Source organism: Rana temporaria, chromosome 13 (genome assembly GCF_905171775.1).
Source record: "Rana temporaria chromosome 13, aRanTem1.1, whole genome shotgun sequence".
Lineage (NCBI taxonomy): Eukaryota > Metazoa > Chordata > Amphibia > Anura > Ranidae > Rana > Rana temporaria.
In genome coordinates this window covers 13,910,739-13,982,827 of record NC_053501.1, presented here as the reverse complement: position 1 = coordinate 13,982,827, position 72,089 = coordinate 13,910,739, and the positions used below count along the sequence as shown (strand labels likewise).

Sequence of the window (72,089 nt, the reverse complement as noted above, 5' to 3'; positions counted from 1 at the left end):
CAAAATCTCACACTGGTCCCATTCACACGTGAGCATGGCGGGAACATGCGCTTCCATTTGCGTTTTTCATGCGTTAATACACATCACACATAGGGAAGCCCATTCACTTGAAATGGCAGCTGCTCCTCCCCGCCCATCCTTTCTGCCTCCAGCATCTTCACCCCACCCATCCATTCTGCCTCCAGCAGCTCCCTCCCGCTGCCCATCCCTACTGCTTTCAGCTGCTCCTCCTCGGCCATCCATCCTGCCTCCAGGTGCTCCTCCCCGCCCATCCCCCCTGCTTCCAGACGCTCCTCCTCGCCCATCCCTCCTGCTTCCAGACACTCCTCTTCGCCCATCCCGCCTGCCACAAGGTAGTCCTCCCCGCCCCCATCCCTCCTGCTTCCAGACGCTCCTCCCCTCCCATCCCTCCTGCTTCCAGCCGCTCCTTCCCACCCCTCCCCTCTGCCTCCAGATGCTCCTCCCTGCCCATCCCTCCTACTTCCAGCTGCTCCTTCCCACACATCCCTCCTGCCTTCAGATGCTTCTCCCCGCCCCCATCCCTCCTGCTTCCAGACGCTCCTCCCCTCCCATCCCTCCTGCTTCCTGCCACTCTATCCCACCCCATCCCTCCTGCTTCCAGACGCTCCTCCCCTCCCATCCCTCCTGCTTCCAGCCGCTCCTTCCCACCCCTCCCTCCTGCCTCCAGCCGCTCCTCCCCGCCCATCCCTTCTGCTTCCAGACGCTCCTTCTCGCCCATCCCTCCTGATTCCAGACACTTCTCTTCACCCATCCCGCCTGCCTCAAGCTGCTCCTCCCTGCCCCTATCCCTCCTGCGTCCAGACGCTCCTCCCCTCCCATCCCTCCTGCTTCCAGACGCTCCTCCTCGCCCATCCCTCCTGTTTCCAGGAGCTCCTCCCTGCCCATCCCTCCTGCTTCCAGACGCTCCTCCCCTTCCATCCCTCCTGCTTCCAGCCGCTTCTCCCCGCCCAGGGGCGGACTGACAACTCATGGGGCCCAAGGGCAATAGAAGAGTATGGGGCCCCCGGGCTTACAGATGGTCACCACGCCAGGAGGCAGTGCAGAGGCAGGGCAGCTAAAATCTCGGGATTTTCACATCAAAAGCATGTCGGTTCCCTCCTGCTACCAGCCGCTCCTTCATGCCCATCCCTCCTGTTTTCAACCGTTCCTCTCCGCCCATCCCTTCTGCTTCCAGAAGCTCCTTCCCACCCATCCCTCCTGCCTCCAGCTGCTCCTCCCCACCCATCCCTCCTGCTACCAGCCGCTTCACCTCGCCCATTACTCCTGCCTTCAGCAGCTCCTTCCCATCCATCCCTCCTGCCTCCAGCCGCTCCTTTCCATCCATCCCTCCTGCCTCCAGCCACTCCTCCACTCCTCTTGGAACAGAAGGGCGGCAATGTCATTCCCAGCAATGACGTATTCCCCCAGTCTGTACACAACTGCTAGCAGGTCCGTGAATCACTCTGCAAGCTATAGTGATCCCGTGACCTGAACTTTAGAAGCAGGCAGTTCAATGTGGGCAAGGTATGGATACATGGTAGCCTTAAATGCATATATATATATATATATATATATATATATATATATATATATATATTTTACATTTAGTAGCTTTACAGCCACTTTAAGCTTCAGCTTTAAGTAAAGAAAATAATGCTGAACTCTAACCGAGACAAAATGCTAAACAAACCACATGCAGCTCCAGGTGAGATTAGACCGCGGACATCTCAGAAGGGCCGGCTGGTCTCATCTCCACTGAAGGAATCCATTATAACGACAGCAGGAACATCGCACAGTGAGATGCAAAATTCGATTTTTCTTTTAATAAAATGGCTCCGCTGACGCATTTCACATGATGTCTGGAGCAAAATGCGCCCAAAAAAACCCCCTTGCTCCTGCTGGCTATTCTAATAAAGAGTGAATATCATTTATCATCTCGGTGTGCGGTGTTCCTGTTGCTGGTCTGGCCAGAACATGTTTTTGGATCCAATAGAGGATTGGCATCTTGGTCAGGTTTTCCTCTCTCGGAGACACAATAGGAAGTGAGAGGAAATCTCAGGGCAGATTGTGGCCGTTGTCACCAGAATAGGAGTCCCCATCGGGGGATTCTCCCCATAATCCGGTTCTACTTGCAACTGGTACAGTTTAGCTTTTCCCTGACTACCTGTCCTTAAAAAAAAAATGGAGTCACGGCTGGTGAGTTCTTACATGCGGAGTCTGCGTTTGTCAACAAAAACAATATTGCAAATTTTCAGAAATATCTGTAAAGACCCGGGGATTTTCCAACGCGAGGAACAAGTTCTGGGATGACCGCAAAATTGGAAGCTCCTTTCACTACCATTGTCTGTGCATGGAGGATGCATGGAGGATGGTCGGGGGGCGTGCTGACCGCGGAGCAGTGGCTTAAGTCAACCAATCAGAACTTTAAGCTGAAAAACTCCTCAATAGTCACAAAACATATAAATCCGCTTTGTAAACCTAGATATTACCTTGCAAAAGTGGCAGTGACGGTGCAGAGCGGTGGGAGGGGCTTATCAGGCTCCACCCACCACAGAAAACTGCAGGAGGGGGTGGAAACAAGACCAGTCACCCAGATGCGGTGTCGGACTGACCTGGGAAGTACACAGGTCAGAACTGCATTATAGTAACCAGCTACACACTGCGCAGATCGAGGCTGTGTCTGTAAGGGAATCTGATCTCAGTTATGTGCTGTGTGGGGAGGAGGAGCTCTGCTCAGTGCCCTTCCTGCAGTGAACCCTGTCCTCTGCTCTGCTGACCCCTGTACACTGCCCTGCTGACCCCTGTACACTGCCCTGCTGACCCCTGTACACTGCTCTGCTGACCCCTGTACACTGCCCGCTGACCCCTGTCCTCAGCCCTGCTGACCCCTGTCCTCTACCCTGCTGACCCCTGTACACTGCCCTGCTGACCCTGTACACTGCCCGCTGACCCCTGTCCTCAGCCCTGCTGACCCCTGTCCTCTACCCTGCTGACCCCTGTACACTGCCCTGCTGACCCCTGTACACTGCCCGCTGACCCCTGTCCTCTGCCCTGCTGACCCCTGTCCTCTGCCCTGCTTACCCCTGTACACTGCCCTGCTGACCCCTGTACACTGCCCGCTGACCCCTGTCCACTGCCCGCTGACCCCTGTCCTCTGGCCTGCTGACCCCTGTACACTGCCCTGCTGACCCCTGTACACTGCCCTGCTGACCCCTGTACACTGCTCTGCTGACCCCTGTACACTGCCCTGCTGACCCCTGTACACTGCCTGCTGACCCCTGTCCTCTGCTCTGCTGACCCCTGTACACTGCCCTGCTGACCCCTGTACACTGCCCTGCTGACCCCTGTACACTGCTCTGCTTACCCCTGTACAGTGCCCGCTGACCCCTGTCCTCTGCCCTGCTGACCCCTGTCTTCTGCCCTGCTGACCCCTGTTCACTGCCCTGCTGACCCCTGTACACTGCCCTGCTGACCCCTGTACACTGCTCTGCTGACCCCTGTACACTGCTCTGCTGACCCATGTCCTCTGCCCTGCTGACCCCTGTCCTCTACCCTGCTGACCCCTGTACACTGCCCTGCTGACCCCTGTACACTGCCCACTGACCCCTGTACACTTCCCTGCTGACCCCTGTACACTGCCCTGCTGACCCCTGTACACTGCCCGCTGACCCCTGTCCTCTGCTCGCTGACCCCTGTCCTCTGGCCTGCTGACCCTGTACACTGCCCTGCTGACCCCTGTCCACTGCCCGGCTGACCCCTGTACACTGCCCTGCTGACCCCTGTACACTGCTCTGCTGACCCCTGTACACTGCTCTGCTGACCCCTGTCCTCTGCCCTGCTGACCCCTGTACACTGCCCTGCTGACCCCTGTACACTGCCCGCTGACCCCTGTCCTCTGCCCTGCTGACCCCTGTCCTCTGCCCTGCTGACCCCTGTACACTGCCCTGCTGACCCCTGTACACTGCCCGCTGACCCCTGTCCTCTGCTCTGCTGACCCCTGTACACTGCCCTGCTGACCCCTGTACACTGCCCTGCTGACCCCTGTACACTGCTCTGCTTACCCCTGTACACTGCCCGCTGACCCCTGTGCTCTGCCCTGCTGACCCCTGTCTTCTGCCCTGCTGACCCCTGTTCACTGCCCGCTGACCCCTGTTCACTGCCCGCTGACCCCTGTCCTCTGCCCTGCTGACCCCTGTCCTCTGCCCTGCTGACTCCTGCACACTGCCCTGTTGACCCCTGTACTCTGCCTGCTGACCCCTTTACACTGCCTGCTGACCCCTCTACACTGCCCTGATGACCCCTGTCCTCTGCTCTGCTGACCCCTGTACACTGCCCTGCTGACCCCTGTACACTGGCCTGCTGACCCCTGTACACTGCCTGCTGACCCCTCTACACTGCCCTGATGACCCCTGTCCTCTGCTCTGCTGACCCCTGTACACTGCCCACTGACCCCTGTCCTCTGCCCTGCTGACCCCTGTCCTCTGCCCTGCTGACCCCTGTACACTGCCCTGCTGACCCCTGTACACTGCCCGCTGACCCCTGTCCTCTGCCCTGCTGACCCCTGTACACTGCCCTGCTGACACTGCCTGCTGACCCCTGTCCTCTGCCCTGCAGACCCCTGTCCTCTGCCCTGCTGACCCCTGTCCTCTGCCCTGCTGACCCCTGTACACTGCCCTGATGACCCCTGTCCTCTGCTCTGCTGACCCCTGTACACTGCCCTGCTGACCCCTGTACACTGCTCTGCTGACCCCTGTACACTGCCCGCTGACCCCTGTCCTCTGCCCTGCTGACCCCTGTCTTCTGCCCTGCTGACCCCTGTTCACTGCCCGCTGACCCCTGTCCTCTGCCCTGCTGACCCCTGTCCTCTGCACTGCTGACTCCTGCACACTGCCCTGCTGACCCCTGTACTCTGCCTGCTGACCCCTCTACACTGCCTGCTGACCCCTCTACACTGCCCTGATGACCCCTGTCCTCTGCTCTGCTGACCCCTGTACACTGCCCTGCTGACCCCTGTACATTGCCTGCTGACCCCTCTACACTGCCCTGATGACCCCTGTCCTCTGCTCTGCTGATCCCTGTACACTGCCCACTGACCCCTGTCCTCTGCCCTGCTGACCCCTGTCCTCTGCCCTGCTGACCCCTGTACACTGCCCTGCTGACCCCTGTACACAATGCCCGCTGACCCCTGTCCTCTGCCCTGCTGACCCCTGTACACTGCCCTGCTGACCCCTGTCCTCTGCCCTGCAGACCCCTGTCCTCTGCCCTGCTGACCCCTGTCTTCTGCCCTGCTGACCCCTGTCCTCTGCCCTGCTGACCCCTGTACACTGCCCTGATGACCCCTGTCCTCTGCTCTGCTGACCCCTGTACACTGCCCTGCTGACCCCTGTACACTGCCCTGCTGAACCCCGGTACACTGCTCTGCTGACCCCTGTACACTGCCCGCTGACCCCTGTCCTCTGCCCTGCTGACCCCTGTCTTCTGCCCTGCTGACCCCTGTTCACTGCCCGCTGACCCCTGTCCTCTGCCCTGCTGACCCCTGTCCTCTGCACTGCTGACTCATGCACACTGCCCTGCTGACCCCTGTACTCTGCCTGCTGACCCCTCTACACTGACCTGATGACCCCTGTCCTCTGCTCTGCTGACCCCTTTACACTGCCCTGCTGACCCCTGTACACTGCCCTGCTGACCCCTGTACACTGCCTGCTGACCCCTCTACACTGCCCTGATGACCCCTGTCCTCTGCTCTGCTGACCCCTGTACACTGCCTGCTGACCCCTGTCCTCTTCTCTGCTGACCCCTGCTGACCCCTGTCCTCTGCCCTGCTGACCCATGTCCTCTGCTCTGCTGACCCCTGTACACTTCCTGCTGACCCCTGTACTCCTAAAATAGTATTAATTTAATCAACGAAAATATTTTAGTCGACAAAATTGAGGGGATTTGGAATGGGGTGGGGGAAAGGATTTCTGCTCAGAGGGGGAATTTGAGGGGTAAATGATTTGTGCTTGGAGGGGTGACTTTTTTTGGGGGGGCGGGAGGGATTGGGGAGATAGAGGATTTGAGCTTGGAGGGGGAATAGGGGGGCAGATTTGCACTGGGAGGAGGAGGAATTTATACTTAGGGGGTAATTTTAAGGTTTATTTTGGGGGGGCGGGGAGGCTAATACATCTTGGGGGGGCATAGTTTGGAATGTTTGGCCTGGGCTCTAGACGACCTTTTCCTGGCACTGCCCCTCGGGGTACAATGTTACATTTCTTCTATTCTATAAGTCAATGTTTCGAGATTTAGATACAATCTTCATGTTTCCTTCTTTTCACACTTCGGAGACCCGGAATGAAGGTTTTGGCTGTAGACATCGAGAAGTTTCATTTAAAGTGATACGACGTCAGTGGATGAAACTTTGTATCGCTCTGCGATTTTACGACCCCGCGGAATATCCCCAGCGTGGGGCGCAGCTCTGGGTTGCAGGGAGATATGTACGGCGGGCGTCGGGATGGGGGATATCTTCTCACTGCGCTGTAATGGAGAAGACACATGTAATGGTTCTGACACATGCCGGAGCCACGCGTGGTTTTTCAATCAGTCCGGAGCGAGTTTTTCCAGGGGCCGGCTCCGCCTCGCACTTACGCTTCAGAAATAATAATAATTTGGGGATTATTCTGTCAATACTGGTTTATGGATCTCTAATCCCGACAGTTTCCTGCAGACTTTGGCAGGGACGGGCCTTATCTGTCCGTGATTGAACTTCAGCAACCTTGAGGGATGCCAGGGCTTCGGGGAATCCCTATTTTTTATTTTTTTTGGTTATGTAATTAATTTCCACCCATTTTTTTTTTTTATTATTCTTTTATAAAAAAAAAAACTTTGCTTGAGCTGTAAGTCCTGGTGAAAGGGGGCGTAAGGCCCTGTACACACGAGCGGATATCCGATGAAAACGGCCCGCCGGACCGTTTCCATCGGACATTTCTGCTCCGGATTTTGATCTGATGGCTGTACACACCATCAGATCAAAATCCCTGCGGAAAACATGCGCGGTGACGTTGCCGCGCCGTCGCCGCGACGATGACGCGGCGACGTGCGCGACCCTGGAAGGTAAATACTTCCACACATGCGTCGAATCACTTCGACGCATGCGAGGGATGGGGATCGGTCGGACTTATCCGGTGAGTCTGTACAGACGACCGGATAATTCCGACGGACAGGTTTCCAGCGGATAGATTTCTTAGCATGCTAAGAAATTTTTATCCGCTTGAAAACCGTCGGCTGGAGAAATGTCCGCCGAAAAATGTCGGCTAGGCCGTACACACGACCGGATTTGTCTGCTGGAACTGATCCGCGGATAAATCCCAACGGACAGATCCGGTCGTGTGTACGGGGCCTTAGAGAATAAACATAGGTGAGTGCAGCCTTGTGCATTAGGGTGTGAACCCCAAAGGTCATCGGGCATCGGCAGCAGGATCAGGCATTGGAAGCGGCAGCGGGCATCTCCTCCATTCCTCAGCGGCCGTGTGTACCCTCCCCTCCTCCTAGGCTTCCAATAGGGCCGCCTGTCCTTTCAGCCAAATGAGTGACGGGTCTCACGACCCGCCTCCTGATTGGCCCGGGAGGAGGATCATTCATTCGCCATTGTAGCATACCTGAGTGGGCGCCGTTCGCATTCTCTACACATGACCCCACCCTATTTAGAATCCTATTGGAATCCATGCATTCGGTCTCCCGAAAGGGGTCAGATGCATGGATGGGGGGGCGGCGCCCGTACACCCTTAATGCCCCTGATGTATATACTGTATATATATATATATTAGGGACGAGCCGAACACCCCCCGTTCGGTTCGCACCAGAACCTGCGAACAGACCAAAAGTTTGTGTGAACTTTAGAACCCCATTAAAGTCTATGGGACTCGAACGTTTGAAATCTAAAGTGCTAATTTTAAAGGCTAATATGTGACCCAGCCCCCCCTCTGACGCAAGGGAAAGCCTGGGCTTCCCCAGTGACGTAGTCAGAGGGGGCGGGGTGACGTGACGGGTGGCCCCGCCTCACCTATATAAGAGCTGTCACTGGCTCAAGCCGTGTCATTCGCCAGGCTGTCTCCGGTGGAGACAGGCGGCCGGCGATGCGTGCGCTCTGGATCCCGGACCTGGATGGATCTTCTCATCGCTGGACCCCGGCGGAGAGGAGATCACCTGTCGCTGGATACCGACAACGTTGGAGCGGGGATCGAGAGTGGATTACCACCGCTGGATTTTTATTTTTTAATAAAGGACTTTCTCCACGGAGTGTGTGTTTTTTTTACTATTATTTACACTTCCTTAGTGAATTGGTAGAGGTACAATGTACCCCATTACCAATTCACATAGGGGGGGGGGCAGGATCTGGGGGTCCCCTTTGCATATAAGCCTTTAAAATTAGCACTTTAGATTTCTCCTATAGACTTTAACAGGGTGTTCCGCGGAAAAAAGCCGAACGCAAACAACGTAAAAAAATGCGGGACGTATGTTTCTGAATCACCGTATATACCTAATTAGCATATTCCTCGCGTAAACATACGGAAGCGCCACCTAGCGGCCAGCCTGAAATTGCAGCCTAAGATACTTACACCTGTTGGATCTTAGGGATATCTATGCGTAACTGATTCTCTGAATCAGGCGCATAGATACGACGGCCTGCACTCAGAGATACGACAGCGTGTCAGGAGATACGCCGTCGTATCTCTTTTCTGAATCTGGCCCACTGTATGCCCTCAGTCTTCCAGGTCACATAACAGTAAATGTCACTCAACCTGAGAGACTGAAGAAATCTTGTGGCAGAGAAGAGGTACTGCAAGGGATAGCACAAAATGTGAGAATTGTGGCCAGACCTGTTTTTTTTTTTTTAACACAGGCTGGGACGACTTTTTTTTTTTTTCCTTAAAATTTGCACCTTATCTGTGCACAGATTTGGGCTTTTAAGGAAACTGTGGGAAGCTTCATTTAGGGCCACCAGCCTAAAATAAGCTCCGACATGGGTCAATTGGCTGTATTTAGTCTAACGCAGTGGTCTCCAAACTGTGGCCCCGGGGGCCGTTGTGGCCCTTTGCTTGCTTTTATCTGTCTCTTAGGGCAATATTTCATCCACAGATACCAACAATGGGGCACAATCCCCCGACACTAACGAAGGTGCACAATTCCTTCCAATGACACCAACAATGGGGCACAATTCCTCCCAAGAACACCAAAAATGGGACACAATTCCTCCTAATGTAACCAAAGATGGGACACAATTCCTTTCAATTACACCAACGATGGGACACAATTACTCCTAAGGACACCAACAATGGGGCAAAATTCCTCCTAAGGACACCAACAATGGGGCACAATTCCTCCCAATGACACCAAAGATGGGACACAATTCCTCCTAATGACACCAAAGATGGGACACAATTCCTCCTAAGGACATAAGGACACCAATGATGAGGCACAATTCCTCCCAATGACATCAACAATGGGGCACAATTCCTCCCAAGGACTCAAACAATGGGACACAATTCCTCCTAATGACACCAAAGATGGTCACAATTTCCTTCTAATGACACCAACGATGGGACACAATTACTCCTAAAGACACCAACAATGGGGCACAATTCCTCCTAAGGACACCAACGATGGGACACAATTCCTCCTAAGGACACCAAAGATGGGGCACAATTCCTCCTAATGACACCAAAGATGGGACACAATTCCTCCTAATGACACCAAAGATGGGACACAATTCCTCCTAATGACACCAAAGATGGGACACAATTTCTCCTAATGACACCAAAGATGGGGCACAATTCCTCCTAAGGACACCAACGACGGGACACAATTCCTCCTAATGACACCAAAGATGGGGCACAATTTCTCCTAATGTAACCAAAGATGGGACACAATTACTCCTAAGGACACCAACAATGGGGCACAATTCCTCCTAATGACACCAAAGATGAGGCACAATTTCTCCTAATGTAACCAAAGATGGGGCACAATTCCTCCTAATGACACCAAAGATGGGACACAATTCCTCCTAATGACACCAAAGATGAGGCACAATTCCTCCTAATGACACCAACAATGGGGCACAATTCCTCCCAAGGACTCCAACAATGGGACACAATTTCTCCTAAAGACACCAAAGATGGGGCACAATTTCCTCCTAATGACACCAACGATGGGACACAATTACTCCTAAGGACACCAACGATGGGACACAATTCCTCCTAATGACACCAACGATGGGGCATTGTTTATTCCCACAGATGTTGGGACCTTTTCTACTCCCACTGGCCACAGTCCGGCCCTGTTAAACTGGCCCTTTGTTTATGAAGTTTGGAGACCCCTGACCTAACATTATGATATAAAAACAATCACCTGATGCAGAAATCCTGCTGCATGAAGAAAGCTCCATGTATTCCTGGTCAGAACTGACTCTAGTGCCCTCTAGTGGCGACAGCCTTGCATGTTACTATGTTTCCCACTGTGACATCTTTATACATTTTGTGCTTTTTTCATTCCTAGAAAATCTATAAAATACACTTTATAGACTAACAGACCATAAGCTCTATTTGCAAAGCTTTGCACGAGGATAAGGACTTTTACTTGTAAATAGCGTAATATGCGACGGTCATTTTTCAGATCTCAGCTGAAAATAACTGTCATTTATTTAACCACTTAAGGACCGCCGCACGACGATATATGTCGACAGAATGGCATGGCTGGGCACAAGGGCGTACATGTACTTCCCCTTTGTGCGACCTGGTCCGAAGCTCCGTGACCGCACCCATAGGACCCGCGGACCCGATCGCCGCCGGTGTCCTGCTATCAGGTCACAGGAGCTGAAGAACGGGGAGAGGTGAGTGTAAACACACCTTCCCCGTTCTTCTCTGTGGCTTGTCACTGGTCATCTGTTCCCTGTCATAGGGAACGACGATCAGTGATGTCACACGTCCAGCCACGCCCCCCTACAGTAAGAAACACACAATAGGACACACTTAACCCCTTTAGCGGCCCCTAGTGGTTAACCCCTTCACTGCCATTGTCATTTTTACACTACTCAGTGCATTTTTACAGCACTTTTCGCTGTGAAAATGACAATGGTCCCAAAAATGTGTCAAAAGCGTCCGATGTGTCCGCCATAATGTCGCAGTCACGGAAAAAAATCGCTGATCGCCGCCATTACTAGTAAAAAAAAAAAAAATTAATAAAAATGCCATAAAACTATGCTCTATTTTGTAGACGCTATAACTTTCGCGCAAACCAATCAATAAACGCTTATTGTGATTTTTTTACCAAAAATAGGTAGAAGAATACGTATCGGCCTAAACTGAGGAAAGATTATGTTTTTTTATATCTTTTTTGGGGATATTTATTATAGCAAAAAGTAAAAAATATTGGGCTAGATTCAGAGAGAAGTTGCGCTGGCGTATCTATTGATACGCCGCGTAAATTCAAATCTGCGCCGGCGTATCTTCTTTCTGTATTCAGAAAGCAAGATACGCCGAAATTTGCCTAAGATTCGACTGGCATAAGTCTCTTACGCCGTCGTATCTTAGTTGCATATTTAGGCTGGCCGCTAGGTGGCGCTTCCGTCGATTTCAGTGTAGAATATGCAAATGAGCTGGATACGCCGATTCAGAAACGTACGTGCGCCCGGCGCATTTTTTTATGTCGTTTACATTAGGCTTTTTCCGGCGTAAAGTTACCCCTGCTATATGAGGCGTATCCTATGTTAAGTATGGACGTCGTTCCCGCGTCGAATTTTGAAAATTTTACGTCGTTTGCGTAAGTCGTTCGCGAATAGGGCTGTATGTAAGTTACGTTCACGTCTAAAGCATTGACGATTTGCGGCGTAATTTTGAGCATGCGCACTGGGATTCTTTCACGAACAGCGCATGCGCCGTTCGTAAAAAACGTCAAATACTTGGGGTCACACTAAATTTAAATAAAACACGCCCACATCATCCACATTTGAATTAGGCGGGCTTACGCCGGACCACATGCGCTACGCCGCCGTAACTTAGGGCGCAAGTTCTTTATGAATACGGAACTTGCACCCTAAGTTACGGCGACGTAACGTATCTGAGATACGTTATGCCTGCAGAAAATTACGCCTGGCTATCTGAATCTAGCCCATTGTGTTTTTTTTTTTTAATTGTCCCTCTATTTTTTGTTTATAGCGCAAAAAATTAAAAACGCAGAGGTGATCAAATACCACCAAAAGAAAGCTCTATTTGTGGAACAAAAAGGACGCCAATCTTGTTTGGGAGCCACGTCGCACAACCGCGCAATATTCAGTTAAAGCGACACAGTGCCAAATCGCAAAAAGGGGCCTGGTCCTTTAGCTGCAAAATGGTCCGGGGCTTAACCACTTAAAGAGAGATTCTTTGTGAATGGAGATTCTTATAGGTGAGCTTTCCATTTTATTAAATAAACTGCCCTCAACAACGCATCGAAAACCAATCATGGTCGTTTGTCCCGATTTCCAGGGGAGGTGTTATGTATTATGTTCTGCAATTGCGCCACACAACTGCTTGTGGTTTTTTTTATACCGACATATTTTACCATAAAATTGTTCTCTGCCTGTTAAATCCAATTCATAGAAATTACTATTGTTTGTCTTGGCTTTGTGAAATATGACTTATTGAAGAACAATGACTACGATACAAACATGTAAACTCCATTGGATTGGCTTGAATTTCTTTCTGGTAAAAATAGAACTTTTCTGGAGGGCCGTTCTGTCGTTCTTGGCGAGAAACGGAGAAATGTTCATCATTCCCTGTAAAATGTAATATCTCTGCGCAATGGTGACATCCCTTCTGATATCTAATATACACTTTATGGACCAAAGTGAGTGACCATCATAACTACAGCGCCTTGAAAAAGTATTCATACCTTTTGAAATTTCTCCACACTTTGTCATGTTACAACCAAAAACGTAAATATCTTTTATTGGGATTTTATGTGATAGACCAACACAAAGTGGCTCATAATTGTAAAGTGGAAGGAAAATAATAAATGGTTTTCAACACTTTTTACAAATAAATATGTGAAAGTGTGGGGGGGGGGGGCATTTGTATTCAGCCCCCTTTACTTTGACACCCCTGTAACGGTCACCACCGTTTACGATATTCCATTCCATCAACCCATGACAGCTTATCCGACACTCCAGCCATCCAACAGACATGATTCATTCCCCCAGAATTAAAACGAGACATAAGCTCTGTTTTTTTATGGTTCCAAAATGAATGAATGAATCTTTTAATGGTAAAACTCAGGTTTTTATACAGTCCACAACCAAAAAGCATGTTACAGGGACAATGAAACTCTCCACCCCCAAAACATCACACAATGGGGCTTCATACACATTCTTTTAGATAATGACATTCAGATGAGTTAATTATCCCCCAAACGTCCGACAATAAGCTATTCACCTGCATAATACACATTCCTATGTCAGACGTTCTGTCTCCGATAATAAGCTATTCACACCTGATCATCAATAGGCTTTTCACACCATACAGTGTCATTAGCATCCACAATGAAAGGTCTTTCAGAAGCCAGACTCAATTAACACCTCCAAGTTAGACATCTGACCTTTACAGACTTAATTAGTACAATAGACACAAAACAGTATTAGCATCACACAATAGACAATGGAATATCTTAGGAGTCTATTGACCTGTTCATAAGGAACAACTTGTAATATACTAAGATATCCTGAAAAACATGAATTATCATTTCTCAGCCATCCTATGCCCAAAAGGGACATAGGATGACCCTAGACCCAAGAGTCATTAGTGACACTGGCACATGAGTACCCCACATCCTTCAAAGGTCTCTGGGTGTCACAGGCCATTCCGTTACAACCCCTAACTAAAATCTAGCAAAACCAATTGCATTCAGAAGTCACCTAATTAGTAAATAGAGTCCACCTGTGTGTAATTTAATCGCAGTATAAATACAGCTGTTCTGTGAAGCCCTCAGAGGTTTGTTATGCCCTGTACACGCGATCGGTTCGTCTGATGAAAACAGACCGTTTTCATCGGACGAACCGATCGTGTGTGGGCCCCATCAGTTTTTTTTTACCATCGGTGAAAAAAAAAAGAACCTGTTTTAAAATGTACGTATGGTTAAAAAACCGATAGAAAAAAACGATCGTCTGTGGGGGAAATCCATCGGTCAAAAATCCACGCATGCTCAGAATCAAGTCGACGCATGCTCGGAAGCATTGAACTTAATTTTTCTCAGCATATCGTTGTGTTTTACGTCACCTCGTTGGACACGATCCTGATATGGGATGAGAAGACCCGTCTCACATTTTGTGTTCCAAGTCAACCTAAAGGTGTTCAGTAGAGTTGAGGTCAGGGCTCTGTGCAGGACACTCACGTCCCTCCACACCAAACTGGTCAAACCAGTGGACCTGGCTCCACTGTTCTGGGAAGGCTTCCCTTAAGATTTTGGAGCGTGTCTCGGAATTTGGTCCCATTCTGCCAAAAGAGCATTTGTGAGGTCAGGTATTGATGTTGGAGGAGAAGACCTGGCTCACCGTCAGGGTTCCATTTCATCCCAAAGGTGTTCAGTAGGAATGAGGACAGGGCTCTGTGCAGGACACTCAATCTCCTATACCCATCACACCTATGAGCTTGTTGAGCATCCCATTCCAAACGCTTTAGCCATTAACAAAGCCCAAAGCCATTATTATGAAGCAGTGACCGTGCGTCCATAGTGGGCGCAGGAGTGCCACCCCCTCTCTCCTGCATGCACCCGTCACTCAGCAATACATAGATTCATGCACGGCTGAGCGTTCCCTGTTTAAACCATTCTGTGTTAGGGAATCGCTTCCCTAACACTGACCCGCCTCTCAGCCAATCAGGTGCACCGGGTCTGGCTACCAGTCACCTGATTGGCTGAAGCAACATCGAGGATGGGAGAAGACATCGAGGGAGCGTATGGAGTAAGTGCTGGGCTGGGAGGAAACTGGTTGCATTTGGGGGGAACTGGCTGCTTTCTAATTCCCAAAGACAACCTCTGGATATGACGCTGAGCACGTGCACTCAACTTCTTTGGTGGACCATGGCGAGGCCTGTTCTGAGGGGACCCCGTCCTGTTATACCGCTGTATGGTCTTGGCCACCGTGCTCACAGCTCAGTTTCAGGGTCTTGACAATCTTCTTATAGCCTAGGCCATCTTTATGTAGAGCAACAATTCTTTTTTTCAGATCCTCAGATAGTTCTTTGCCATGAGGTGCCATGTTGAACTTCCAGTGACCAGTATGAGAGAGTGAGAGCGATAACACCAAATTTAACACACCTGCCCCCCATTCACACCTGAGACTTTGTAACACTAACGAGTCACATGACCCCAGAAGAGGGAAAATGGCTAATTGGGCCCAATTTGGACATTTTCACTTAGGGGTGTACTCACTTTTGTTTCCAGCGGTTTAGACTGTTTGTTGAGTTATTTTGAGGGGACAGCAAATGTACACTGTTATACAAGCTGTACATTCACTACACAACATTGTAGACACAAAGTGTAATTTCTTCAGTGTTGTCACATGAAAAGATAGACAAGTGTGTCTTGCCTACAGTCAAGCATGGTGGTGGGAATGTCATGGTCTGGGGCTGCATGAGTGCTGCCGGCACTGAGGAGCTACAGATCATTGAGGAAACCATGAATGCCAACATGTACTGTGACATACTGAAGCAGAGCATGATCCCCTCCCTTCAGAGACTGGGTCGCAGGGCAGTATTCCAACATGATAACGACCCCAAACACACTTCCAAGACCACCACTGCCTTGCTAAAGAAGCTGAGGGTAAAGGTGATGGACTGGCCAAGCATGTCTCCAGACCTAAACCCTATTGATCATCTGTGGGACATTCTCAAACGGAAGGTGGAGGAGCGCAAGGTCTCTAACATCCACCAGCTCTGTGATGTCATCATGGAGGAGGGGAAGAGGACTCCAGTGACAACCTGTGAAGCTCTGGTGATCTCCATGCCCAAGAGGGTTAAGGCAGCGCTGGAAAATAATGGCGGCCACACAAAATATTGACACTTTGGGCCCAATTTGGACATTTTCACTTAGGGGTGTACTCACTTTTGTTGCCAGCGGTTTAGACATTAATGGCTGTGTGTTGAGTTATTTTGAGGGGACAGCAAATGTACACTGATATACAAGCTGTACACTCACTACACAACATTGTAGCAAAGTGTCATTTCTTCAGTGTTGTCACACGAAAAGATAGAAGAAAATATTTACAAAAATGGGAGGGGTGTACTTACTTTTGTAAGATACTGGGCCAGATTCAGATAGGAGATACGGCGGCGTATCTCCTGATACGCCGTCGTATCTCTAAGGCCAGGCGGTCGTATCTATGCGACTGATTCATAGAATCAGTTACGCATAGATATGCCTAAGGTCCGACAGGTGACTTACACTGTCGGATCTTAGGCTGCAATTCCAGGCCGGCCGCTAGGTGGCGCTTCCGTGTCTTTTACGAGTCGAATATGCTAATGAGCATTTACGCCGATTCAGAAACGAACGTCCGCCCGGCGTTTTTTTTTACGTCGTTTGCGTTCGGCTTTTTCCCGGCGGAAAGTTACCCCTGCTATAGCAGGGGTAAGTGCGGCGTATCCTATGTTAAGTATGGCCGTCGTTCCCGCGCCGAGTCTTGAATTTTTTACGTCGTTTGTGTAAGTCGTTTGCGAATACAGCCGGACGTAATTTACGTTAACGTCTAAACCAATGACGTCCTTGCGATGTAATTTGGAGCAATGCATGCTGGGAAAATTTGCAGACGGCGCATGCGCTGTTGGATCGGCGCGGGGACGCGCCTGATTTAAATAGTACACTTCCCCTAGCCGCGGAATTTTAATTCCGCCGGGGGTTTTACGATACGCCGCCGCAAGTTTTGAGGTAAGTGCTTTCTGAATTAAGCGCTCGCCTCAAAAACTTGCGGCGGCGGATCGTAAATCAGATAGGTTACGCGGATCTAAAGATCCACTAACCTATCTGAATCTGGCCCCCAGTGTATATATATATATATATTTATATTGTCAATTTTACCAACACATGCCGATGCCGCTAAATTTGGTCTTGCCATCTAGGCATCAGTGACTTGTGATCAGGAAAGGGTTAAATACGTAAGGCAGTCCCCCGCCATGCGGGACTCATGGCACTTGGGGTAGGATTCCCCCTCTGGCTCTTTGGTGAAATTGATCTTTATACTTTAGGCTGGGGAATGACATCACGCTTTGGCTGCGGGGATGTCTGCATTCATACAGGTAATTACTGGGGAGTTCTTGGCACTTGCCAGCACTGGACATTGTACAGCCGTCTGCGCTCTGATGGGAGCTGACTGTGTGCTGTGAGTGTGCGCTGCCGGCCTGCTCTGGGTAATTGCTGGGACTCCAGTGATTGTGAATGGCGTACACTCACGTCTTCAGCCGTAATTAGAGGCAGAGGGGTGCATGTTTCTTCTCTCCCCCTATTGCCTTTGCTAGTTCACCTCATCTTCTGCAGGCTCGGCATTATCCGATTTCCACTGGTGACAATTTTCTTAATCTGCAGCGGTTTGGAGACATGCAATGGCAGATCACAGTGGATTAACCTCTTTAGTGCCTGCGCTGCCACGACGGCCAGTCTGCACCAAACACATACCTGTGTCTGAGTGTGTCAGCAGAGGTCACTTTAAATTATATCAGCAGGGCGTGGACATAAAATTATTCATTTATTTAAAATATTCTTTTATATTTTTATATATATTTATATATTTCTTTTTTTTTTTTTTTTTTTTATTTGGCTGGGATTAGCTTAATGGTTTGAGCAAATTTGTTATTTTTTTACATTTTTTTTTTTTATCTTTGGTTAGGATTAGCTGAATGGTTTGGGCAAAAAATATTTTTTTTTACATTTTGTTTATATTTGGCTAGGATTAGCTGAATGGTTTGGGAAAATTTGTTATTTTTTTTAAATTTTTTACATCTTTGGTTAGGATTTGCTGAATCTGGGCCTTGTGAATTGTATCATGGACTCTGCTTTTCAATGACACCCTATGATGTATTGTTTTTAAATAATTTTGTGTGATATATGTTTATATTCTTTCTTTTTGAACATTAAAATACCTATTTTGTATTACTCTGACTACTCTAAATTATCGTTGCCTTTAAAGCCCCACCTTGGGGGTTTTTTGCTGAATGGTTTGGGCCAATTTTTATTTTATTTTTTGCATTTTTTACATTTATTTTTTATATTTGGTTAGGATTAGCTGAATGGTTTGGGACAATTTTTATTTTTACATTTTTTTTGTTTTTAAATATATTTGGTTAGGATTAGCTGAATGGTTTGGGCCAATTTTTATTTAAAAATTTTTTTACATTTATTTTTTATATTTGGGTAGGATTAGCTGAATGGTTTGGGCAAAATTTTAAATTATATTAGCAGGGCGTAGACATAAAATTATTCATTTATTTAAATATTCTTTTATATTTTTATATATATATATATATATATATATATATATATATATATATATATATATATATATATTGTTACATTTTTATTTTATTTTTATATTTGAGTAGGATCAGCTGAATGGTTTGGGAAAAAAATATGTTTTTTAAAAATTTTTATATTTGGTTAGGATTAGCTGAATGGTTTAGGCAAAAATATTTTTTTTTACATTTTTTTTTATATTTGGCTAGGATTAGCTGAATGGTTTGGGCAAATTTTCTTGTATGCGGTGACGTACAACACTACGAACGAGCCGAGAAAAATGAAGTTCAATGATTCCGAGCATGCGTAGGATTATTGTGCGTAGAAATTGGCTACAGACGATCGGAATTTCCGACAAGAGCTTTTGTTGTCGGGAAAATTGAGAACCAGAGATACTGTATATACACATTTTCTTATACATTTTATATATATATATATATATATATATATATATATATATATATATATATATATATATATATATATATATATATATATATATATATATATATATATATACATATATACATATATATATATCATTTTTTTTTTATTGGAAAATAGTAAAATTATTCTATTGGAAAAGTGCATATACACACTGTATATACACTATATATATATATATATATATATATATATATATATATATATATATATATATATATATATATATATACACTATATATATATATATATATATATATATATATATATATATATATATATATATAATGTATATAAACAAGTGTATACATACAGTTTTCCCCCCCCAAAAAAATACATATATATATATATATGTGTATATACAGTGTGTATATGCAGTTATATATATATATATATATATATATATATATATATATATATATATATATATATATATATATATATATTATTGGAAAAGTATTCTATTGAAAAACTGTATGTACACACTGTATGTACACTTGTTATATATATATTTATTAATTTTTTTATTGGAAAATAGTCAAATAAATTTATTGGAAGACTGTATATGTATATATAAAATGTATATAAAAAGTGTATATACATTGTGTATATACAGTTTTCCAATAGGATAATTTTACTATTTTCCAATCAAAAAAATTATATATATATATATATATATATATATATATATATATATATATATATATTATTTTCCAAAAAGTTGTGTATATATATATATATATATATATATATATATACAATTTATTGGAAAATAGTCAAATTATTCTATTGTAAAATATCTATATCTATACTGCAGATAAATACATTTCTTTTTTTGTGAAGATAGTGTAATGCCAAGATATATACAGTGTATATATATATATATATATATATATATAATTTAATTAATAATATTATTATTATTATTATAATTCTTATAATTTTGTTTATATATTTTATTGGAAAATAGTGAAATCATTTTTATGGAAGAATGTTTTTGTGGGAAAATAGTGACAAAGACAGCAATGTCACGTTTCACAATGTAAGTAATACATGAAGATTAGTGACGCAACATTTGTTTGTATTGTGTAGTTTGTATTGTGAGCCCAGTTAAATCACTGCTATAAAATTATATATATTTTAAGAATGGGGACGCAATATAATTTACGTTGTGAGCGCAGACTCTCTGCTATAAAATAATAGATATTTACAGAACAGTGATGCCACTCTTGTTAAATAACAAAATATATATATATATATAAAAAAATATATATAATTTATATTTGTATGACGTCTTTCCCGTAAAATCGAACTCCCTTGGACAGTAACAATGTTTCCTGAAATACAACTTCTCTTCGGAAAAAAAACGGTTGTTATGTTTCTAATTTTCAGGGCTGGTATTCCTGTGTTTGTGTGAGCGCGGCCCGTCATTTACGAATGCCGTCGCTATGATGGAGTGCTATTTAAATCAACAACAATTTCTGCTATTGTTTCCAAAAATACTCGTGGTCCCGCGAGGACGCGGTGAGTGTGGACCACCTCAGGAGCACTGACATGAAATACACTGTCCAGGTGTAAACATGTGTTGACCTGTCACAGATACTCAAACACAAACAGCGCGGCTCTATCAGACGAGACGTTATAGTGCAACACATCTTAAAATAATAATATACATAAGAAAAGTGATTTCTTCTTTAAAGAAAAGTGATTTCTTCTTTAATTAGATGGGATTTACAGTTTTTAAACAGACTAATCAGTTTGGGGAGTGTTTACCCTTTAAGTGCAGCCAGAATCTGCACATGAAACAGCACTGCGGCCAGATAAAACATTAAATGAGCCAGGGCCATGGAATTTTTTTTTTTTCCTGGGTAGGGGGGTTCAGCCTGGGGACCCAGAGGAAAAAAACTAAGCTGTGCCCACGGTGTGCCATGGCAAGTTGTGCGTATGCCAAAATTGTGTTAATAGTAGGAAGGGCTTATAACTTGAAAGCATATCGCACACAGCGCAGGGGTCACAAGTGCTTAAAACAGAATACAGGGGTCAGTGCAGCCCCCCCCCCATAGTAGAGCTCCCCCCTGTACAGCTCCTCCTATACAGTTCTTCCCTCCAGGACAGCTTTCCCCCCAATAGAACAGTCTACCTCCCCAGTATAAATCCCCTCAGTTCAGCCCTCCCCTCTCCAGTACAGCTCCCCCATACAGTTCTTCCCCCCAGGACAGCTTTCCCCCAACAGTACAGCTTCCTCCCCCCAATAGTACAGCTCCCTCCATACCAGCTATCCCCCCTCCAGTACAGCTCTCCCTCCTTCGGTATATCCCCCTATACAGTTCTAACCCCCAGGACAGCTTTCCCCCAACAGGAAAGCTCCCCCAGTATAGGTCTCCCCCCCCCTTCCAGTAAAAATTCCCCCAGTACAACTCCCCCAGTGCAGCTCTCCCCCTCCAGTACAGCTCCCCCATACAGTTCTTCCCCCAGGACAGCTTTCCCCCTCCAGCACAGATCCCCCATACAGTTCTTCCCCCCAGGACAGCTTTCCCCCTCCAGCACAGCTCCCCCATAAGTTCTTCCCCCAGGACAGCTTTCCCCCAACAGTACAGCTTTCTCCCCCCATAGTACAGCTCCCTCCATACCAGCTATCCCCCCTCCAGTACAGCTCTCCCTCCTTCAGTATATCCCCCTATACAGTTCTAACCCCCAGGACAGCTTTCCCCCAACAGGAAAGCTCCCCCAGTATAGGTCTCCCCCCCCTCCAGTAAAAATTCCCCCAGTACAACTCCCCCAGTGCAGCTCTCCCCCTTCTGTACAGCTCCCCCATACAGTTCTTCCCCCAAGGACAGCTTTCCCCCTCCAGCACAGCTCCCCCATATGTTCTTCCCCCAGGACAGTTTTCCCCCAACAGTACAGCTTCCTCCCCCCATAGTACAGCTCCCTCCATACCAGCTATTCCCCCTCCAGTACAGCTCTCCCTCCTTCGGTATATCCCCCTATACAGTTCTAACCCCCAGGACAGCTTTCCCCCAACAGGAAAGCTCCCCCAGTATAGGTCTCCCCCCCCCCTCCAGTAAAAATTCCCCCAGTACAACTCCCCCAGTGCAGCTCTCCCCCTCCAGTACAGCTCCTCCATACAGTTCTTCCCCCCAGGACAGCTTTCCCCCTCCAGCACAGATCCCCCATAAGTTCTTCCCCCAGGAGAGCTTTCCCCCAACAGGACAGGTGATCAAATACCACCAAAAGAAAGCTCTATTTGTGAAAAAAAAAAGGACGTAAATTTTGTTTGGGAGCCACGTCGCACAACCGCACAATTGTCAGTTAAAGCGACGCAGTGCCGGAAGCTGAAATTTCGCCTGGGCAGGAAGGGGGTATATGTGCCCAGTAAGCAAGTGGTTAATCTAGGATGGTTAACACACATTCAGAATGAATGGTACCTCAACAGACCAATACAGTACAGCAAGGATCACCACAATGTAGAAAACAGATTTATTTTTTTAAATCTTGGATAAAGTAAGGAAGAACATCAGGTTCATCCAATACTAACATTTCAGTTTTACAGGATCACAAGCTAACTTCTCATATCTTTTAGTTTCAGCAAACATTTAGCCGGCAATCTCATAATGGCTTTGTGGGAGAAAATTCCTCCATCTAGCATTTTAATGTTTTATCTACTACAAACCATAATGACCTGTTCAGGTGCATAAAATTGCATGTATAGGTGATGTAGGCAGCCAATATCAATCCACCCAAAAGACTGAAGAGACCTTGGTGGAGAGTGGAGGACGTCATGAACTTTTCCACTGAGGGAGCGCTTCCATAGCACCATTGTCACGTCACCTGTGGCCAGGTGACAAGTGCACCCCATAGGGGTCAGGGATGCACCTCAGGGTAGTGAACCCTATAGCCGACTGCTGCTATCCGAGAGGAAGAGTGAACCCAAGATCGCCCAGGGCGCAGAGTCTAAGACCCAGCTTTGTGTTCACCAGAGCCTCTAGTGGTGAGGATGGACTTCGCCGCAGCTGGGCCCAGGTCGCGACCCCTGGGATCCCCGAGGACGCGCTCCACAGAGAGAGAGGGGAAGCAGCAAGAAAGACAAACGGAAGTGATGGGTAAGCCAAGGTCAGGGCAACAGGTGGACAGGGTAAACGGGAGACAGGCAAAGGTCAAGGGCACAGGCAAACGGGAGAAGTCAGGGACTAGCCAAAAACGGTACACAGAGAGATAAACGTAGCACACTGCAGACAGGAACTTAAGCAAAGCAACACTGTTGAACAGCACTGCAGACCTGTAGTGCAACATTTAATATAGACTTCCTGGGATGGCCTGGGTAGGGCCATACAGGAAGGAGAGGAGATAAGAAGGTAACCAGAACAGAGTCAGGCCTCTTAATGGACAGATGGACAGAGGTAAGCTGCCAGACTATTGCATATCCATGACAACCATTTACTCACAGTGCAATGATGCAGAGAGCAGGGGCGGACTGACCATTCCGGCACTCGGGCACTGCCCCAGGGCCCAATGCCACTAGGGGGGCCCATCAGGGTTGCCAGCCTCAGTAAAACCAGGGCCAGGATGTAAAAATCTGTGTAACACATCAAGTATATAGCTGTGTGTGTATACTGTGTGTGTATACTGTGTACGTATACTGTATGTGAGTGTGTGTGTGTATACTGTGTGGCCCCATAATCTATTGCCTGGGGGCCTCATAATCTCCTATTGCCTAGGGGCCCCATAATCTTCTATTGCCTGGGGGCCCCCATGAGTTGTCAGTCCGCAACTGGCAGAGAGCCATTCTCTTCATCATTGAGGCCTGCCCAGCGTCAGAGAAAGGCTGTCACATACCTGTATGAGGAGCTCGAGATGATGAGGGTGGCCTCTTGCACAATTCTAAACCAAGCACCCCTGAAAGTTGAGACAGGGACTGCTAGAGCAGTGGAAGGGTTCAGGTGCAAGAAACCTGGAATGGCGGACTTGAACTGGGGAGCACTGGTGTCAGGTAAATGCCAGACTACTCCTCCACCATTCATGATGGGCAAGCTTAGGGAATCCTACACCAAGCAGTCACTCACTTTTTAAACTCACTACTGCTGTCACTACTCCTATCAGCCTTGGAACAGAAGGAAGGTGCCTCCATTTCTAACATAAACCATTGTGCCCAGTTCAACCTCCCCTCCCGTCCACGCCGTGTCCTGACCTTGATGCCCCTACTAGGGAGAGTGCCAGTTAGTGAGGCACAATTCATCAAGTGATGCAGTTGAGCAGCTAAAAAGTAGCTCCAGGGATGAGGAAGAGTTAGCCTCCATCCCCATATCTTTAGGTGGTTTTAATGTACGAAGGCATATCCTAGCCTGCCTCTTCTTCCATACTTATGCCGCATACACACGCTTGGAATTTCCAAAAAAAACAAATGTTCGATGGGAGCTTTTGGTCGGAAATGTTGACCATGTGTAGGCCCCATCGGACATTTGTTGTTGGAATTTCCGACCAAAAAAATTTACGAGCTGGTTCTCAAATTTTCCAACAACAAAATCCGTTCTCGTAAATTCCAATTGTGTGTGGACAATTCCAACGCACAAAATTCCACACATACTGTGAATCAAGTACGAGACGGAAGTGCTCGGTCTGGTAAAACTGGCGTTCGTAATGGAGATAGCACATTTGTCGCACTGTAACGAGCTGAAAAGCACGAGGCTGAAAAGCGCAAATCGTCTCTCACCAAACTTCTACTAACATGACTGGTATTGAACTTCCCTTTAATAGTGCCGTTGTACGTGACCGCGTTCTTGGCGTTCGGAATTTCCGGCAACATTTGTGCGACCGTGTGTATGCAAGACAAGTTTGAGCCAACATTCCGTCAGAAAAAAAATCCACGGGTTTGTTGTCGGAATTGCCGATCGTTTGTATGCGACATTAGCCTCTAAACAAGGTATCTATCTTTGTAAACCCAGTGGGGTAGATCCACAAAGAAATTACGCCGGCGTATCTAGTGATACGCAGGCGTAATTTCAAAATTCCTGCATCGTATCTTTGTTTTGAATCCTCAAAACAAGATACGACGGCATCTCGGCTAGACACGACAGGCGTACGTCTTCGTACGCCATCGGATCTTAGATGCAATTTTTTGGCGTCAGCTAGGTGGCGTTCCCGTCGTAATCTGCGTTGAGTATGCAAATTAGCTATTTCCGACGATCCACGAACGTATGACCGGAAGGCGCATTTTTTTACGTTGTTTCCGTTCGGCTTTTTCCGGTGTATAGTTAAAGCTTCTATATGGTGGCATACTCAATGTTAAGTATGGCCGTCGTTCCCGCCTCACATTTTTTATTTTTGACGTCGTTTGCCTAAGTCGTCCGTGAATGGGGCTGGACGCCATTTACGTTCACGTCGAAAACAATGACGTCCTTGCGACGTCATTTGGAGCAATGCACCCTGGGATATTTTAGGGACGTTTCATTTCACCCTTTGCCCCAAGAGGCTTGCAATCTAAAATTCCTACTGCAGCCAATTGTGTGGTCAACCTGCTTGGAAGCCAGTTACCCTACTCGCATGTTTTGGATTGTGAAGAATAAAGCAGAGGAATCCAATGCAGATATGAGACGAGCTAAATATAGGCAAAGTCCTTGGTAGGGCATGAACCCCAACATCCTAGTGGTGACACACAAGGGCCCCTGACCTACAGTATGGCCCGAAACATCTCATGGTAAGTATGACCCTGAAAGCTGCAGCTAGGATTCAATTCTTGGCAAAAAGATTGACTTTGAGAAGAATATTGGAAGAGAAGAGATCTGTTATAACAAGCTTTCCATGGGCACTTTGACATTTGTATTTACACTTGTGTTACAGCATTTTTGTTAAATTTATACAGTCTTATAGAATAATCCTGATTATTGTTTACAGCTGTTTCACCTTCACTTTTTTCTTTTCTGAAAATGTTTCCAAGCATGACGAAATCCGAGACCCTCAAACGATGGAAGCGTAAACTCTATACTTATCACATTGGGCCTATCGCTCTCCTTGTGCGTTCCTCCCTCTGAACGCGTTCCGTTGGACCTCGGCCACGATCTGGAGGCTGGAGCTGTTGTTTCTGAGTTAATATCTGGCTCCGTGTGCCTTGTCCTCATCCCTCGCACTAATATTTGCTCCGCCAATCCCTTAAACCCAGTGGAAAAGTTTAGGGGTGTTGCTGCTCGCCATTTCGAGTGTCTGCTTAGTGTTCCGATGTCCTCTGACATTACTCTGATTTTCGTTTGGAGTGGCACGCACATTCATCACACGAAAAAGGGGGGGAAAAAAAATTAAACGCGTCTAAGCTAGGAATTAGCCAAAGGAATTTTCTCTTTTACAGGCAAACACATTCCATTGACAGATCGCCATGAAGAGCGAACAATCTGGACCTCTGCTAACTACGCTCCGTATTTCTGCAGCATAATTTTACTTGAGAAAACATATAGAGCTGTTAGGTATTCGGCAGTGCAGCAAAGGGAGTCACAGAGGTCATGAACATGGACAGGCCCTCAGGGACTATGGGCCCCGATTTTAGATGGTGTGCTGAACCTCAGCACTAATGACGGAACATTTGAGGAGACCCTGTCAAGTCCCTTTACTCACTTCTCCAGCGACCTGTGTCAACCTCCCCCAGTCTAGCATTCCAGCCATAGGACTCTTCGACTTTCAACACTTTCAGGAGATCCATCTCCAGACTTCTATGTCACTACAGGACAAAGCATTGGCTTTGGGGACCAGAGGCTTCAACATTTTTAGGCAAGTCCGATGTCTTTGCAACCCCCCCCACTATGTGCTGTCCGACGTCTTTGCACCCCCCCCCCCCCCACTATGTGCTGTGGATCCATCCCCTGATCTCTATGTCACTACAGGACTCAGCATTGGCTTTGGGGACCAGAGGCTTCAACATTTTTAGGCAAGTCCGATGTCTTTGCAACCCCCCCCACTATGTGCTGTGGATCCATCCCCTGATCTCTATGTCACTACAGGACTCAGCATTGGCTTTGGAGGCCAGAGGCTTCAACACTTTCAGGTGTGTCGGATTTCTTTGCTGCCCCCCCCCACACTATGTGTAGTGGATCCATCCCCTGACCTCTATGTCACTACAGGACCCAGCATTGGCTTTGGAGACCAGAGGCTTCCACATTTCTAGGCGTGTTAGATGTCTTTGCCCCCCCCCCCCCCACACTATGTGTAGTGGATCCATCCCCTGACCTTGATGTCAATACAGGACTCAGCATTGGCTTTGGGGACCAGAGGCTTCAACATTTTTAGGTGTGTCCGATGTCTTTGCAAACCGACCCCCCCCCCCCACACACACACTATGTGCTGTGGATCCATCCCCTGATCTCTATGTCACTACAGGACTCAGCATTGGCTTTGGGGACCAGAGGCTTTTAACATTTTTAGGCGTGTCCGATGTCTTTGCACCCCCCCCCCCCCCATACTATGTGTAGTGGATCCATCCCCTGACCTCTATGTCACTACAGGACTCAGAATTGGCTTTGGGGACCAGAGGCTTTAACATTTTTAGATGTGTTAGATGTCTTTGCAACAGTGCCGATCCTGACCTCCCTAAGCAAAATGACATGTCACATTAAAGTTAAGAAGTGGGGGGGCACTGCCGACAGTGACATGTCACATTAAATATTAAAGTTGAGAAGTGGGGGGAGGGGATGTTCTGCTTTCGGAACTGACATCTTACATTAAAGTGAGAAGGCGGGGGTGCTGACTTCTTACCTCTTCTCCCATGCAGCCAGCAAGTTGAGAAGTGGGGTGAGAGGCCAAAAATGATTTCTCACCAGGCGGGGCCTCTAGTAATTTGGGGGGCCCTCTGCAGCTTTGCGGGGCCCTAAGCGGCTTGCATAGTGAGCCTATAGGGTGGATCGGCCCTGCTTTGCAACCCCCCCCCCCCCTATGTGCTGTGGATCCATCCCCTGATCTCTATGTCACTACAGGACTCAGCATTGGCTTTGGGGGCCAGAGGCTTCAAAACTTTCAGGTGTGTCGGATGTCTTCCCCCCCCCCCCCACTATGTGCTGCAGATCCATCCTCTGACTCCTATTTCACTATAGGATTCAGCATTGGCTTTGAATATCAGAGGTTTTTAACACTTTCAGGTGTGTCAGATGTATTTGCCCCCCCTGCTACAGTGTCTTGAAAAAGTATTCATACCCCTTAAAATTCTCTGCATTTTGTCATGTTACAACCAAAATGTAAATATATTTTAATGGGATTTTATGTGATAGACCAACAAAAAGTGTCACATAATTGTGAAGTGAAAGGAAAATGATAAATGGATTTCAACATCTTTTTACAAATAAATATGTGAAAAGTGTGTGTGTGGGGGGGGGGGCATTTGAATTCAGCCCCCTTTACTCTGATAACTAAAATCTAGTGGAACCAATTGCCTTCAGAAGTCACTTAATTAGTAAATATAGTCCACCTGTGAGTAATTTCATATTAGTATAAATGCAGCTGTTCTGTGAAGCCCTCAGAGGTTTGTTAGAGAACCTTAGTGAACAAACAACATCATGAAGGCCAAGGAACACACCAGACAGCTCAGGGATGTAGTTATGAAGTATAAAACAGGGTTATGTTATAAAAAAAATATCCCAAGCGTTGAACATCTCACGGAGCTCTCTTCAATCCATCATCGGAAAATGGAAAGAGTATGGCACAACTGCAAACCTACCAAGACATGGCCATCCACCTAAACTGACTGGCCGGGCAAGGAGAACATTAATCAGTGAAGCAGCCAAGAGGTCCATGGTAACTCTGGAGGAGCTGCAGAAATCCACAGCTCAGGTGGAAGAATCTGTCCATGGGACAACTATCAGTCGTGCTCTCCACAAATCTGCCCTTTATGGAAGAGTGACAAGAAGAAAGATATTGGTGAAAGAAATCCATAAGAAGTCCCGTTTGCTATTTGTGAGAAGCCATGTGGGGGAGGGGACACAGCAAACATGTGGAAGAAGGTGCTCTGGTCAGATAAGACCAAAATTCAACTTTTTGGCCTAAAAGAAAAGCGCTATGTGTGGTGGAAAACTAACACTGCACATCACCCTGAACACACCATGCCCACCGTGAAACATGGTGGTGGCATCATCATGGTGTGGGGATTCTTTTCTTCAGAAGGGACAGGGAAGCTGGTCAGAGTTGAAGTGAAAATGGATAGAACTAAATACAGGGAAATCTTAGAAGAAAACCTGTTAGAGTCACCTTCCAGCAGGACAACGACCCTAAACATACAGCCAGAGCTGCAATGGAATGGTTTAGATCAAAGCATATCCACGTGTTAGAATGTCCCAGTCACAGTCCAGACCTAAATCACATTGAGAATCTGGGGCAAGACTTGAAAATTGCTGATCACAGACACTCTCCATCCAGTCTGACAGAGCTTGAGATATTTTGTAAAGAAGAATGAGCAGAAATGTCCCTCTCTAGATGTGCAAAGCTGGTAGAGACATCCCCAAAAAGTCTTGCAGCTGTAATTTCAGAGAAAGGAGGTTCTACAAAGTATTGACTCTGGGGGGCGCCATACAAATGACCCCCCACACTTTTCACATATTTATTTGTATAAAAAAAATTAAAACCATTTATCATTTTCCTTCCACTTCACAATTATTGTGTTGGTCTATCACACAAAATACCAATAAAATATAATTTATGTTTTTGGTTGTAACATGACAAAAGTAAAAATTTCAAGGGGTATGAATACTTTTCAAGGCCCTGCATGTGCTGTGGATCCATCCCCTGACTTCTATGTCACTACAGGAATCAGCAGTGGGTTCGGGAGTCAGAGTCTTCAACACTTGCAGTTGTGTCGGATTTATTTGCCCCCCCCCCCCTCCATGTGCTGTGGATCCATCCTCTGACTCCTATTTCACTTTAGGACTCAGCATTGGTTTCAGGTGCCAGAGGCTTTAACACTTTCAGGTGTGTCAAATGTCCCCCCCCCCCATGTGCTATGGATCCATCCTCTGACTTCTATGTCACTAGAGGACTCACCTAAGATGCTACATTGCTGGAATGGAGGTAGGAGATACAGGCCACTGGAGAGGTTGCAGAGGGGTGTCACCTAATCTACTGATCATTTCGGCATTCCGGTTTCACTGAATGAAACCTCTGTCCCACCCCACCCATCTTTAACCCAAATAATTTTTTTTTTATAAAGAAATCTACCAAAATGTCCCACATTCTTTCCTAAATCCACAATCATGTACAGGCTGGATCCTGCATGTGCTTTCTGCAGGTCTGTGGTGTGGGAAAGTTTCTCTTTGAGTGCCCATGTGGACCTCAGTAATGTGGATGTTTCACATTTCTTGTAAGGATATAATGTATCTCAATGATCATCATCTAAAACTTGGCCAGGGTTGTGTGAAATCCTAGGGTTCCTTCAAAGGCTTCTAGGTTTTTTTTTTGTTTTGTTTTTTGAAGCATGGGCCACTTCTGCCTCCCAAAAATGGAAGCACTGGCAACAATGATCTTTTTAGTTATCTGTAAAGGGGGCATTATTTTCACAAACTACCAATGCTAGGGACATTCTTCCCACTGACCACTAATGTAAGGACCATTCTTCCCACTGATCACCAATGTAATGAGCATTCTTCTCACTGATCACCAATGTAAGGAACATTCTTCCCACTGATCACCAATGTAAGGGACATTCTTCTCACTGATCACCAATGTAAGGGACATTCTTCCCACTGATCACCAATGTAAGGGACATTCTTCCCACTGATCACCAATGTAAGGAACATTCTTCTCACTGATCACCAATGTAAGGGACATTCTTCCCACTGACCACCAATGTAAGGGACATTCTTCCCACTGATCACCAATGTAAGGAACATTCTTCTCACTGATCTCCAATGTAAGGAACATTCTTATCACTGATCACCAATGTAAGAGACATTCTTCTCACTGATCACCAATGTAAGGAACATTCTTCTCACTGATCTCCAATGTAAGGAACATTCTTATCACTGATCACCAATGTAAGAGACATTCTTCTCACTGATCACCAATGTAAGGGACATCCTTCCCACTGATCACCAATGTAATGGACATTCTTCCCACTGATCACCAATGTAAGGGACATTCTTCCCACTGATCACCAATGTAAGGAACATTCTTCTCACTGATCACCAATGTAAGGAACATTCTTCTTACTGATCTCCAATGTAAGGAACATTCTTCTCACTGATCACCAATGTAAGGGACATCCTTCCCACTGATCACCAATGTAAGGAACATTCTTCCCACTGATCACCAATGTAAGGGACATTCTTCCCACTGACCACCAATGTAAGGAACATTCTTCCCACTGATCACCAATGTAAGGAACATTCTTCCCACTGATCACCAATGTAAGGGACATTCTTCCCACTGATCACCAATGTAAGGAACATTCTTCTCACTGATCACCAATGTAAGGGGCATTCTTCCCACTGATCACCAATGTAAGGGAAATTCTTCCCACTGATCACCAATGTAAGGGACATTCTTCTCACTGATCACCAATGTAAGGAGCATTCTTCCCACTGATCACCAATGTAAGGAACATTCTTCCCACTGATCACCAATGTAAGGGACATTCTTCTCACTGATCACCAATGTAAGGGACATTCTTCTCACTGATCACCAATGTAAGGGACATTCTTCCCACTGATCACCAATGTAAGGACCATTCTTCTCACTGATCACCAATGTAAGGAACATTCTTCTCACTGATCACCAATGTAAGGAACATTCTTCCCACTGATCACCAATGTAAGGAACATTCTTCCCACTGATCACCAATGTAAGGGGCATTCTTCCCACTGATCACCAATGTAAGGGACATTCTTCCCACTGATCACCAATGTAAGGAGCATTCTTCCCACTGATCACCAATGTAAGGAACATTCTTCCCACTGATCACCAATGTAAGGGACATTCTTCTCACTGATCACCAATGTAAGGGACATTCTTCTCACTGATCACCAATGTAAGGGACATTCTTCCCACTGATCACCAGTGTAAGGAGCATTCTTCCCACTGATCACCAATGTAAGGGACATTCTTCCCACTGATCACCAATGTAAGGAACATTCTTCCCACTGATCACCAATGTAAGGAACATTCTTCCCACTGATCACCAATGTAAGGGGCATTCTTCCCACTGATCACCAATGTAAGGAACATTCTTCTCACTGATCACCAATGTAAGGGACATTCTTCCCACTGATCACCAATGTAAGGAACATTCTTCCCACTGATCACCAATGTAAGGGACATTCTTCCCACTGATCACCAATGTAAGGAACATTCTTCCCACTGATCACCAATGTAAGGAACATTCTTCCCACTGATCACCAATGTAAGGAACATTCTTCCCACTGATCACCAATGTAAGGAACATTCTTCCCACTGATCACCAATGTAAGGGACATTCTTCCCACTGATCACCAATGTAAGGGACATTCTTCCCACTGATCACCAATGTAAGGGACATTCTTCCCACTGATCACCAATGTAAGGAGCATTCTTCTCACTGATCACCAATGTAAGAGACATTGTTTAGGGCATGTGGTCTGGTATGGCTGGCTCGTCCCCCCCCCCCTTTTATGGCCTGCATATTGGGATAAGGGTCTGGTATGGATTCTGGGGGGATTTTTACAACCACTTTAAATTTCTTCAGGTTTTTATATATTTTTTTACATATTTATATTATCTATATTTTTTTATTACAAAGTCTACAGTAAAACATTTTTTTTTCGATTTCTCTGCATTCATGGCCTCTCTTCTGAGGCTGCTGTAAGCTGCACCGTGCAAGAAAGAGAAGCCATGAAACCCAACAGAAAAAAAAAAGAAAGATTTTCTGAGCACGTGTGTTCGAAAATCTGGAAAAAAAGGTGAAGCGGGGCTGCAGGAGATAGCTGAATGTCAGGAAAACAAATAGGATAGATTAAATGGCATTAGCTGTATATTAAATGCCATAATTCACACATTAGCTTTTAATCATTTTAAAACCTCTAATTTTTCTCGAACATGAACCTTGAAAAAAAGAAAAAAAAATCACAAAAAGAAAGAGAGAGAGAGGGGGAAACATCTGGGAGATGGTCCAGCCATATGTATTCTAATATAATGACTCATGAACGTATATTTGATGTTTTTATTGCAAAATGAATAATGTCTGGACTCCGGGCTGAGCTTTTTCCATACAGGCTTCTGGAACAATTAAGCTGGAGGGCTTGGTACTAACCAAACGTGTCTGCTCCTCCAACCAGTAATTCCTCAACTTTTTGTCGGTGGATCGCATGTCCTCTAAGGATAACTGCGGATTTGGGTTTTCTTATTCGGTTATTGTTGGGAAATGCTTTGTTGTTTCTTTAAAAGAGGCCCTATCAGCCTAAGAAGAAAAAAGAAAGGAAAAGAAAAAGCGCAATTCCCTTTTTTAAAGGCAAAGCGGAACGTTTAGCGTTTTAGCTGATACCCTTTATTGGCCAATTTTAGTTATTGCAGGTGCAAGCTTTCAGGACCCCTTTCTATGATGCTTGAAGAACCTAAGGAGGTCCCAAAAACTTGCATCTTCAATAACTTAAAGCAGTGATCTCCAAACTGCGGCCCGGGGGCCAGATGTGGCCATTTGCTTGATTTTATTCGGCCCTTGGGGTGCTTTTTTATTCATTGGCACCAATGATGGGGCAGAATTCCTCCCAATGATGGGGCAGAATTCCTCCCAATGATGGGGCAGAATTCCTCCCAATGACACCAATGATGGGTCAGAATTCCTCCCAATGAAACCAATAATAGGGCAGAATTCCTCCCAATGATGGGGCAGAATTCCTCCCAAAGACACCAATGATGGGTCACAATTCCTCCCAATGATAGGGCAGAATTCCTCCCAATGCAACCAATGATAGGCCAGAATTCCTCCCAATGATGGGGCTGTGCGTAGGTTACGTTCTCGTCACAGGCATTGGGCCTGGCGTATCTTAGGGCGTAAATTCGACGTGATACTGAGCATGCGCGCGCATGCGCCATTCGTTAGGCGCGTCATTTACGCGGGGTCACGGCTCATTTGAATGCAACACGCCCACCTCTTCCAAATTTGAATTACGCAGGCTTACGCCGGCCCATTTACGCTACGCCGCTGCAACTTAAGGAGCAAGTGCTTTGTAAATACTGCACTTGCCTGTCTAAGTTGCGGAGGCGTAGCGTAAATAGGATACGCTACGCCTGCACAAAGATACGCTCTCCTACGTAAAAAGCAATCATAGGGCTAGATTCAGCAAGAATTTACACCGGCATATCTATAGATACGCCGCGTAAATTCAAAGGTGCGCCGGCGTATCTTCTTTCTGTATTCAGAAAGCAAGAGACGTCGAAATTAGGCAAAGATCCGACTGGTGTAAGTCTCTTACGCTGTCGTATCTTAGGGTGCATATTTACGCTGGCCACTAGGTGGCGCTTCCGTAGTTTTTGTCGTAGAATATGCAAATGACCTAGATACGCCGATTCACAAACGTACGTGCGCCCGGCGGAATTTTTAACATCGTTTGCGTAAGGCTTTTTCCGGCATAACGTTGCTCCTGCTTCTATGAGGCGTACGCAATGTTAAGTATGGACGTTGTTCCTGCGTCATATTTTGAATTTTTTACGTCGTTTGCGTAAGTCGTTCACGAATAGGGCTGGACGTAATTTACGTTCACGTCGAAAGCAATGACAATTTGCGGAGGAATTTCGAGCATGCGCACTGGGATTCTTTCACAAACGGCGCATGCGCCGTTCCTAAAAAACGTAAAATACGCGGGGTCAACAATAATTTAAATAAAACACGCCCACATCATCCCCATTTGAATTAGGCGGGCTTACGCCGGCCCACATACGTTACGCCGCCGTAACTTAGGGTGCAAGTTCTTTATGAATATGGAACTTGCGCCCTAATTTACGGCGGTGTAACGGCCGCACTAAATTACGCAGGGCTATCTGAATCTAGCCCATAGTGTGTAAAAAAAAAAAAAATTAAAATATTTTAAAAATGTAAAAAAATATATTAATCTTATTTGTTTTTTATTTTTTACATTCTGTCACCAGTTAGTGTCCCTGTTCCCTGCCACGCCAGTCATATGAGGCTGTACTCGATTATTTTTGGAGAACCCAGATATCATTTAGTGTCACTTTAGATCCTAAAATCTTTTTGTTTCCCTGACCTTTGATCCCTAAAGGAAATGTTTATAAAACTTCATCCTAAAATTGTCCCGGCAATTGCTGTGTCTCCTTTCTATTAAAATGATCTTTTCAACATAAATAGCAATTTGAAACAAAATGAATAATTGTAAAAAAAAAAACGATTTCTTTGGGGTAGATTCACAAAGATCTGCCCCAGCGCAGCGTATCTGAGATATGCTACTCTGCCGGAACTTACTTTTTTTGGTTTGAATCCTCAACGAATTTGCGCCGTAAGTTACGGCGGCGTAGTGTATCTCTCGTGGCGTAACGGCGCCTAATTCAAATCGGCGAGTAGGGGGGCATGTTTCATTTAAATGAAGCGCGTCCCCGCGCCGTCCCTAAATTTTCCGCCGTGCATTGCTCTAAATGATGTTGCAAGGACGTTATTTTTTTTAACATTGACGTGAATTACGCCCATCCCGATTCACGGACGACTTACGCAAAAAAAAAAAAAAAATTCAAAATAAACGCGGGAACGACGGCCATACTTAACATGGCAGATCTAACTATACGCCGCAAAACAGCAGCTTTAACTATATGCCGGAAAAAGCCGACTAGAGACGACGTAAGAGAATGCCACGGCCGCGCGTACGTTCGTGGATCGTCGGAAATAGCTAATTTGCATACTCGACGCGGGAAAACGACGAGAACTCCACCCAGTGGATGCCGAAGTATTGCATCTAAGATCCGAAGGCGTACGAAGCCATACGCCTGTCGGATCTAACCCAGATGCCGTCGTATCTTGGTTTGAGGATTCAAAACAAAGATACGACGCGGAAATTTGAAAGTAGGCCGGCGTATCAGTAGATACGACGGCGTACTCGCTCTGTGGATATGCCCCTTTATGTTTAAGTGTCCATTCCCATCATTTCATTTTTTTTTATTTGTATTTCTTTTTCAGAATCGTCCTTTTCAACAAGCACACAGTCACGGAGAGACGGAGAGATACAAAACTGAGCGCTCAACATTTTATGAGACTTTTATTTCTAAATGTATTTTTTTTTTTTTTATGTAAAACTCTCTTCCCTTATTCTGATCTTATTTATCTTTAAAAAATCATATTCAGTTTGTCATCTTTTGTTGTTACCTTCTAGCGCCATCTGCTGTTTATTTTAGATACTTCACTTCCCTGCTTTATTTTATCTTCCCATTTTATCTTGAATATCTCATTATCTATGTTAGAAAACATCCATTTCATCACATGCAGGATCTGCTTTTCAGGATTAGAGTTAATCCTGAAATTCAGATGACGTGAAATTTGATGTCCTGAGCAGAATCCGCATTTCAGGGTCATTTTTTGGACTTACAAACAAATGGCAACCATCCCGGACTATAACTGGCCTTTGCAGCAAGGAGCGCATTGAAGGGCGGCACAGGTAAACAAAAAACAAACAAAGATTCCCAGTTCACTAACTAAACAAACTGAAAAGACCTTGTCTAACAGTCCACGTTTTTTGGACTTTTTATTTGGATTCACAAAAGATTTTGGAAGAAAGGGGCCGAAGGTTGTTTCTGGTTTATATCTGCTTTTGTCAAAAAAGCATTTACACAGATAATCCCTGTAATGTATCTAATGTGTCTGTTTCCAATGAAACATCCTCATCTAGTGGCCATAATGTGGTATTTTCCTGATTGAGGTATTTCATAAAAACACCACATTGTGGCCACTAGAACAGAGGTCCTCAATCACCAGGCTGTGACCTACTGCCAGGCCACAAAGCCCAATTCCTGGGCCTCCAACTAGCTGCTGATCCTCTAATCTCCCACAGTGCCTCCTAGCTCCAATGGTGCCACCCAACCTCCCATAGTGGCCACAGTGCCCCTGTCAGGTCACCTGTGGCCAGGTGACAAGTGCACCCCGTTGGGGTCAGGGATGCACCACAGGGTAGTGAACCCTATAGCCGACTGCTGTGATCAGAGAGGAAGCGTGAGCCCAAGATTCCCCAGGGCGCGGAGTCTAAGACCCAGCTTTGTGTTCACCAGAGCCTCTGGTGGTGAGGATGGCCTTCGCTGCAGCTGGATCCAGGTCGCGACCCCTGGGGTGCCCAAGGTCACGCTCCGCAGGGAGAGGGGGGAAGCAGCAACCAGGACAAGCGATAGTGATGGGTAAGCTGAGGTCGGGCAACAGGCAGACAAGGGTAAACAAGGAACAGGCCAAGGGTCAGGGAAACAGGAGAAGTCAGAGACGAGCCAAGGTCGGTACACAGGAAGGTAAAGGTAACACACTGCAGACAGGAACAAGATACAAACAAAGGTTGAACAGCACTGCAGACCTGTAGTGCAACAGTTAATATAGACTTCCTGGGATGGCCTGGGTGGGGCCATACAGGGAGGAAGGTGATAAAAGACAGCCAGAAAGAGGGTCAGGCCTCTAATGGACACATGAGACAGGTAAGCTGCCAGACTTTATTGCATAAGCATGACAGCCTCTCAACCTCTCACAGTGCCCTCAGACCCCCTAAGAGCCCTCAGTTCCCATAGTGTTCACCAGCCTCCCGCTGTGCCCTTTTCTCTTTGGATTCCAGCTAGCTGCTGGTCTCCTAATCTCCCACAATGCCTCCCATTCCTATAGTGCCATAGTGCCCCTCAACCAGTCACAGTGCCCTAGACCTCCAAAGAGCCCCCATTCCCCAGAGGGCCCACCTGTCTCCCAATGTGCCCTCTTCTCCTGGACTTCCAGATAGCTGCTGATCCTCTAATCTCCCATCACAGTTCCAATAGTGTAACTCAGCCTCCCATAGTGGTCACATTGCCCCTTCAACAATCGCAGTGCACTCAGACCCTCTATGAGTCCTCAGTTCTTACAGCCTCCTGCAATGTCCCTCATACTTCAGAGCCTCCAGCCCTCTATTGTGCCCCACAGTGCCCCCAAGCCCCAACAGGTTTTCAATTATTGGGCTGTGACCCGCTGCCGAGCCATGGCCCCCCTTCTCCTGGACCTCTAGCTAGCTGCTAATCCTCTAATCTCCCTAAGCCCCCCATAGTGCCTCCCAGCTCCCATAGTGACCACAGTGCCCCTCAGCCAGTCACAGTACCCCCAGAGGGCCCACCAGTCTCCCACTATGCCCCCTTCTCCTGGGCCTCCAGGTAGCTGCTGATCTCCCATAATGCCTCACAACTCCCATAATGCCACCCAGCCTTCCATAGTGGTCACAGTGCCCCTTAACCCCTCACAGTGTTCTCAGGTCACTATCACTATAAGAGCCCTCAGTCCCACAGTGCCCACTGTGCCCCCTTTTCCTAGGCATCCGGCTAGCTGCTGGTCCCCTAATTTCCCACGTTACTTCCAAGCTCCCATTGTCCCACCCAGCCTCCTATAGTGGCCACAGTGCCCTTCAACCTCTTACAGTGCCCCCCAGACCCCCTAAGTGCTCTCAGTCCCCACAATGCCCACCAGCCCCCTGCAGTGCCCCCCATGCTGCCCCCAAAAGCACTCCACAGTGTCCCCAAGCCCCATGCAGTGCCCTCTATTCTCCCACATTATCCCTGCTAAGCATCCTAGAAAGACTCCATCGTCCACAATTGCCCTAAGTTCCCTCCAGAAACCTCATTCCCTCACAGTGACACCCAGGCCTATCCAACACATTATGGGGTATCTTTGGGGGGGGGGGTCACCCCTCCCTCACATTTTAGTAAATATTTTCTTCTATCTTTTCATGTGACAACACTGAAGAAATAACACTTTGCTACAATCTAAAGTAGTGAGTGTACAGCTTGTATAACAGTGTAAATTTGCTGTCCCCTCAAAATAACTCAACACACAGCCATTAATGTCTAAACCACTGGCAACAAAAGTGAGTACACCCCTAAGTGAAAATGTCCGAATTGGGCCCAATTAGCCATTTTCCCTCCCCGGTGTCATGTGACTCGTTAGTGTTACAAGGTCTCAGGTGTGAATGGGGAGCAGGTGTGTTAAATTTGGTGTTATCGCTCTCACTCTCTGAATTGTTGCTCTACATAAAGATGGCCTAGGCTATAAGAAGATTGCCAAGACCCTGAAACTGAGCGTCAGCATGGTGGCCAAGACCATACAGCGGTATAACAGGACAGGTTCCACTCAGAACAGGCCTCGTCATGGTCCACCAAAGAAGTTGAGTGCACGTTCTCAGCGTCATATCCAGAGGTTGTCTTTGGGAAATAGACGTATGAGTGCTGCCAGAATTGCTGCAGAGGTTGAAGGGGGTGGGGGGGTCACCCTGTCAGTGCTCAGACCATACGCCGCACACTGCATCAAATTGGTCTGCATGGCTGTCATCCCAGAAGGAAGACTCTTTTAAAGATGATGCACAAGAAATCCCACAAACAGTTTGCTGAAGACAAGCAGACTAAGGACATAGATTACTGGAACCATCTCCTGTGGTCTGATGAGAACGAGATAAACTTATTTAGTGTCAGATGGAGTCAGGCGTGTGTGGCGGCAACTAGGTGAGGAGAAAAAAGACAAGTGTGTCTTGCCTACAGTCAAGCATGGTGGTGGGGGTGTCATGGTCTGGGGCTGCATGAGTGCTGCCGGCACTGGGGAGCTACAGATCATTGAGGGAACCATGAATGCCAACATGTACTGTGACATACTGAAGCAGAGCACGATCCCCTCCCTTCAGAGACTGGGCCGCAGGGCAGTATTCCAACATGATAACGACCCCAAAAACACCTCCAAGACCACCACTGCCTTTCTAAAGAAGCTGAGGGTAAAGGTGCTACAATCCTATAGTGTATGTTAAAAAAAAAAAAAATTTGCTGTGCGCCGCTAAAGTGTTCAGGTTTAGCTTGAAGAAAAAGTGGCAACCCTAGTGGAGGGGCTGGGCCAGCACAGACAGTAATTAGAAGAGGAGACAGCTATACACATACAGTCCAATGAGAGCATCAAACAAACATCCATAAGACCAAGGTCCTCACCTTGTATCCAGTAGAACTAATGCACACGACCGTTTTTCATGACGATAAAAATTCCATTTTTTTAATTGGTCATTAAAAACGGTCGTGTGTAGGCTCCAGAGCATTTTTCTTGACGAGAAAAATGGGCATTAAAAATTTAGAACCTGCTCTATTTTTTCTCGTCGTTTTTCACGTCGTGAAAAATGGTCGTGTGGACGCGGAATAAGCCTTTTCTGCCACTTTTTGTGGTTAAGACAAAGGAAAGGGGGTGTCCGGTATTGAAAAGGGGTGTCTGGTAGGGGGTGCCTGGTATTGAAAAGGGGGTGTCTGGTAGGGGGTGCTTGGTATTGAAAAGGGGGTGCCTGGTAGGGGTTGCCCAGTATTGAAAAGGGGGTGTCTGGTAGGGGGTGCCCAGTATTGAAAAGGGGGTGTCTGGTAGGGGGTGCTTGGTATTGAAAAGGGGGTGCCTGGTATTGAAAAGGGGGTGCCTGGTAGGGGTTGCCCAGTATTGAAAAGGGGATGTCTGGTAGGGGGTGCTTGGTATTGAAAAGGGGGTGCCTGGTATTGAAAAGGGGGTGTCTGGTAGGGGTTGCCCAGTATTGAAAAGGGGATGTCTGGTAGGGGGTGCATGGTATTGAAAAGGGGGTGCCTGGTATTGAAAAGGGGGTGTCTGGTAGGGGTTGCCCAGTATTGAAAAGGGGATGTGTGGTAGGGGGTGCATGGTATTGAAAAGGGGGTGCCTGGTATTGGTTGCCCGGTTTTGAAAAGGGGTGTCTGGTAGGCGGTGCCTGGTATTGAAAAGGGGGTGTCTGGTAGGGGTGCCTGGTATTAAAAAGGGGGGGTGCCTGGTATTGAAAAGGGGGTGTGTGGTATTGGTTGACCGGTATTGACAAGGGGTGTCTGGAAGGGGGTGCCTGGTATTGAAAAGGGGGTTACTGGTACGGGGTGCCCGGTATTGAAAAGGGGGTGTCTGGTACGGGGTGCCCAGTATTGAAAGGGGGTGTCTGGTAGGGGGTGCCCGGTATTGAAAAGGGGGTGTCTGGTACGGGGTGCCCGGTATTGAAAAGGGGGTGTTTGGAACGGGGTGGCCGGTATTGAAAAGGGGGTGTCTGGTAGGGGGTGCCCGGTATTGAAAAGGGGGTGTCTGGTACGGGGTGCCCGGTATTGAAAAGGGGGTGTCTGGAACGGGGTGCCCGGTATTGAAAAGGGGGTGCCTGGAACAGGGTGCCCGGTATTGAAAAGGGGGTGTCTGGTACGGGGTGGCCGGTATTGAAAAGGGGGTGTCTGGGAGGGGGTGCCCAGTATTGAAAAGGGGGTTACTGGTACGGGGTGCCCGGTATTGAAAAGGGGGTGTCTGGTAGGGGGTGCCCGGAATTGAAAAGGGGGTGTCTGGTAGGGGGTGCCCGGTATTGAAAAGAGGGTGTCTGGTAGGGGGTGCCCGGTATTGAAAAGGGGGTGTCAGGTATGGGGTGCCCAGTATTGAAAAGGGGGTGTCTGGTAGGGGGTGCCTGGTATTGAAAAGGGGGTGTCTGGTACGGGGTGGCAAGTATTGAAAAGGGGGTGTCTGGTAGAGGGTGCCGGTATTGAAAAGGGGGTGTCTGGTAGGGGGTGCCCGGTATTGAATAGGGGGTGTCTGGTAGGGGTGCCCAGTATTGAAAAGGGGGTGTCTGGTAGGGGGTACCCGGTATTTGAAAAGGGGGTGTCTGGTAAGGGGTGCCCAGTATTTAAGGGGTTAAGGCAAAGCTTTACATTGATCTCTTTTTTTGGTGTTATTAATTCTCACCTCGGGGGGTTCGGAGGGTCTCCCGGTTTATATGAATTACCGGCTAATCTGTTCCGAAACGTCTAATTAGACGTGAATCTTTATGTATTTTTGTAGGAGATGACAGCCTCCTCCAGCTTGGTGGTGCCTAGGCACGGCCGACAGCCCGGTCACGGCTCTAATTCCGAATGACAAGTTTATATAAAATCTGGTGATTGAACCCGTGTCGGTTTGTTTCTCCAGATGTGAGAGGAGGTGGCCGGGTTCATTTCAACAAACGGCGAGCGGCGGAGGGGGGGGGGGGGGAGGGGATGATGAAATCCTGACAAATAAAGTAAATACGACACAGTTCACTCTTCTCCTTTCCTGGTGGTGGCCGGGCTGACAACCTGTGATGGGGTCGGACTTTGGGACCGCGGCTTTGTTTATTTTCACTTGCAGCAAGCCCTGTCAGATTTAACTTGTAGAAGTCAATGAAAAAATATCTTAAAAGATTATCGGGCTCGGGAGTATAGGAGGACTGAAATCCGAGAATCGCCTATTGGATTTTTCTTTTTTAAGTTAAAAATATTCAAAGATTAGCCGATTCGCGTCATTTGAACACCAATCACTATGATTAAAGCGAACATAGAAGTGCGCAGCCTATTGCATTAGTAGGAGAGAGGACAGTGTCAGCAGAGCAGAGGATGGTGTCAGTAGAGCAGTGGATGGTGTCAGTAGAGCAGAGGATGGTGTCAGTAGAGAAGAGGACAGTGTCAGTAGAGCAGTGGATGGTGTCAGTAGAGCAGAGGATGGTGTCAGTAGAGAAGAGGACGGTGTCAGTAGGGCAGTGGACGGTGTCAGTAGGGCAGAGGTTGGTGTCAGTAGAGAAGAGGACGGTGTCAGTAGAGCAGTGGATGGTGTCAGTAGAGCAGTGGACAGTGTCAGTAGGGCAGTGGACGGTGTCAGTAGAGCAGTGGACGGTGTCAGTAGGGCAGTGGACGGTGTCAGTAGGGCAGAGGTTGGTGTCAGTAGAGAAGAGGACGGTGTCAGTAGAGCAGTGGATGGTGTCAGTAGAGCAGTGGACAGTGTCAGTAGGGCAGTGGACGGTGTCAGTAGGGCAGAGGATGGTGTCAGTAGAGAAGAGGACGGTGTCAGTAGAGCAGTGGACGGTGTCAGTAGGGCAGTGGATGGTGTCAGTAGAGCAGTGGATGGTGTCAGTAGAGCAGTGGACGGTGTCAGTAGGGCAGTGGATGGTGTCAGTAGAGCAGTGGACGGTGTCAGTAGAGCAGTGGACGGTGTCAGTAGGGCAGTGGATGGTGTCAGTAGAGCAGTGGATGGTGTCAGTAGGGCAGTGAATGGTGTCAGTAGAGCAGAGGATGGTGTCAGTAGGGTAGTGGAAGGTGTCAGTAGGGCAGTGGATGGTGTCAGTAGAGCAGTGGACGGTGTCAGTAGAGCAGTGGATGGTGTCAGTAGAGCAGTGAATGGTGTCAGTAGAGCAGAGGATGGTGTCAGTAGGGTAGTGGAAGGTGTCAGTAGGGCAGTGGATGGTGTCAGTAGAGCAGAGGATGGTGTCAGTAGGGCAGTGGAAGGTGTCAGTAGAGCAGAGGAGGGTGTAAGTAGGGAAGAGGACGTTGTCAGTAGGGCAGTGGATGATGTCAGTAGAGCAGTGGACGGTGTCAGTAGGGCAGTGGATGGTGTCAGTAGAGCAGTGGACGGTGTCAGTAGGGCAGTGGATGATGTCAGTAGAGCAGTGGACGGTGTCAGTAGGGCAGTGGATGGTGTCAGTAGACCAGTGGACGGTGTCAGTAAGGCAGCGGATGGTGTCAGTAGACCAGTGGACGGTTTCAGTAAGGCAGCGGATGGTGTCAGTAGAGCAGTGGATGGTGTCAATAGGGCAGTGGATGGTGTCAGTAGAGCAGTGTATGGTGTCAGTAGGGCAGTGGATGGTGTCAGTAGAGCAGTGTATGGTGTCAGTAGGGCAGTGGACGGTGTCAGTAGGGCAGTGGATGGTGTCAGTAGGGCAGTGGATGGTGTCAGTAGGGCAGTGAACGGTGTCAGTAGAGCAGAGGATTGTGTCAGTAGGGTAGTGGAAGGTGTCAGTAAGGCAGTGGATGGTGTCAGTAGAGCAGAATATGGTGGACACCTAAGGAGTAGGGTTCTCTGATTCCTACTGTATTAAAGAGGAAGTAAACCCTGAGGGGTGAAACTTCCTCTTTGTTTCCCTGCAAAGGTAAAGCACAATGGACCATTATGTGACACATACCTGCAGGAGAAGCACGCGATGTCCCTGTCTTCCTCAGTAGTAGCGAGCGTCCATTCTTCCCTGCTCTTCCTTCCGGGGCCACAAACTCCAGCTCTGTGACTGGCTGGAGTCGCGTGACGTCACTCCCGTGCATGTGCGCAGGAACCGCCTTTAACGGCACAGCGTGCCCTTTCTAAATCCGGGGCATTGCGCAGAAGAAATTCGCCTTACTGCGATTTGCAAATATCTCCTAGACGGTGCAGGTCTGGGAGATAGTTCAAGCATCTACAGGTAAGCCTTAATCTAGGCCTACCTGTAGGTTAAAGTGCTTGTAAAGGGTTTATAACTTTAAACTGTGTTGTAGTTGTACTCTTTACCCTCAAGTTGTAAAGCGCTACATAAATGGTTGGCGCTGTATAAATCCTGTATAATAATAATAATTATAATTTGATGAATAGCTGTGCAAATATTGTGTGAAATAAAAAATTGCAACTTCCACCATTTTATTCTGCAGGGTGTCTGCTTTTAACCGCTTGCTGACCGCTGCACGACTATTTACGTTGGCAGAAAGGCGCGGCGGCACATGTGGAGGTACCTGTACGTCCTCTTGAAATCACGGCATTGCTTAAGTGAGTGGGACGCGCGTACTCGATGTCCCGCGATTGTGTCACAGAGCTGCAGAATGGGGAGATGCCTATGTAAACAATGCATTTCCATGTTCTGCCTAGTGACAGGACACTGATCTACTGCTTCCTGTCATCGGTAGCAATGATCACTGTCATGTGACTTGTAGCCCATCCCCCCCACAGTTAGAATCACTCCCTAGGACACACTTAACCCCTTCCCCGCCCCCTAGTGTTAACCCTTTCCCTGCCAGTGTCATTTACACAGTTATCAGAGCATTTTTATAGCACTTATCGCTGTATAATTGACAATGATCCCAATTAGCGTAAAAAGTGTCTGATGTGTCCGTCATGATGTCGCAGTCACGATAAAAATCGCAGATCGCCGCCATTACCAATAAAAAAAAAAACATTAAAAAATTACATAATTCTATCCCCTATTTTGTAAATGCTATAACTTTTGCGCAAACCAATCGATAAACGCTTATTGCGATTTTTTTTACCAAAAATAGGTAGAGGAATACGTATCGGCCTAAACTGAGGAAAAAAACGTTTTTTATATTTTTTTGGCAAAAAGTAAAAAATGCACATGCACAGTTTTAAGACTTGACATGTTTGGTATTTATTTATTTAACATAACAAAATATTTTATATTTAAAAAAAGGGTATAATATTGTGATTGTTTGCTCTAAAATAAATTTTATTGTATGTTTTTCTAATAATATGGGTGTCATAAATAGCTGTGTAAAAAGTGTGTGTGAAAAAACAAAATTGCAACTACCACCATTTTATTCTCCATTGTCTCTACTTTCAGAAAATATATACTTTTTGGTGGGTGTACAGTAATTTCTAGCAAACAAATGCAAATTTTAACAAGTGTGAAAAAAATTACAAAAAATGCTCAGAATTGGTCTCATGGGCGTGCACAGTTTTAACACTTGATGTGTTTGGTATTTATTTAACGCAAAAGAATATTTTATATTTAAAAAAAAAGGAGGAGGGGGTATAATATTGTGTTTGTTTGCACTAAAATTCATTTTAGTGTATTTTTTCTTTAAAATATGGGTGACATAAATAACTGTGTAAATTCTGTGTGAAAAAAACAAAATTGCAACTACCACCATTTTATTCTTCATGGTCTCTGCTTTCCGAAAAAAAAATATACTTTTTGGTGGGTTTACAGTCATTTCTAGCAAACAAATGCAAATTTTAACACGTGTGCAAAAAATTTAAAAATTGCTCAGAATTGATCAGTTTTTAGACTTGTTTGGTATTTATTTATTTAACACAACACAATATTTGTATATATTTTTTTAATAAAAGGGGTATAATATTGTGTTTGTTTGCACTAAAATGTATTTTAATGTATTTTTTCCTAAAAAAAATCTGGATGTCAAAAAAAAATAGCGGTGCACATTCTGTGTGAAAAAAAAATTGCTTCTGTGTGAAAAAAATAATATTATCAGCCGTGAGATGGGCAAGATTTATAACAGATGTGATGTAACAGATATGAGCTGTCTCTCTGTCTAACTGTATCACTGTTTTGATGAAAATAAAGAATTTATTAAAAAAAAAAATTGCTTCTGTGTGAAAAAAAAAATGCAACTAACACCATTTTATTCTCCATGGTCGCTGCTTTCAGAAAATATATACTTTTTGGTGGGTTTACAGTAATTTCTAGCAAACAAATATTAACACGTGTGCAAAAAAATGACAACATTTTAAGACTTGACATGTTTGGTATTTATTTATTTAACGCAACAAAATTTTTATATTTAAAAAAAAAAGGGTATAATTTCGAAATTGCTCAGAATTGATCAGTTTTAAGACTTGTTTGGTATTTACTTATTGAATGCAACACAATATTTTATATTTTTTTAATAAAAGGGGTATAATAGTGTGTTTTTTTGCACTAAAATTCATTATTAATGTATTTTTTTCCTAAAAAAATATGGATGTAAAAAAAAAAATAGCGGTACCCATTCTGTGTGACAAAAAAAAATTGCTTCTGTGTGAAAAAAATAATATTATCATCAGCCGTGAGATGGGCAAGATTTATAACAGATGTGATGTAACAGATATGAGCTGTCTCTCTGTCTAACTGTATCACTGTTTTGATAAAAATAAAGAATTTATTTAACCACTTAAGACCCGGACCAAAATGCAGCTAAAGGACCAGGCCCCTTTTTGCGATTCGGCACTGCGTCGCTTTAACTGACAATTGCGCGGTCGTGCGACGTGGCTCCCAAACAAAATTGGCGTCCTTTTTTCCCACAAATAGAGCTTTCTTTTGGTGGTATTTTATCACCTCTGCGGTTTTTATTTTTTGCGCTATAAACAAAAATAGAGCGACAATTTTGAAAAAAAATCAATATTTTTTACTTTTTGCTATAATAAATATCCCCCAAAAACATATATAAAAAAACATTTTTTTTCCTCAGTTTAGGCCGATACGTATTCTACCTATTTTTGGTAAAAAAAATTGCAATAAGCGTTTATCGATTGGTTTGCGCAAAATTTATAGCGTTTACAAAATAGGGGATAGTTTTATTGCATTTTTATTATTTTATTTTTTTTACTACTAATGGCGGCGATCAGCGATTTTTTTTCGTGACTGCGACATTATGGCGGACACTTCTGACAATTTTGACACATTTTTGGGACCATTGTCATTTTCACAGCAAAAAATGCATTAAAAATGCATTGTTTACTGTGAAAATGACAATTGCAGTTTGGGAGTTAACCACTAGGGGGCGCTGAAGGGGTTATGTGTGACCTCATATGTGTTTCTAACTGTAGGGGGGTGTGGCTGTAGGTGTGACGTCATCTAGTGTGTTTCCCTATAAAAAGGATCACACGATCGATGACGGGGCCACAGTGAAGAACGGGGAAGCCGTGTTTACACACAGCTCTCCCCGTTCTTCAGTTCCGGGGACCGGCGATCGGGTCCACGGGTCCCGCGGCCGTGGTCACGGAGCTCCGGACCGGGTCGCGGGCGCGCGCCCGCGACCCACAGCTGGGCATCATACAATCACGTAAAGGTACGTGATTGTGCCCAGCCGTGCCATTCTGCCGACGTATATCGGCGTTAGGCTGTCCTTAAGTGGTTAAAAAAAAAAAAAACTGCTTCTGTGTGAAAAAAAAAATGCAACTACCACCATTTCATTCTCCATGGTCTCTGCTTTCAGAAAATATATACTTTTTGGAAGGTTTATACTAATTTCTAGCAAAAAAAAAAACAACAATTGCAGATTTAGTGGAAAAAAATAAAAAATTGCTCCATTAGTCAAACGGTATCTACAGCCATTTTTTTTATGGGGATCCAGTAGGAAGAACCTCTGTGAGGTTTTTATTGCGTCCCTTTTACCTTCGGCCTCTTTATTTCCTCGGATGACCGTCGTCTTCAAATCCGGAGAAAATCTGGACCATTGGCTCTCGGAAAATTGGGAGCTTTGCCTTTTGGAATCGCATGTGGCATTTGGGTATTTCACAGATCAGTGTTGATTTTTCTTTTCCCTCGGCGGCCTCTGTTCTCCGGAGCCGGTTCCCCTTTTTTTTTTTTCTCAGGGCCCTGAAAGCAGATTGTGTTCTGCGACGCGTTTTAACCGAAACCTGCTGGAACATAATGGAGGAATTAGTGCCACCTGCTCCCTATTAACACAGAAACAGCTGAGCAACAAAACTTTATGGAGCACAACTGAGACTCCTGAAACTGCGTTACCTGCGGTTATACGACCCCCCAGACGCGGTTTGTGGAGTGCGCGGGATTGGAAACGGTTGGGCAGCGGCGGGGGAAGTCTGTGTGTACAGGGCCAGTTCGGAGGTGTTACCGGCGGCGGAATTAAACTGTTATAAAGTGACAGACAGACATCAATTCTAGTTTATGACTTACAAATGTTCATCATATTACTGCAGTGATGTGGATGTCTAAAGGAGAGCGCTAGACGGAGGAGAAGCAAAAAATAAAATAAAAAAGCCCGCTAAAATAAAAAGTGTTTTTAAGCTTTTTTTTTTTGCTTACTTTATTATTTATTTGTCAAAGATGCAAAAATACCCGGTGATCCTGTCAGTCTACTCCTGCTCCTGCAGAAAAGGCGGCTCTAGGCTTTGTGAGGCCTTAGACAAAACTTGACTTAGGGCCCCACTCTCGCCCATAATGGGAAAAATAATTCAAGGACAAGAGCCTCTTCTCCACAACCCTGGCCGGTGGTTGTGGGGGTCTGCGTGCAGGGGGGCTTATCGGAATCTGGAAGCCCCCCAGATCCTGCTCTTTAGGGGCGTGGGCCACCCAAGGATTTCACCTGGTGAACCCGCCCCCTTGTGACATCATTGACTGAGGGCATGCTGGGTCATTGACGTCACAAGGGGTGGTGTCACCGATATTCACTGGTTGTTAGAGACACTGGCGCCCCCGATCCTGAGTCAGAGCCCTTAACGCTGCCTGAGCACAGCAGCCTTAAGGTCCCCTGTCCCTCAAAACTGAGGTAATGTATTGGGTAAGTTAGGCGCCGGGAGGCCCCTGTGACTGCGAGGCCTGCGAGGCCTTAGGCGACCGCCTAATTTGCCTAATTAAAGAGCCGCCTCTTCATAGGGGCCCTAATGTAAGGAGGGGATCTGATGGAGACCCTGATGTAAGAGGGGCTCTGATGGGGAACCTGATGTAAGGGGGGCTCTAATGGAGACCCTGACGTGGGGTGGAAATCTTATTGGGACCCTGATGTAAGGGGGGAGTCTGATGTGGACCTTAATGTTGGGTGGGAATTAAGGGGCCATTGTAACGAGGACACCTGATGTGGGATGGGAATCTGATGGGAACATCTGATGTGGGGGGGACTCTGATAGGGACCCTGATGTGGGGTGGAAATTAAGGGGGCACTGTGATGTGGGGCGGGACTCTGATGGGACACCTAATGTAAGGGGGGCTCTGATAGGGACCCTGATGTGGGGTGGGACTTTGATGGGGGACACCTAATGTAAGGGGGGCTCTGATAGGGACCCTGATGTGGGGTGGGATTCTGATTGGGACTCTGATGTGGGGTGGGACTTTGATGGGGGACACCTGATGTAAGGGGGGACTCTGATAGGGACTCTGATGTGTGGTGGGATTCTGATTGGGACTCTGATGTGGGGTGGGACTTTGATGGGGACACCTGATGTAAGGGGGGACTCTGATAGGGACCCTGATGTGGGGTGGGATTCTGATTGGGACTCTGATGTGGGGTGGGACTTTGATGGGGACACCTGATGTAAGGGGGGACTCTGATAGGCACCCTGATGTGGGGTGGGATTCTGATTGGGACTCTGATGTGGGGTGGGACTTTGATGGGGACACCTGATGTAAGTGGGGACTCTGATAGGGACCCTGATGTGGGGTGGGATTCTGATTGGGACTCTGATGTGGGGTGGGAATTTGATGGGGACACCTGATGTAAGGGGGGACGCTGATAGGGACTCTGATGTGGGGTGGGATTCTGATTGGGACGCTGATTGGGACTGTGAATTAAGGAGGCACTGTAATGAGGACACCAGATGCGGAGTGAGATTCTGATGGGGGCCCTGATGTGGGATGGGACTCTGATTGGAACCTTGATGAGGGGTAGGACTCTGGTGGCTGGGGACTGAATTAAGAGGGTACTGTAATGAGGACACCTGATGTGAGGTGGAACACTGATGGGCAGTAGGATAGGGAAACCTAATATACGGGGGGATCTTATAGGGACCCTGATATGGGGGGGACTCTGATAGGGAAACATGATGTTAACAGGGATACTGATGGGAACTCTGATTTTTTGGGGGATATTTATTTGAGCAAAAAAGAAAAAATACTGCATTTTTTTCAAAATTGACGCTCTATTTGTGTTTATAGCGCAAAAAATAAAAACCGCAGAGGTGATCAAATACCACCAAAATAAAGCTCTATTTGTGGGGAAAAAAGGACGTGAATTTTGTTTGGGAGCCACGTCGCACGACCGCGCAATTGTCAGTTAGATCGACGCAGTGCCGAATCGCAAAAACCGGCCGGGTACTTTACCTGCATTTTGGTCCGGGTCTTAAGTGGTTAAAAGGCAAATCAATTTATACAAAATTTCTGGATATTTTTGTTGTTTTTTTGTCTCTCACTGGTAAAATAAACCGACCATTAAAACTATAGACTGGTCATTTCTTTGTCACTGGGCTAATGTACAAAATCAGCCGGGGATCCAATATTTTTCCCCCTCACTGTAACCCCACCATACTCTATTCAAAATGAAAAAAAAAAAAGTTTTGCCTTTAGTTCTACTTTAACTATTTCCGCTGATGACAGGATTTGGTGCCACTAATATTTGCCCGGGTGTCTGGGTCAAGGTTTAAGGTTTTTGCAAACTCATGCCGATGCAAGCATTATGAATCTAAAGAGATAAACAACCATCCATTTCCCCTGATACACAAAATAGAGAATAATTGTAATACGAAAACAGATTGATACATATTGTTACTTAATTTGTAAGGTTGTCATTTTTTATTATCCACTTCAGCCCCGGACCATTTGGCTGGCCAAAGACCGGGCCACTTTCTGCGATTCAGCACTGCGTCTCTTTAACGTGCGACATGGCTCCCAAACAAAATTGGCGTCCTTTTTTCCCCACAAATAGAGCTTTCTTTTGGTGGTATTTGATCACCTCTGCGGTTTTTATTTTTTGCGGTATAAACAAGAATAGAGCGTCAATTTTGAAAGAAATTCAATATTTTTTACTTTTTGCTTTAATAAATATCCCCAAAAATATATAAAAAACTTTTTTTTCCCCTCAGTTTAGGCCGATACGTATTCCTCTACATATTTTTGGTAAAAAAAAATCACAATAAGCATTTATTGATTGGTTTGCGCAAAAGTTATAGGGCCGGATTCAGATACATTGGAGTATCTTTCGGCGCGGCGTAACAGCGCCGTAAATTAGAGCGCAAGTTCCGTATTCAGAAAGAACTTGCGCCCTTAGTTACGGCGGCGTAACGTATGAGGTCCGGCGTAAGCCCGCCTAATTCAAATGTGGATGATGTGGGCATGTTTTATCAAAATTCACTGTGACCCCATGTATTTGACGTATTTTACGTGAAAAAATCCCAGTGCGCATGCTCGAAATTACGCCGCAAATCGTCATTGCTTTAGACGTGAACGTAACTTACGTACAGCCCTATTCGCAAACGACTTACGCAAACGACGTAAACATTTTCTAAAATAGAAAGCACTTACGCGGTGTATCAATAGAGGCTATCTGAATCCGGGCCATAGCGTTTACAAAATAGGGGTAGTTTTATGGCATTTTTATTAATCATTTTTTTTTACTAGTAATGGCGGCGATGAATGACTGAATAACTTGTATAGCACTACAAATGCGAATTGAATTGCCTCAAAAATGTTCGTATTTTTTTGTTCTGTTTCGTCTCGTTCCGTAGATTCGTAAAGATTAGTAATTTAGTAAGACTCAAGTTTTCCTATTCGGACCCGTTCGTATTTCGTAAGACGCAAGTTTTCCTATTCGGACCCGTTCGTATTTTCGTAACAGTTTTATTTTCGTTTATACTGAATGATTCGTAATTCTGTCTAATTTATTTTCGTTGATTTGAAATTCGTAATTTTGTTAGATAATAATTTTCGTTTAATGGATTCGTAATTTTGTACTTTCGTAAATACATCGCAACACGCGGCTAATTCATATTAAGATAGATTTTCTCTTAAGTCCCGTACACACGGTCGGACTTTTTGCCAACAAACGTCAAAATTAGCGTTTTCCAAAAAATCCGACCGTGTGTACGCTCTATCGGACAAACTTTTTCGGTTTCAAAAGTCCGGCCAACTCCAGACAAAATCCACGGAAAAGTTTGTTTGAAGTCCGATCGTGTGTACAAGGCTTTACACTGTCCAATGTGACTCAGCACAAAAGAGATAAGCTGATTGGCTAAGATATTAAGTAATCACCCACTAACTACACTGCCCAGTGCCCATTCGAAAGAACGATACAAGTACACAAATTTACGAACAGACAAAGAAACGGATTTACAAAACACACAAATGAAAATCCGAACATACGAATGAAAATACGAACAGACAAAGGATTTAAAATACGGAATGCAAATCGTTCGTTATAGATGTCATTTTCGTTCTTTTGCTTTTTCGGTGTTTCGTATTTTAGTAAGATTGTCCAATCATACATTTGTATTTTCCCTTGTTTGTTATTTTGCTTATTCGTAATTCCGGAATTTTCGTATTTTTGTTCTTTCGGCTTATCGTATGTTCGAATTGATACGAATGTACGAAAACTAACAAATTCGTACGAAAATCCATTTGTTACGAATGGGAACGCACATGTCTAGTACGCTGCATAAGGCTTTGGAACTCCGGTGAACCACGGGGAGAGCCATTATCTGCAAATGGAGATAACTTGGAACAGTGGTGAACCTTCCCAGGAGTAGTCGGCCTACAAAAATGACTCCAAGAGCACGACAACGACTCATCCAGGAGGTCATAAAAGATCCCAGAATGACATCTAAAGAACTGCCCGCCTCACTTGCCTCAGGTAAGATCGGTGTTCATGGTTCACCAATAAGAAAGAGACGGGGCAAAAATGGCGTCCATGGGAGAGTTCCAAGGCCAAAGCCACTGCTGACCAAAAAGAACGCAAAGGCTCATCTCACATTTACCAAAAAACATCTTAATTATTCCTAAGCCAAGACTTTTAGGCAAATATTCTCTGGACTGATGAGACAAAAAATGTTATTTTTGGAAGGTGTTGCGTCCCGTTACATCCGGCATAAAAGGAATACAGCTTTTCATAACAAGAACATTATCCCAACACTAAGGCCGCGTACACAAGGGCAAACATGTACGATGAAACCGGTCCGCCGGACCATTTTCACCGTACATGTCTGCCCGGGGATTTCTGTACGATGGCTGTACTAACCATCGTACAGAAATCCGCGCGTAAACAATACGCGGGGGGTGTCCGCCCCGTCGCCGCGACGATGACGCGGCGACGTGGGCGGCCCTGCCAGTTAAATGCTTCCACGCATGCGACCAGTTTCAGCAGACATGTTTGGTCGTCTGTACAGCCCATAAGACATGATGGTGGTTGGCTGATGGTCTGGGGCTGCTTTGCAGCTTCAGGACCTGGACCACTTACCATAATTGATGGAACCAGGAATTCTGAGCTCTACCAGAAAATCCTCAAGGAGAATGTCCGGCCATCAGTTCCTGACCTCAAGCTCAAGTGCGCTTGGGTTATGCAGCAGCACAATGATCCGAAAACACAACAAACAAGTCCACCTCCAAATGGTTCAAACAAAGCAAAATGTAGGTTTTGGAGTGGCCTAGTCAAAGCCCGGACTTAAATCCAATTGAGATGCTGTATCATGACCGTTCATGCTGGAAAAGCCTCCAATGTGGCTGAATTAAAACAATTCTGCAAAGAAGCGTGGGGCCAAATTTGCTCCACAGCGATGTGAAAGACTCATTGGCAGTTATCGCAAACGCTTGAGTGCAGTTGTTGCCGCCAAGAGAAGCCCAACCAGTTATCAGGTTTAGGGGGCAATTACTTTTTCACATAAAGCCAGCAAGGCTTGGACAGTTTTTTTGCCTTAATAAATGAAACCATCATTTAAAAACTGCATTTTGGATTTACTCGGGTTATCAGTGTCAGTGTGACAAATATGCAAAAAAATAAATACAATTTTAAATCAGAAAGGGAGCAAATACTTAAAGCGGGGGTTCACCCTTAGAGGGCACTTTTCCCCCTTAGATTCCTGCTCGTTATTACTAGGGGAATCGGCTATTTATTTAAAAATATGTGCAGTACTTACCCGTTTACGAGACGCATCCTCTCCGTCGCTTCCGGGTATGGGCTTCGGGAATGGGCGTTCCTTCTTGATTGACAGGTTTCCGAGAGGCTTCCGACGGTCGCATCCATCGCGTCACGATTTTCCGAAAGAAGCCGAACGTCGGTGCGCAGGCGCAGTATAGAGCCGCACCGACGTTCGGCTTCTTTCGGCTACGAGTGACGCGATGGATGCGACCGTTCGGAAGCCTCTCGGAAGAATGTCAATCAAGAAGGAACGCCCGCTCCCGAAGACCCATACCCGGAAGCGACGGAAGAAGATGCAGCTCGAAAACGGGTAAGTACTGCACCTATTTTAATACAAATAGCCGATTCCCCTAGACCGAACGAGCAGGAATCTAGGGGAAGAAAAAAAAAATTTTTAGAAATGGGTGAACTCCCGCTTTAAGTGACGATCGCTCGTCACTCTGCTGCCCCCCCCCCCCCCGCCATCCTTGGTGAAGGAACCAGAAAGTGAAGCGCTCCGGCTTCACTGCTCGGTTCCCTACGGTGCATGCGCGAGTCGCGCTACGTCTGCCGATTGGCTCCCGCTGTGTACTGGGAGCCAAGTGTTCTCAGAACACAACGGAGGGACGGGGGGGACGGGAGGTGAGGTCATGCCCGCAGTCTGCCCCAAGACTGTGTGGCCGGAAGTGGGTGCAAATACCTATCTGCACCCCCCTCCCCCCTGAAAGGTGTCCAATGTGACACCGGAGGGGGGGAGGGTTCCGATCAGCGGGAGTTCCACTTTAGGGTGGAGCTCCGCTTTAATGACTCGTTATTTATTACAATCCAAATTCATTTGTTGCTTTTAGATCTGCCTGGAATTCAGTTTGAACCGGATGAGTCCAAAAATCATCATCCTTGGACACAACCTGTATGTGGTCAATATTTGCTCAGCCCACAGAGGAGAGGTGACCTGGTTAATGGTTAGAGAGCTCTTGGCTTGCTCAATAGTAAGGACCGGACATACATTATCCTATATAAGTGGTCAGCTCAGCCAAAAGATCTCAGCAATCTCTGGGGACGTCAGAACGTGTAAGTATACATTTTTTACAAATTCTTTTGATTTTCCTCTACAAAAACAAACAATTTATATAGCAAATTTCTAAAATATTTATTTATAATAAAAATGTATATCTATACAACAATTTATTATATTATTATAATTTATAGTTAAGTGAAAATGTATATACATATTTATATAGCAGAAAAAAAATATATATGTAAATATATAAATATATATATATATATATATATATATATATATATATATATATATATATATATATATATATACACCATGGGCCAGATCCACGTATAGCGGGCGCAACTTAAATATTCGGATTTAAGTTACACCGCCGCAAAATCTCTACCTAAGTGCCCGATCCACAAAGCACTTACCTAGAAATTTGCAGCGGTGTAACTTAAATCCGTCCGGCGCAAGGCGTGCCCAATCTAATGGGGCGAGTCCCATTTAAATTAGGCGCGCTCCCGCGCCGGACAAACTGCGCATGCTCCCGACGCGATTTTCCTGACGTGCTTTGCGCAAAGTTACGTTGTGCCGAGTTTTGAGAATCGCGACGGGCGTAAAAGAAAAAAAAAGAGTTGCGGCGGGAATTTATTTATTTTTTTTTAAATTTGACAACGACGCGGGAAAGAAGGGTCTACTTTTACATGGTGTACTAAGTTTACACTTTGTAAAAGTAGCCCTAATTTTGCGACGGCAAACTAACACTTGCGGGAAAAAAAAGGAAGGGAAAAAGCTTTGTGGATCTCCGTAAGTGCTAATTTGCATACCCGACGCGGAATTTCGACGAGAAATGCCCCCAGCGGCGGCCGCGGTACTGCATCCTAAGATCCGACAGTGTTAAACTATTACACCTGCCGGATCTTAGGAATATCTATGCGTAACCTGATTCTATGAATCAGCCGCATAGATAGAAACAGGGATACGACGGCGTATCAGTAGATACGCCTGCGTATCCCTTTTGTGGATCTGGCCCTATATTACCAAAAGTATTGGGACGCCTGCCTTTACACACACATGAACTTTAATGGCCTCCCAGTCTAATGCCGCGTACACGCGATAATTTTTCGGCATGAAAAAAAACGTTGTTTTTCAGCATGTCCAAAAAACGATGTTTTTCCAACTTCATCAATAAAAACGATGTTGCCCACACACCATCGTTTTTGAAAAATGATGAACAAAGCGCGGAGACGTACACCACGTACGATGGCACTCTAAAGGGGAAGTTCCATTCGCCTTGTGGCTGCTTTTAGCTGATTCCTTGTTAGTAAAAGACGATTTGCGCTTTTCTATCTGTTACAGCGTGATGAATGTGCTTACTCCATTATGAACGCTAGTTTTACCAGAACGAGCGCTCCCGTCTCATAACTTGCTTCTGGGCATGCGCGAGTTTAAAATGTCGTTTTTGCCCACACACGGTGATTTTTTACAACATAAAAAACGACATTTTAAAAAACGACGTAAAAAAATGCAGAATGTTTGAAAAAAAATTTTGTCGTTTTTCAGAAGCCGAAAAAAGATGTTGAGCCCACACACTATCATTTTAAATGACGTTTTTAAAAACGTCGTTTTTTTTCATGAGGCTCGATTCACCAGCCTCCAGGCAATAGATTATGGGACCACAAAGTATACACACACACATACAGTATACATACACAGTATACATACACACAATACACATACACACACTGAAAAGGTACTGGAGAGGCGGGGCAGCTATAATCTTGGGATTTTTAGACAAAAAGGATGTCGGTAAGGGACATTTGCAGATTTAAAAAAAAAAAACACAGATTTTTACATACTGTCCCTGGTTTTACTGAGGCTGGCAACCCTGATGGGGCCCCCTAGTGGCATGGGGCCCTCGGATCCCCAGCCACATGCAACTTGGCATATTTGTTGGGGTGTACCAACCCAGGACTGGCCTCCCTAGCGCTCTTCCCTCTACCGCTCCTTCTATCTGTCACCCATATTGACCTTTTTTTGCTTTACTCATTTGAGCTCCCTTCTAACTGACCTCATTATATTCTTGGGGGCAGACCCACAAAGATCTGCCCCGGCGCAGCGTACGCCGCCGTGACTTACTTGTCCTCGGTTCGAATCCTGAAAGAATTTGCGCCGTAAGTCACGGCGGCGTAGTCTATCTCTGGCGGCGTAACGGCGCGTAATTCAAATCGGCGATTCTGGGGCGTGTTTCATTTAAATGAAGCGCGTCCCCGCGCCGAATGAACTGCGCATGCGCCGTCCCTAAATTTCCCGCCGTGCATTGCGCTTTGCATTGCATTGCATTGCGCTTTTAACATAGACGTGAATTACGTCCATCCCGATTCACGGACGACTTACACAAAAAAAAAATAAACGCGGGAACGACGGCCATACTTAACATGGCAAGTCTAACTATACGCGACGAAATACCAGCTTTAACTTGGTATTTTGAGGTTTGAGGATTCAAACCAAAGATACGACGCGGGAAATTTGAAAGTACGCCGGCGTATCAGTAGATACGCCGGCGTACTTCCTTTGCGGATCTGCCCCTTGGTGTATTGTATTTGTATTGCCGGTGGACCAACAGAGCGATGAGTCTCCCGAAATGGGCAAGCAAGGTCTGCATACGTATGGCACATTATGGCAAGAGTAGCGGAACTACATTTTTCCTTTACAGGACGTTGTGGTTTTGTATCTATTTTTTTATTTTTATTTATAATGGTCAGGAGGGAAAAAAATATAGGGCCAGATTCACAGCCGAGATACTCCGTCGTATCTCTCAGAGTATCTATGCGAATGATTCATAGAATCAGTTACGCATAGATATCCCTAAGATCCGACAGGTGTAATTGTTTTACACTGTTAGATCTTAGGATGCAGTACCGCGGTTGCCGCTGGGGGGAGTTTGCGTCGTATTCCAGCGTCGGGTATGCAAATTAGCAGTTACGGCGATCCACAACGGATTTTCGCGTTCGCTACGTCGCCGCTAGTCTAGTTTCCCGTCGCAAAGTTAGTCGTCGTTTTTGGTGCCCTAACTTTACACAGCACACGTATGTGCTGTATAAAGTATGGCCGTCGTTCCCGCGTCGAAATTTAAAAATCAACGCCGTTTGCGTAAGACGTCCGGGAATACGAAAGTACGCTACGCACGTCGCCGTTCGAAAAAATGACGTCACTTCGAGAAAAGCACGGCGGGAATTTCGAAACGGAGCATGCGCAGTAGGTCCGGCGCGGGAGCGCGCCTAATTTAAATGGCACACGCCCACGATATGTTACGCCGCCGCGATTCTACGTGAATCTGGCCCATATATTTAAGTAAGTAGGGATAAGTAAATCTGCCTGGGTTTGGATTTGCACATTTTGGGAACTCTGTAGTAAAGCCCTTTGAAGTCTTTGGAGGACAAATCTCGTACTTCAGTTCTGGCCATATGTAAAGCTAATAAGCAAATCTACTGCCAAAACGTGGGAAGCTGGGCGCCGCCAGAGGGGGGGACACGTCAGAATTGTCAAAACGCCTTTTCATGTGGCTTTCGAGGTCTACATTAAAAAATACACAAATCCTTTAAATTACAGGTCTGGGGAGGGGTTATTGAATTGTATGATTTTGATGGACAACTGGATGGAGATTTTGATGGATGGAGATAGTTTACACTGGTATCGCACATTTGGCTGTAAAAGTGTTTTTTTTTTTTTCTTGAACAATTAGCTTGGCCTATATACAGCAGCAATCTGGTTTATTTCAGCTTGAAAAGCCGGTAGTTTTGACTTATAGCGGGACTGCGATATTGCGGTGGACAAATCGGACACATTTTGACAATTTTTGGGGACCAGTGACACTAATACAGTGATCAGTGCTAAAAATATGCACTGTCACTGTACTAACGACACTGACTGGGTTAATATCAGGGGCGCTCAAAGGGTTAAATGTGTTCCCTGGGCGCAGGGCTGTCTTAATGAGAGGGCACACCGTCACCTGGGCATTGCCCAGGGGCCCCAGCTGCATGGGGGGTCCCCTGCACTTTCCCCAAAGCAACTGGTCCTTGAGCCCACGCTGCCCTGTAATTGGGGGACCCATGATGGTACTGAGAGTGATAGATACACAGGGGAGGCAGTCTGTCTCCTACCTATTTGATGTCTGTTTACCTGCACTGTCATCATTGTAGGGGCCCCAGAGCATTACTTTGCCCAGGGGCCCATGGTGCTATTAAGACGGCCCTGCCTGGGAGTGCTTGCTAACTGTGTGTGTGGGGGGGGGGGGGGGTGCTTGTACTGTGGAAAGGCAAAGATCCCTGCTTCTGCTTTGCAGGAGACAGGATCACAGCCTTCCCTTCTCACAGATCGTCTCCCAAACGATCATGTAGTGGTCATACACAGACCACTACATGTAATTAAGGAACAGAAGTATCATGCAAGCCCTGATGAAGCACATCTAGTGCGAAACTAGTTGGCAATATCGCATCTGCTTTTCTTCTAATCATAATCTTGATTTCCTTTTTGTATAAATCATGTAAAATTGGTCGTGATCATGTATATTTCACTTTGCTAATTTATTTTATGAAATGTGAAACTTTATATTTATATAATTAAATTATTTTTGATATCTAAAAACCTTGTGTTTTGTGCGCCTACCTTCGATACTAAGAGCAACACATCTCACGTAAAAATCCCTATATTTGGGGAGGAAATGTATTCTTTCCCCTTATATAAGCTAACCTTTTTATTTTCTGGTTAACCCAAAATAAAGGCCATATAAACAGAAAATAGTAAAAATGATTTCCCCAAATAAGTGAAAAATCACAAAATACTATGCCCTGGACCCCCCCCCCCCCTTTTTTTTAAGGGAAGCCTTGCAATAAAAAAAAGTTTGCTAAGAAGACAGCAGATTGGACTGGCCTACCCCTCTGTGCTATTGTATTCTGACAGTGGGAGCTCAGAATACATTGATCAGTGCTGAAGCCGATTGTAGAGGAATTATGACATTTGTCTTGAACCCATGGGGCCAGATTCTCGTAGATCAGCGTATCTTTGTGCGGGCGTAACGTATCCTCTTTACGTTACGCCTCCGCAACTTAGACGGGCAAGTGCTGCATTCTCAAAGCACTTGCTCAGTAAGTTGCGGCGGCGTAGCGTAAATCGGCCGGCGTAAGCCCGCCTTATTCAAATTTGGATCAGGAGGGCGTGTTTTATGTAAATGTACTGTGACCCGACGTGATTGACGTTTTTCCCGAACGGCGCATTGCTCCAAAGTACGCCGCAAGGACATCATTGTTTTCGACGTGAACGTAAATGACGTCCAGCCCCATTCACGGATGACTTACGCAAACGACGTAACTTTTTCAAATTTCGACGCGGGAATGACGTCCATATTTAACATTGGTACGCCGCAGTTATGCCTCATATAGCAGGGGCAACATTACGCTGGGAAAAGCCTAACGTAAACAGCGTATCTTTTCTGCGTCGGCCGCGCGTACGTTCGGGAATTTCGCATATCTAGCTAATTTACATATTTTGACGCGTAAATCAGCTTACACGCCCCTAGCGGCCAGCGTAAAAATGTAGTTAGGCTCCGACGGCGTAAGAGACTTACGCCAGTCGGATGTAATAGAAATCTATGGGTAACTGATTCTAAGAATCAGGCGCATAGATACGACGGCTCGGATTCGGACTTACGACGGCGTACATGGCGCTACGCCGTCGTAAGTCCTCTGAGAATCCGGGCCATGGTATCTGTTAAGCCAAACCTCAACCCTATTAGTAAGACAAATGTGAAATGTTGCATATATTTTCTTTTCCTACATCCAGCCAGAAGATGGGGCTCTCGCTCTTATTTTACGTGTTGGTAGTTCTTACCTTCTATTCCAAAATACCTGTTCTTTTACAGAGCTCAAATGCTCAAGCTACAATTTACAGCCACAAGAAGTGAATGATTTAGAGCAGGGGTCTCCAAACTACGGCCCTCCAGTTGTTCAGGAACTACAATTCCCATTATGCCTAGTCATGTCTATGAATGTCAGAGTTTTACAATGCCTCATGGGACGTGTAGTTTCGCAACAGCTGGAGGGCCGTAGTTTGGAGATCCCTGATTTAGAGCAATGTATAAAATATAAATTGAATGTACAAACCTGTGAGCTGTTGTTTAATATTATCATTGGATTTTTTTTTTTATTCTCTCTTAAGGAAAATGAGGGTCCTACTGTTCCTGGGTTTGAGTGTGGCTCTTCTTTACTCGATGGTCTTTGCTGACCACCACGAGGGTGAAGGAAAGAAATCTGGAGACAAAGACGACCATGAGAACAAAGGTGACCATCACCATCATCACCATGGTCACCGCCACCATGGTCACCGCCACCATGGCCGTCACCATGGCCGCCACCACCATGGCCATCACCATAGGCACCATCACCGTGGCAATGAAACATTGGCCTGCCACAAATTAGCAATTAGCAATTCCAATTTTGCATTTGACCTCTATAGGCAGGTAGCAGCAGACCATCCATCAGAAAACATTGTCCTGTCCCCAGTAAGCATATCTGTAGCATTGGCTTTTCTATCCCTTGGTGCCAATGGCGAAACCCATGACCAGATCTTAAAAGGCATTGGCTTCAACACCTCTGAGACTCCCAAGAAAGACATTCATGATGGCTTCCACCATCTGCTGGAAGTGTTCAACGATGAGGACAGTGAGTTTCAGCTTGACAGTGGGAACGGCCTTTTCTTAAGTCAGAAATGGAAATTCCTTGACGCCTTTCTCGAAAATGCCAAGAACATCTACGAATCCGAAGCCTTCAATGTAGACTTTTCTAATTCTGAAGAGGCCAAGAAACAAATCAACAGCTACGTTGAAAAGGAAACAAACGGCAAGATTGTTGATGTGCTGAGCAGCGTGGACACGGATGCAGCCTTTGTTCTGGTCAACTTTATTTATTTTAGAGGTAAGTCTTTAAGACTAAGTTAAATGAGAAAATTAAAACCTTGCATTCCCAGCAAGCCCCTCTCCATTGCTAAAATGCCACAATTAAAAAAGACACCTGTTGGGGAAAAAAGATATGTAATATACTCACTGTTCCCCCAGCTTCCATGGTGCAGAGGGGTGATCTCATTAGGCCCGTTGCTACAGGACAGGCAAAACAAACAATTGCTTGGGGCCCCGAGCTGGCCTGGGGCCCCCAACCTCCCCTTCCCAGGCTGTAGCGTGGCCGAGCTCCTCTTCCTTTCACCTGGATTCCTGTCAGTCTGACCGGGTACCGCGCGTGGTACAGGAGATTCAGTTTCCTGTTCCCGGTCGGACTGACAGGAAGTGCACACTGAGTGCTCACTTCCTTTCAGTCCAGCCGGGAAGACAGGAAATGGAATCTCCTGTACCACGTGCGGTACCCGGCACTATCTGATAGGGGACTGGGGAAGAGGCAGGGGGAAGAGGAGCTCGGCCACGCTACAGTGGCAGCCTACAGGGAAGAACGGGAGGTACAAAATAGAAAAAAAAATAGTGTAGCATTAACGTAGGCTTTGCATGCGGGGGGGGGGGTGCTTGGGGCCCCTCCATTTTGCTTGGGGCCCCCAAATTCCTTCAAACGGCCCTGGATGTCATCATACTACCAATAAGATTTAGTGGAGTGTTGAGAACTCCCAATCTCAAGAGAAGACACAGCAGCACATTGCAGGATCATCTTCTCATGGGATTGGGCTATTCAGCAATCCCTTGGATCTTGCCGGAAGCATGATGACGTCAACCTCTAGGCAGAAACTGGGGAAGAGTAAGGATATTATCTTACCTTTTATCCCCACAGGTGTTTTATTAAAGCGGGGGTTCACCCTTAGAGGGCACTTTTCCCCCTTAGATTCCTGCTCGTTTTTACTAGGGGAATCGGCTATTTATTTTAAAATATGTGCAGTACTTACCCGTTTACGAGATGCATCCTCTCCGTCGCTTCCGGGTATGGGCTTCGGGAATGGGCGTTCCTTCTTGATTGACAGGCTTCCGAGAGGCTTCCGACGGTCGCATCCATCGCGTCACGATTTTCCGAAAGAAGCCGAACGTCGGTGCGCAGGCGCAGTATAGAGCCGCACCGACGTTCGGCTTCTTTCGGCTACGAGTGACGCGATGGATGCGACCGTCGGAAGCCTCTCGGAAGGCTGTCAATCAAGAAGGAACGCCCGCTCCCGAAGACCCATACCCGGAAGCGACGGAAGAAGATGCAGCTCGAAAACGGGTAAGTACTGCTCATATTTTAATACAAATAGCCGATTCCCCTAGACCGAACGAGCAGGAAGCTAAGGGGAGAATTTTTTTTTTTTTTACAAATGGGGGAACTCCCGCTTTAAGTTTGATTTGGTGATTTAGAAAGAGGTCGGCGGACAACACTGAATATGTGGAACTTATGAATGTGGTATAAGATCAGCTTTAGGGAGTGTATATGGCATATGTCAGGATGTAAACATCCAGGGCTTCCATCTAGTGTTGTCCTGACTTCTGCTTTGTGTCAGACCCTCCAATGTGGCCCATTTCATAATGTAGAGGATATTCTGCTCTTGGAGCCTTTTTTCCTCTTGTTTAACACCTAAAATACAATTAACTCCTTTGCAAGAGCTTACTGACCAGGCCTGGGCTCAATATTAACAAGAAGATAGAGACAGAAGTTTATACATTTCTGTTATTTATGGGACTGCTTATGTTGAAGAATCCAAGGTGGAACCCACCTGTGCATCAATATTGGTCCAGAAGTAGCTCCACCTTCAGGGATAGACCCTTAGGCCTCATTCACACAGAAGCTGGTCCCTAACTGTGCATCATTATTGGCTTAGAAGTAGCTCCACCTTCAGAAATGAACCCTTAGGCCTCATTCACAGAGGAGCTGGGGCCCACCTGTGCATCATTATTAGCCCAAATGTAGCCCCACCTTCAGGAGATAGACCCTTAGGCCTCATTCACAGAGGAGCTGGGGCCCACCTGTAAATCATTATTGGCCCAGAAGTAGCTCCACCTTCAAGAGGAGGACCCTTAGGCCTCGTTCACACAGAAGCTGGTGCCCAACTGTGCATCATTATTGGCTTGGAAGTAGCTCCGCCTTCAGAGATGAACCCTTAGGTCTCATTCACAGAGGAGCTGGGGCCCACTGAAGATTCCTATTTAAGCTGTTGAATTTGGTCCCATACCATCTTAATGCGGTTGTGATGATTCTTAGACAAGTATATCTAAACACAACAGTTTTTTTAGTTTTGGATAGAGTGGAAATTGGTGTAAATCCCTTTAGTTAAAAAAAAAAAAAAATCTTCCCCTTTAGTTAGTTGTCACCGGAGCATATGTCCCCATTAGAAGATTTACCCTCACCTTATGTTCCAGTGACAACATTTTACATTTTACATTTCCAATTACGTTCTACCCTATTGGCAATGGACAACACCAGATGGTAAATGGAAGGAAACATCACTCTTCGAAATGTCCAATAAAGCTACAAAAGCCTCCTTTTCAGTGTATGGGTTTTCTGCCATGACAAGTGCTCTTAAAAAAATGGAATAACTAATTTTCTTTTTTCCCCCCAAATATATATTTATCTTATGATTCATTCATTGATAGGGCAATGGGAAAACCCTTTTGATGGTCAATTTACCCAAGAAGGAGATTTTCATGTGAATAAGGACAAGACTGTGAAGGTACCTTTCCTGTCTAGGACTGGCTATTACAAAGTTGCGTCCTCGGATGATGCCACCATCGTAGCCCTCCCCTACAAAGGGAATGCCTCCGCGTTGTTCATCCTCCCCAATGAAGGCAAACTGGAAGAAGTGGAAGCTAACTGGAAGGGTCTAGTGAAGAAATTTAAAAGGTCCAACAGTGAAGAGTAAGAGCACCTTTTTCTTGACATTGTTCAATAGACATCTTTCTCTCTATATTTCATATGAAAAAACAATTTCCTGTTTTCAATCAGAAGGACTGGAACAACCATTCTCAACCAGGGTTCCATGGAACCTTAGGGTTCCTCCAGAAGCAGGGGCGGACTGACCATTGAGTCACTTGGGCACTGCCCGAGCGCCCCATGCCACTAGGGGGCCCCATAAGGGTTGCCAGGCTCAGTAAAACCAGGGACAGTATGTAAAAATCTGTGTTTTTTTTTCATCTGTCCCTGATATGTCCAAAACTGACATGCTTTTGATGGGAAAATCCCGAGATTTTAGCTGCCCTGCCTCAGCACTGCCTCCTGACGTGGTGGCCATCTGTAAGTCCAGGGGCCCCATAATCTTCTATTCCCCGGGGGCCCCATGAGTTATAAGTCTGCCCCTGTCCAGAAGTTGCTAGGGGTTTGTTGATTTGTGGCTGATAGATCTCCTATCTAATGGTTCCTGCATAGTTCCAAGGCCCACACCACTTAGCAGAGCCAGCTGCAGAACACCAATGATCTTTTTAGCTGTATGGGTTTGCTCACACAAGTTGGTCAGGAAGCGGTAAAACCAGGTGGTTGAGTCCTGGTTTTACTGCTCCCTCACCGCTAACCTGAACACTGACATGCAGCTACTCAGGGGTGCACACATGCCGTGGTAAAAAGTAAACAGCATGTTGCATGCAAGTCTATGGGGCTCCCCCACAACCATGTGCAATCAAGGTAACTTCCAGTGGCGGCCCGTCCATAGGGGCATATGGGCCCCCCATCAATGCGTCTGGCCCCCTAATCTACATGCGGGGCACCGGACGCATGGATTTCAATTTTTATTTTTTTTAAGCACATGATTACAGCCTAAGGCTCCAATCAGCTTAAAAAAGGGTGGGCTTGGCAATGCGCCCCAAGCCCATCCACTTATGTGACAATAGAGAATGAATATTTGATATTATCTTCCTGATTCTCCTCCCGGCCAATCAGGAAGCAATTCCTGAGACCTGATTGGCCGGGGAGTCTTAGGACTCATAGCCAATCAGGTCTCAGTCAGGACCCACTTCCTGTTCGGAATGGAGAAGCAATGGCCCTGGAGTGAGGATCTGCAGCCCAGATCCATGCCTGCCTGATCTGCCTCCTTCCTAAGGTAAGGAGGCCTCTGATCCCTGCTGCATTGCTGACTGTCTCCCATGGGGGCTTTGCATTGGTTTACCCCCCCCCCCTCCCCACACACACACAAAAAAATATTGGGGTGGATTCAGTAAGCAATTGCGTCTGCGTAACCATAGTTACGCAGCGCAATTGCTTAGTTGCGCCGGCGTAACGACTTTTCTGTATTCAGAAAGCTCGTTACGCCGACTGCAGCCTAAGATATGACTGGCATAAGGCTCTTATGTCGTCGTATCGTAGGCTGCATTCTTACGATGGCCGCTAGGTGGCGTTCCCGTAGTGGTCAGCGTAGAGTATGCAAATTGCATACTCACGCCGATTCACAACCCTACTCGCGCCCTGCGTACGCATTTTACGTCGTTTACGTTCGTCGGGTTCCGCGTAAGGCTGCTCCTGCTATTAGCAGGGGCAGCCAATGCTAAGTATACCCGTCGTTCCCGCGTCGCGATGTTTGAAAATTAGGTCGTTTGCGTAAGTGAATGGCGCTGGACGCCATTTACGTTCACGTTGAAGCAAATGACGTCCTTGCGACGTCATTTGCCGCAATGCACGTCTGGAAAGTTTCCCGGCGGAGCATGCGCACTACGTTCGGCACGGGAACGCGCCTAATTTAAATGATCCATGCCCCCTACGGGATCATTTAAATTACGCGCCCTTACGCCGGGCATTTTTAAGGAGCGCCAACGCAAATTACGTAGCTACTGCTTCATGAATGAAGCGTAGCGCACGTAATTTACGGAGGCGCAGCGTTAAAACGGTACGCTGCGCCTCCGTAAGAGGGCGCAAGTCGTACCTGAATCCACCCAATTGAGCTTATTGCGGCTTCACCGCCCGATTCCCTACTGCGCATGCGCGAGCCACGCGGCGCAACCTGAATGGGTGATGTCTCCTGAGACACCGCTCCCCCATTCCACAGGAGGCAGCCGAGGAGGAGAAGAAAGAAGACGGACCGCGGATCAGGAAGTGGCAGATTAGGACGATCTGCCTAGCAACAGGCACTTTATGTATGTATATATAAAAAAAATATGTTTTTATTTTTTTCTAATTTTCTTTTTACAGCATTTTGTATTTTTTTTTGGTTCCTCACAACACTCTTTCTGGGCTACTTGTTCCTCATACCCAGCTCCTTAGGACCCTATTCTGATTAATTGTTCATCTACTACCTACCTAATAGTGACTCTATAACTGCAAGCTGATGGGCATTGCTCAGCCAGGAAAAAAACATAATAATACTGGCCCAGATTCAGGTACGACTTGCCCATTTCTTACGAAGGCGCAGTGTACCGTTTTAACACTGCGCCTCTGCAAATTTCCTGCGATACGCTTGATTCACGGAGCAGTAGCTCCGTAAATTGCGTGGGCGCTCATGAAAAATGCCCGGCGTAAGAGCGCGCAATTTAAATGATCCCATAGGGGGCGTGGATCATTTAAATAAGGCGCGTTCCCGCGCCGAACGTAGTGCGCATGCTCCGTCGGGAAACTTTCCCGACGTGCATTGCGGTAAATGACGTCGCAAGGACGTCATTTACTTCAAAGTGAACGTGAATGGCGTCCAGCGCCATTCACGAATCACTTACGCAAACAACGTGAAATTCAAATTTCGCGACGCGGGAACGGCGGGTATTCTTTAGCATTGGCTGCCCCTACTATTAGAAGGGGCAGCCTTACGCTAAAGACGCCGTACGGATACGACGTAACTTGCGTACGCAGGGCTCGCGCTACATTGTGAATCGGTGTTAGTATGCAATTTGCATACTATACACTGAGCACAATGGGAGCGCCCCCTAGCGGTCATCGCAAGAATGCAGCCAAAAATCTGCGTGGCATAAGAGCCTTATGCCACGCAGATTTTAGGCTGCAGTCGGCGTTACGATGTTCCTGAATCAGGAGCATTCGTAACGCCGGCGCAAGCAAGCAATTGCGCTGCGTAACTATGGTTACGCAGGCGCAATTGCTCTCTGAATCCGGGCCACTGTTATTTTATATATTTTTTCATTTGCACGTATTCTCGCGTTGTCCATGTAATAAATTGTATTCCCTGCTAACCCCCTCCCTGTTTCTTCTACCTTCCAACAGCCTTGTAGATTTGAGCATCCCCAAGTTTGACATTTCTGGTTCCTTCGACCTAAAAGAACTTCTGCCTAAATTCGGAATAGTTGATGTGTTTTCAGACAGCGCGGATCTTTCTGGAATCACTGGGGCGCCGGACCTGAAAGTTTCAAAGGTGAATAGTTATGTTTTCCATATTTATAGTTTTCTGGATATAAATTTAGGGTGAGGACGAAGAGGTAGATCATCGAAAAACCAAGATAAGAGCGATGGTCGGACTAAATTCGGAATAGTTGATGTGTTTTCAGACAGCGCGGATCTTTCTGGAATCACTGGGGCGACGGACCTGAAAGTTTCAAAGGTGAATGTTTTCCATATTTATAGTTTTCTGGATATAAATTTAGGGTGAGGACGAAGAGGTAGATCATCGAAAAACCAAGATGTGTTTTCCAATTATTGGAATCGTAATCTGAGCATTTATAAAGTGACCTTTTATTTTTTAAGCAATAGATTTTTATTGAAAAATTTTCATTACAATAAATGAAAGAAGACAAGTTGACATACATATACATACAGGGGCAGATTCTCGTACATTTGCATGGGCGCAGCGTATGTGAGATACGCTACGCCGCTGTAACTTACTTTTCTAATCTTTGAATCCAGAAAGAATTTGCGCCGTAAGTTACGGCGGCGTGGTGTATCTCTCGTGGCGTAACGCCGCGGAATTCAAATGCGGCGAGTAGGGGGCGTGTTTCATTTAAATGAAGCGCGTCCCCGCGCCGAACGAACGGCGCATGCGCCGTCTCTAAATTTCCTGCCGTGCATTGCTCTAAATGACGTCGCAAGGACGTCATTGGTTTTGACGTGGACGTAAATTACGTCCAGCCCTATTCACGGACAAGTTACGCAAACGAAATAAAAAATTTAAAATTCGACGCGGGAACGACGGCCATACTTAACATTGCGTACGCCACCAGATAGCAGCTTTAACTATACACCGGAAAAAGCCGACTAGAAACGACGTAAAGGAATGCGACGGCCGCTCGTACGTTCGTGGATCGTCGGAAATAGCTAATTTGCATACTCGACGCGGAATACGACGGGAACGCCACCCAGCGGACGCCGAAAAATTGCATCTAAGATCCGAAGGCGTACGAAGACGTACGCCTGTCGGATTTAACCCAGATGCCGTCGTATCTTGTTTTGAGGATTCAAAACAAAGATACGGCGCGGGAAATTTGAAATTACGCCGGCGTACTTTCTTTGTGGATCTGCCCCACAGTATACAAACATATCAACAACAGTAGTTGTCAGGTAATGCAGAATAGGTATATTTAACAATTATAGATAGAACTATATGTGAAGTGATACAACAGTAACAATGTGGAAGGTATGCGATTCATGCCGTTCATCCAGTTCCTCTGGGTATGGCGGAGGCATGAGAGTTGCCTGCCCACCCGGACACCCCGATGGGTGCTGTACTGTGCCCGGGTTGGAGGCAACTTCCTCTCCCTCGTAGAATACACCTTAGTATTACAAACCTATAATGCCAGCGACCTTTTATTTTTATGTGCCTTAAAGGGGTTGTAAAGGTAAAAGTTTTTTCACCTTAATGCATCATATGCATTAAGGTGAAAAAACATCCGACGCTAACGCCCCCCCACCCCCGAACCCCCGTTTTACTTACCTGACCCCTCGAAAGTCCCGCGCGCGTCCACGTGATCCTCTTCGGTTCCCAGCTTGGCCGTTGATTGGCTAGGCTGGACGGATTGATAGCAGCGAAGCCATTGGCTGGCGCTGCTGTCAATCACAGCGGATGACGCGGCGCGCCGGGGGGGGCGGGGCCGAGTGATACAGTCGGCGGCTATGCCCGCCGCTGTATCACGGGAGCACGGGAGCAAAAGCTTTCCACCATGCTCACTCACTCGCATGAAGGTGGAAATCTTTTGCGAGGAGGAGCCGAGACAGCCGCCGAGGGACCCCAGAAGACCGGGTTCGGGGCCACTCTGTGCAAAACAAGCTGCACAGTGGAGGTAAGTATAACATGTTTGTTATTTAAAAAAAAAAAAAGTTTGCCTTTAGTGTTCCTTTAATATTGTCTTGAACTAAATTGCATAAATGTCAACATTCTATGCGTGAAGATATAAAAAACCTTCTCTGTGCAGCAGCCCCACGGATACTTACCTGAGCCCCATCTCGATCCAGCGATTTGCACAAGAGCATCGGCTCTCTGGGGACTTCCCTTCCTCATTGACCAATTACAGCCAGTGAGCCAATGAGGAGAGAGAGGGAGCAGGCCGGGCTGTGGCTCTGTGTCTGAATAGACACACCCTAGCCCACCTGCTTGGGTGCCCCCATTGTAAGCTGCTTGCTCTGGGGGCACTCAACATGAGGGAGGGGCCAGGAGCACCAGCGGGGACCCAAGAAGACGTTGGCAAAGTGGTTCTGTTATCCTGACCAGACGTCATATGATGTTGGCAGGATAACAAGCCGCTGCGCACCCCCGGGGGCATGCATCGCGGCGATCGGTGGTGCGGTGTGTCAGTCTGACCCACCGCAACTCCGATCTAGGTAAAGTGTCTCAGACGGAGACTCTTTACCACGTGATCAGCCCGTGTCCAATCACGGCTGATCACGATGTAACCAGGAAGAGCCGTTGACAGACGCGAGTAGAGGAGAGCCAATCAGCTGCTCTCCTGACGGGAGTCTGTGCTGATAGTTTATGATGCCCTCCCAGGACCACCAGGAATGCCGAATTGCACATGTCTAGTTGTGAGCTGAGCTCACTGGATTTCTGGCAGATCAACAAGTATTCTTCTGTACTTGCAACATTTTAAAAGGGAGAACACATTGGGGAATTGTTGCAAGTGTGGCAGAGATGTATTGTTTTTTTTTATTTATTTTTTCTGAGAAATAAACTTTGCAAAAAAAGGAGATAATCGCCATATAAACAGATGTTAATCTGGTCTTGCTTCTCCTCTGCAGGCGGTTCACAAAGCGAAGATCAACGTAGATGAGAAGGGGACGGAGGCTGCTGGGGCCACGGTACTGGAGGCCGTTCCAATGAGACTTCCTCTGCAGATTACTCTGAATCGTCCCTTCTTACTTTCTATTTATAACCACGAAACCAGAAGTATTCTCTTCATGGCTAAAGTTGTAGACCCAGCAAAATAAATTCCCTGATCTTGTCCCCGCTGTACCTTCAATAAAGATTATTCTTTGGCTTAACGCAACTTCACTCCTTTATGTGCGGTATTTTGTGGGCGCTCTTTACTTTCGCATTATAGCCGTGTGGATGGTTGGGTTCTAGGGTTGCCACCTTTCAAGTGAAACCTGAACACTTAGGCCCAGATTCTCGTAGGAGTTACGCCGGCGTATCTCCAGATACGCCGTCGTAACTATGAGTTTGAGGCGTCGTATCGATGCGCCTGATTCTTAAAATGAGTTACGCATAGATTTGTCTTAGGCCCCGTACACACCATAGAATCCATCCGCTGAAAAATCCC

The 72,089-nt window shown here is 46.3% G+C and overlaps 1 protein-coding gene across 2 annotated transcripts; it reads left to right on the top strand.

The window, feature by feature from the left end:
• The first annotated feature begins 55,424 nt into the window (after window positions 1-55,424).
• LOC120920188 (alpha-1-antiproteinase F-like) lies at window positions 55,425-71,816 on the top strand. 2 transcript variants are annotated; one of them, XM_040332121.1, is made up of 6 exons: window positions 55,425-55,527; window positions 61,679-62,433; window positions 65,076-65,337; window positions 68,611-68,679; window positions 68,866-68,944; window positions 71,569-71,816. In XM_040332121.1, the coding sequence occupies exons 2-6, from the start codon at window positions 61,683-61,685 to the stop codon at window positions 71,755-71,757; spliced, it is 1,350 nt and encodes a 449-aa protein (XP_040188055.1). In that variant the 5' UTR covers window positions 55,425-55,527; window positions 61,679-61,682; the 3' UTR covers window positions 71,758-71,816. The 2 variants fall into 2 exon arrangements, with proteins under 2 accessions (XP_040188055.1, XP_040188054.1); XM_040332120.1 differs by lacking the exon at window positions 68,866-68,944 and having other exon boundaries at window positions 68,611-68,758.
• Window positions 71,817-72,089: the final 273 nt, after the last annotated feature.

What these genes read in the sequence shown, in the direction of transcription:
- LOC120920188 (XM_040332121.1), top strand. Translation starts at nt 61,683, where the DNA reads ATGAGGGTCCTACTGTTCCTGGGTTTGAGTGTGGCTCTTCTTTACTCG. An exon ending in CTAAAAGAACTTCTGCCTAA is followed by an intron (nt 68,680 to 68,865) that starts ATTCGGAATAGT and finishes TGGTCGGACTAA; the next exon opens with ATTCGGAATAGTTGATGTGT. An exon ending in CGGACCTGAAAGTTTCAAAG is followed by an intron (nt 68,945 to 71,568) that starts GTGAATGTTTTC and finishes TCTCCTCTGCAG; the next exon opens with GCGGTTCACAAAGCGAAGAT.